General features: G+C 39.7%; 4 protein-coding genes across 22 annotated transcripts in view; 1 reads left to right on the top strand and 3 right to left on the bottom strand.

The window, feature by feature from the left end:
- Positions 1-9,337: 9,337 nt before the first annotated feature.
- On the bottom strand, positions 9,338-22,103 carry LOC135102840 (uncharacterized). Of its 3 annotated transcripts, none has more exons than XR_010269799.1 (3): positions 21,928-22,103; positions 12,271-12,367; positions 9,338-10,030 (listed from the first exon to the last, which is right to left on the bottom strand). XR_010269799.1 is itself a non-coding variant. In XM_064008418.1 (3 exons), the coding sequence occupies exon 1, from the start codon at positions 20,469-20,471 to the stop codon at positions 19,416-19,418; it is 1,056 nt and encodes a 351-aa protein (XP_063864488.1). In that variant the 5' UTR covers positions 20,472-21,091; the 3' UTR covers positions 9,338-10,030; positions 12,271-12,367; positions 14,231-19,415. The 3 variants fall into 3 exon arrangements, 2 of the variants coding, with proteins under 2 accessions (XP_063864488.1, XP_063864480.1); XM_064008418.1 differs by lacking the exon at positions 21,928-22,103 and adding an exon at positions 14,231-21,091; XM_064008410.1 differs by lacking the exon at positions 21,928-22,103 and adding an exon at positions 13,033-21,091.
- Positions 22,104-23,802: 1,699 nt separating this feature from the next.
- LOC135102850 (cyclin-C-like) lies at positions 23,803-30,484 on the bottom strand. Its single transcript, XM_064008436.1, has 6 exons — positions 30,333-30,484; positions 29,154-29,260; positions 28,513-28,719; positions 28,235-28,358; positions 27,069-27,196; positions 23,803-26,233 (listed from the first exon to the last, which is right to left on the bottom strand). The coding sequence occupies exons 1-6, from the start codon at positions 30,362-30,364 to the stop codon at positions 26,028-26,030; spliced, it is 804 nt and encodes a 267-aa protein (XP_063864506.1). The 5' UTR covers positions 30,365-30,484; the 3' UTR covers positions 23,803-26,027.
- A 10,943-nt stretch (positions 30,485-41,427) lies between these two features.
- Positions 41,428-69,589, top strand: LOC135102855 (carboxypeptidase D-like). Its single transcript, XM_064008450.1, has 28 exons — positions 41,428-41,920; positions 44,441-44,670; positions 45,483-45,652; positions 46,342-46,503; positions 47,539-47,689; positions 47,827-47,909; positions 51,810-52,044; positions 52,706-52,857; positions 53,919-54,110; positions 54,337-54,422; positions 55,016-55,216; positions 55,658-55,897; positions 56,555-56,721; positions 57,282-57,546; positions 58,217-58,430; positions 59,106-59,265; positions 59,611-59,842; positions 60,247-60,355; positions 60,878-61,014; positions 61,658-61,842; positions 62,276-62,425; positions 62,852-63,051; positions 63,287-63,450; positions 64,866-65,000; positions 65,726-65,876; positions 66,227-66,490; positions 66,969-67,160; positions 68,399-69,589. Exons 1-28 carry the CDS (start codon positions 41,453-41,455, stop codon positions 68,503-68,505), a joined length of 5,202 nt encoding a protein of 1,733 aa, XP_063864520.1. The 5' UTR covers positions 41,428-41,452; the 3' UTR covers positions 68,506-69,589.
- The window catches only part of LOC135102870 (uncharacterized), a 53,589-nt gene continuing 47,696 nt past the window's right edge, over positions 66,197-72,089 (bottom strand). For 9 of the 17 annotated variants that reach the window (XM_064008488.1, XM_064008516.1, XM_064008551.1 and 6 more), the window contains 3 exons: positions 71,462-71,606; positions 70,839-70,907; positions 66,197-66,358 (listed from right to left, as the gene is read on the bottom strand). In XM_064008488.1, the coding sequence (XP_063864558.1) occupies positions 66,312-66,358; positions 70,839-70,907; positions 71,462-71,606 (261 nt within the window). In that variant the 3' untranslated portion in view covers positions 66,197-66,311. Of the gene's footprint in view, positions 66,359-67,353; positions 68,250-69,310; positions 69,687-70,838; positions 70,908-71,461; positions 71,627-72,089 lie in introns of those variants that run through there. The other 8 variants (XR_010269852.1, XR_010269863.1, XR_010269838.1 and 5 more) reach the window with 5 other exon arrangements.

A 72,089-nucleotide genomic window follows, 5' to 3' on the forward strand; every position in this document is an offset into this window, starting at 1 on the left:
GGCGACTCCTACACCAGCCTCGGAGTCCCCATCTGGGGAGGGGACCATAAATGTCCCCAGGTCGGACTGCCTTTCCGTCGACGACCCTAAGTGTCTTGACACCCCCCTCAACTTTTTCTTCATTAACTTCTGCAACATTCGCGGTCTAAGATCTAATTTTCAATCTGTAGAACACCACCTCTCCTCTTCTAAACCTCATCTTCTTTTCCTCACTGAAACTCAGGTGTCTGAGGCAACTGACAGTAGCCCCTTTTCTGTTCCCTCCTACTTTCTCTATCCTCATTTTCGATCCAAAGCTGGATGCTGCGTTTATGTGCGCAATGACTTAACCTGCTCTCGTGCCCACGCTCTTGAATCTTCCGAGTTTTCCACCATCTGGCTACGACTACAGAGTCATTCTCATACTAAATTTATCTGTGCTGTATACCTCTCTCCTAACTCCTCTGACTATAAGAAATTCTTTGACTACTTAACTTCCAAAGTGGAGCACATTCTGACCCTCTTCCCTTTTGCAGAGATCTCCATTCTTGGAGACTTCAATGTTCACCACCAGCTTTGGCTTTCCTCTCCCTTCACTGACCATCCTGGTGAACTAGCCTACAACTTTGCTATCCTCCATGACCTAGAGCAATTGGTGCAACACCCTACTCGTATTCCTGACCGTCTTGGAGATACGCCCAACATTCTTGACCTTTTCCTGACCTCTAATCCTTCTGCTTATGCTGTCACCCTTTCTTCTCCGTTGGGCTCCTCCGATCACAATCTCATATCTTTATCTTGTCCTATCACTCCAATCCCTCCTCAGGATCCCCCTAAGCGAAGGTGCCTCTGGCGTTTTGCCTCTGCTAGTTGGGGGGACCTGAGGCGGTATTTTGCTGATTTTCCTTGGAATGACTACTGCTTCCGTGTCAGAGACCCGTCTTTGTGTGCTGAGCGCATAACAGAGGTGATAGTGTCTGGCATGGAGGCGTACATTCCTCACTCTTTTTCTCGTCCTAAACCTTCTAAACCTTGGTTTAACACAGCTTGTTCTCGTGCTATACATGATAGAGAGGTGGCCCACAAAAGGTACTTAAGCCTTCCTTCACCAGAATCTCATGCACTTTATATTTCTGCCCGGAACCATGCCAAGTCTGTTCTCCAACTAGCCAAAAACTCCTTCATTAACAGAAAATGTCAAAACCTTTCAAGATCTAACTCCCCTCGTGATTTCTGGCATCTAGCCAAAAATATCTCCAATAACTTTGCTTCTTCTTCTTTCCCTCCTCTACTTCAACCAGATGGCACCACTGCTATCACATCTATTTCTAAAGCTGAACTCTTTGCTCAAACCTTTGCTAAAAACTCTACCTTGGACGATTCTGGGCTTGTTCCTCCCTCTCCTCCACCCTCTGACTACTTCATGCCTCGTATTAAAATTCTTCGTAATGATGTTTTCCATGCCCTCGCTGGCCTAAACCCTCAGAAGGCTTATGGACCTGATGGGGTCCCTCCTATTGTTCTCCGAAACTGTGCCTCCGTGCTTGCACCTTGCCTAGTCAAACTCTTTCAGCTCTGTCTGTCAACATCTACCTTTCCTTCTTGCTGGAAGTTTGCCTACATTCAACCTGTTCCTAAAAAGGGTGACCGCTCTAATCCCTCAAACTACCGTCCTATTGCTTTAATTTCCTGCTTATCTAAAGTTTTTGAATCTATCCTCAACAGGAAGATTCTTAAACATCTATCACTTCACAACCTTCTATCTGATCGCCAGTATGGGTTCCGTCAAGGCCGCTCTACTGGTGATCTTCTGGCTTTCCTTACTGAGTCTTGGTCATCCTCTTTTAGAGACTTTGGTGAAACTTTTGCTGTTGCCTTGGACATATCAAAAGCCTTTGATAGAGTCTGGCACAAAGCTTTGATTTCCAAACTACCCTCCTGCGGTTTCTATCCTTCTCTCTGTAACTTCATCTCAAGTTTCCTTTCTGACCGTTCTATTGCTGCTGTGGTAGACGGTCACTGTTCTTCTCCTAAATCTATTAACAGTGGTGTTCCTCAGGGTTCTGTCCTGTCACCCACTCTCTTCTTATTATTCATTAATGATCTTCTAAAACAAACTTCTTGTCCTATCCACTCCTATGCTGATGATACCACCCTGCACTTTTCCACGTCTTTTCATAGACGTCCAACCCTTCAGGAGGTAAACATATCACGCAGGGAAGCCACAGAACGCCTGACTTCTGATCTTTCTAAAATTTCTGATTGGGGCAGAGCAAACTTGGTATTGTTCAATGCCTCAAAAACTCAATTCCTCCATCTATCAACTCGACACAATCTTCCAGACAACTATCCCCTCTTCTTCAATGACACTCAACTATCCCCCTCTTCTACACTGAACATCCTCGGTCTGTCCTTTACTTATAATCTGAACTGGAAACTTCACATCTCATCTCTAGCTAAAACAGCTTCCATGAAGTTAGGTGTTCTGAGACGTCTCCGCCAGTTTTTCTCACCCCCGCAGCTGCTAACTCTGTACAAGGGCCTTATCCGTCCATGTATGGAGTATGCTTCACATGTCTGGGGGGGTTCCACTCATACTGCTGTTCTAGACAGGGTGGAATCAAAAGCTTTTCGTCTCATCAACTCCTCTCCTCTAACTGACTGTCTTCAGCCTCTCTCTCACCGCCGCAATGTTGCATCTCTAGCTGTCTTCTACCGCTATTTTCATGCTAACTGCTCTTCTGATCTTGCTAACTGCATGCCTCCCCTCCTTCCGCGGCCTCGCTGCACAAGACTTTCTTCTTTCTCTCACTCCTATTCTGTCCACCTCTCTAACGCAAGAGTTAACCAGTATTCTCAATCATTCATCCCTTTCTCTGGTAAACTCTGGAACTCCTTGCCTGCTTCTGTATTTCCACCTTCCTATGACTTGAATTCCTTCAAGAGGGAGGTTTCAAGACACTTATCCACCAATTTTTGACCACTGCTTTGACCCTTTTAGGGACTGGCATTTCAGTGGGCATTTTTTTTATTAGATTTTTGTTGCCCTTGGCCAGTATCCTTCCTACATAAAAAAAAAAAAAAAAAAAAACACTCTCACAAGCAAGAGCTCATTAACAGCATTCTTGTGGATGAATCCACAACTATATCGGTCTCTCAGAATTTATGCATCATGGTAAGAGTGGTTGAAGGAAATGCTGTTGTCACCAAATTTTGGGGTTTAGTGCCATTATTTAGTAGTGATCCTAATAAAGCTAATGAAGGTGCCACAGCTGCCAGGTTGTTTTCAGAGATAATGAAAACATTTACTGAAAATGGTATACCTACTTCTAATATCATTGGCTTTGGTTCTGATGGATGCAGCACTATGATGGGGCCTAATAACTCTGTGAGTAGCAGGTTAAAGGAACTTTGCCCAGGAATCTTTATTATGAAATGTGTGTGCCATTCTGCCCATATGTGCCTCTGAAGCATGCAAATAATTACCTGATGCTATTGAACAACTAGCTCATGATGTCCACAACACATTCAAGAACTCTTCAAAACGATTAGCACAATCTGTAGAATTTCAAGAGTTTGCTGGGGCTCAAAAGCTTAGGATTTTATTGCCATCTAGAACGCGCTGGCTTTCCTACACGGCTGTTGTGGAAAGCATGCTTGAGCAGTGGGGCCCTCTTCAGATGTTCTTTACTGAATTAGATTTTCAACAGACGAAAACTTGTGGTAGCACAGAAGTGTTTATGAACAACTGCACAATCCATTTACCAGGCTTTACTACTGCTTCCTTTCTTCAGTATTACCAAAGTTTACTCAGCTGAACCTTGTATTTCAAAGTGAAAGAGTGGTCATAACTGAATTGCACTGGCAAGTTTGTAATTTATATAAAGAATTGCTACTGATGTACATGAACCATGAATACATTGTGAAAACCATGCTTTCAAAAGTTGATCCAAGATATCAACGTGAGTTCCTGATGCTAGAGCAGGTGTATTTGGGTGCATCTGTCTTAAAAACAATAACAGACAATCCAGAATTAAGCAAGCAAAAAAAGGAAATGTATGAGTTTCGCATCCACTGCAGATTATTTTTGATAGTAGCAGCAGAACAGATCAGGAAGAGATTTAATTTCGGAGATGAAGTCCTTTCAAGAATGGTTATGCTGGAGCCAGCCAGTGTTCTAGGCATCCAGGGCAAAGTGCAAGAGCAAAGTTTGGTGTCCCTCGCGACACACCTTCCCCGAATCATTGCCCAGGATGATTCTACCCTCCAGCAACTGGACGATGAGCGGAGGAGGCTTGCCGTAGAAGATCTGCCTGAATCCATTACCAACATGGCGAAAAAAGTGGACAAAAGCAATTACAACCAGCCTGATAAATTTTGGTGTGCCATAAAAACTCTGGAGGATAGTGATGGAAACCCCAAGTTTAAGCTTGTTTCAGACTTTTCACTAGGATGTCTTTCTTTGCCTCATGCTAATGCTGACTGTGAGCGCTGCTTCTCTAGTGTAAACCGTGTGACAACAAAAGACAGAAATAAGCTAAAAACAGAAACCGTAAGAGACATCATCCTAGCGAAGCAGTGTGTTACTTCCACATCCAACAGTGACTGTACGACCTTCAAGCCATCAGAATCAATGATAAAAAACATGACATCAAGAGTGCTATATTCCTCCAATGAAGAGAGTGCCGGGGCTGCTGACGACGTGCCGGATGTATATATAGAACAAGACCAGTAATCTCTTACATAGTAAGTAAACAACTTAACGAAGTGTCCTGTAGTTTTTCTCCAATTATTAATGATATGTATTTAGGAAAGTGTTTTGTTTGTTAAGGGCATTGTTGTTTTTTTCATTACTCTCTCTCTCTCTCTCTCTCTCTCTCTCTCTCTCTCTCTCTCTCTCTCTCTCTCTCTCTCTCTCTCTCTCTCTCTCTCTCTCTCTGTCTGTCTGTCTGTCTGTCTGTCTGTCTGTCTGTCTGTCTGTCTGTCTGTCTGTCTCTCTCTCTCTCTCTCTCTCTCTCTCTCTCTCTCTCTCTCTCTCTCTCTCTCTCTCTCTCTCTCTCTCTCTCTCTCTCTCTCTCTCTCTCTCTCTCTCTCTCTCTCTCTCTCTCTCTCTCTCTCTATATATATATATATATATATATATATATATATATATATATATATATATATATATATATATATTCATACTGTATTTGAAAAGTGGCAGTTTTGCATAATATTTGGAATAATTACATATGTACGATAATTTTACCAGAAATACAATAATTTCAACCTCTGTAGTACGATAATATGGCCAAAACAATCTGGCAACGCAAAGTACAGTTCCAGCTAAGACGACGAGCGGGAGAGGTAGAGAGGCATAGGCTAGCATCTTGTGATCACCTGATGAACTGAGGTAATTCTGCCTCAAATAACAGATACACAAGCTTTACATTTTCTTGGGAGATAAAAGAGAGGCACTGGTCAACATAAAGTAAGTAGCCTTTAGTATTTGTCGGGTGAGGGAGAGGCATTTTCTAGTTTACTCCGTTACTTACAGTAGTCTTCTGGGAAGAAGGTCCATTTACTAGCCTTGTGACTCAATCTTATAATATGCTCGTTTCTTTCTCTTGCTTATTTTCGCAGTTCATCGTTTTGTTCTCTTCCTGGACATGTCATGTGCCACTCTTACGCTCCTAAACACAGCATACTATCCTTTAACTCATTGTTGACTGCCACCATGAGAGGTCTGGGTTTCATGCTGTTTCCAGAGCTTCCATCCACTGGATCCTCATTGACACTTGAACCAGTATTCACTTTACCCAGTCTCCTAATTTCAGCAGTCTGTATCATAGCAGTTCATATTAATTTAATTGCAGAACTTTAATTACCAACTTATCATGCCCTCCCTTTTCTTCCTTGTCCTGTACAGTAAAATCTCATTTAATTTTCTCTGGCACATCATGAATGATCAAATTGTTTTCTCTTCTCATCCTGTCTCTAACTGTCTGAGCAGCCTCATCTACTAAATTCTGTCTTTTGTCACCATCATCATTCATCGCAGTTAAGAGATTCTGGGCCTTCTGTAACACTTTACAATAGGACAGTGCCATGCCCTTAACATCACTTGTTTTGGATAATGTTGAAATAAAGCTAACATTCTTCTCTGAGGCTAGTACTTACTATATCTGTAGTACAGTAGTATGGTTGCTGAATGTAAAGCAGTATGCAATATCTTTCACAAGCTTACAGATGGTTAAATAAAATTAGGAAATTGGGTGCCATGACAGTGCTGGGAAGTGGCACATCCTTGTGTGTGATGGATAGGCAGGCACTGATTTACCCCCAGTGAAGGTGTGTTTGTCCGTGCGTACATATGTCACATCTGTTGGGCAAGCATGAAATTAGTCATGGTGATTGATTCTTTTGTTTGAGAATGCTGCCACTAGGCAATTAAAAATACAAAATTAATTTAGCCAGTCGTAGCATTTTATTTTATTCTGTGGAGGGAGAAGCAGCTCTATTTGAAATATTGGTCTGAGGAAAATGTCTGTCGGTGGTGGGTATTGCCGCGATTATTTCCAGTGCATCATCAGATTTTTTGATGATAAATAAGGTAATGACTTCAAACTCACTTTTTAGCCTTGCCAGTTATGTTAGGCAAGTTTGGTTAGGTTAGATTAGTTTAGTTAGGTTATGTTAGTTTGGTTAGGTTTGATTAGTTTAGTTAGGTTAAGTTAGTTTGGTTAGATTGTGTTAGCTGGTGGTGGTGGTGACAGCCAGCTGGTGGCCATGGGCAAGTGGCAGCCAGTCCTCTTGGAGGGAACATGAGTGAGTGTTACAGTTGTGTTACTTACTTATGAGGATGAAACTAGTTTTTTTTTTAGATTTCAGTCAGTTTTGTATTAATCTGTTTTTTTGTTTTTATTGCAAAACATCAGTTTCTGATGAGGGGTCAGGAGGGGTAAAAAATAAAAACTAATGATTTGCAGGAAAAACAACATATAGATTAGTTCAAAACAGGCTGAAAACTACCAAAAAAACAGCAGGATAGCCTTTATTTCTTACACACACACACACACACACACACACACACACACACACACACACACACACACACACACACACACACACACACACACACACACACACACACACACACACAACGACCAATGTTTGAAATAGTAGCCATTTGAAAAAAAAAAAAACGAAGAACTGTATTTCAAGGAAAACAAGATGTGTTAGGAGGGTAACATGTGTGTGTGTGTGTGTGTGTGTGTGTGTGTACAATAGCAAAAGTAATATAAATAAACCTCTCTTCACCAGGAACATCTCCTTGCTGCATGGAGCCTTCCAGTAGCACAGCATGTCGCCATGTCCAGAAACCTTTTCTTTGTTTCCTGACCATAGCTTTTACCTTTGCTCACATACAGAAAATACAAGGTTTATTTTCTTTAATTCTTTTACTAAAATATCGTGAAGGAATAAGTAGACATATAATATCTTCTCAAATTGAAAACTCTACTTTATCTTGTATGTGAAGACCTTCAAGTTACAATACACCTCACTGTTTAAGAGTTTAATGTGCATATAAATGTTTTCTGTCATGCTTTCTGTGCTGTGTGATGTTGCAGTGAAATGGTTGCATTCCGGACTAAGTTGTGAGTCACACACGTCTATCAAGCAGCAGGAGTATAGATTGTGTGTTTTCCCTGCAGGTGGTAACATGGAGAGCAAGTGGAAGGACCTTGGGAGACTTCTATAACTCAGGAGCAAGAAGTACACCTTACTGGAGCCTTGTGACTGACTGGTGGTGGTGACTGCCGGAAGCTTGATCTACTGCCATGGGAGGTATAAAAAGTTGGCAACTTGTCATTCCAAAAACTGGAGAAATAAAAAATCTGCAGCACTTTCAGTTACAAGAATTTTGGATAAGAGATTCTCAGTTGTATATAATCAGAGTATTGTTGAGAGCATGATAAATATTAAAATGGTCATGGTGTGTGTGTGTGTGTGTGTGTGTGTGTGTGTGTGTGTGTGTGTGTGTGTGTGTGTGTGTGTGTGTGTGTGCGTGCGCGCGCGCGCGCGCACATGCATATGTGGGTGTGGGTGTATATGAATATGTATGTATGTGTAGGATAAGAGAAAGGTGGTTAATAATGCATGTTTCATAAAGCAGGAGAGGCATGCTCTTACCAAGATTAGAAGAGAAGTAAGTGTGAAAATAGTGGTACAAGATAGCAAGAAATGCATCATATGGGCTGGATAAGTGCATGTGTGGTACTTTTGTTAATAATGACCGGAATGAATAAGTGTTATCGGTGAGGCGTGTTGTGAAGTGTTAATGAAGGGTTATAAGGAATGATTTGTAGTGATCATTGTGAAATAAGAGGAGAGGATGCGTGACTGAGGTTTTTTATTGCAAGATATGCATGTGAAAGGTATTTGGTGAAAAATAAGGATGTTTTTTTGGGTATTCATGGATATTGAAAGAAATAGATATGGAAGAGTTGTGGGGTGTTTCAGGATTGTTTGGGCAGGGGATGGGCTATTAAAGGGAGTGAAAAGTTTGTAAAACGTTTGTGAAAAGTAAAAAGCCATCATTCGATTGGTAGAATTAGTGTGTATGTGTGATATAAGATATATAATGTCTTCATAATCATTTTCCCTAAGTTGCATTACTCTTGCAGATGTCTGTCTACTGCTAGTGAATATCCTGTCTGCAATCAGGCTGGTAGTGCCATGTCGCAGGGTCTGACGTCAGGAAGAGCCAAATTGAGGGTGTCTACAGCCAGTACTGGGTGTCCTGCTGTACAAGTGTCACAAGTCAGGTGCCACAGCACAGTGTCAGCTGACTCCACTAGTGTATTATCTAGTCCAGGATGCATTGCTGTATGACTTGTATGTCTTTAGCAACAAATAAATTTGTGACTATTTGTATATGTGTGAAATATATAGTTTGGTAACATGTGATAGTGTAAAATAAATATTTAGTGGTAACAATTCATGCCCTGAAGGTAAAAAAAAAAAAATTCCCAAAAATTCCATGCCCTGAAGGGAAAAAAAAAGCCAGGATTGGCCCAAAATTCCCAAAAATAAACTAAGTTTAAGGTACAATTTGTACATAGAAGCCACGTCTGAGCAACACCAGAGTCACTCGGACGGGGCCTCTATGTGCAAATTGTACCCTAAACTTTGGCCAAAAAGGCCAATCCTAGCTTTTTTTTTCTTCAGGGTATGAATTGTTAATCCCAGGAAACTTGTTCATTTGTTAAAGATATTGGCATAGCATACATAACCATTATGTTCAAGATAGTATATTGAATTTTTGTTTTACTGCAGTTTTTACAGTATGGTAAGTTAATAAATACATGGTATATTGAATTTTTATGGTTTTACTGCATTTTTTACAGTGTATGGTAAGTTAATACACAACAGGATAAACTTGGCACTTATTTTCCTTATTACTGAAGTGCTGGAATGTACAAAACTTATCCCAAGCCTGAATGAAGGTGGTGATGCTTGTTGAGTATAGAAGAGAGACTTCTTACATTCTTCCTTCCCAGACTGGAGTGGAGAACTCTGGCAGAAGGGCCTGGAAGTAGTGATGCTTGCTGATTCTTGTATCAACTTGAGTGAGGAGCAAACTCTTCCTGGTGAAGCTGCCAATAACTAGTGCCTCTGCAAGTCCTCAATGTTGCTTGTCAGTCTCACCACAACTTGAAGGAAATTTCATGCACTCTTCTTGCTGTTAACTGCTTGACAATCTTGCTCCTGCTCAAAATTTTTGACTTCCACTCTTCTTGCTGCAACTTGACTTCCTTGATTACAATGAAAACTCTTGAACTAGGCCCCTTTCTTTGTCCTGATGATACTTTTTAACACCTCTTGTCAGGCTTGAAGGTAGAGACACGGCCTCTCTTCCTGGTGGAACTTGATTCCCTGATTGCAATGGAGAATGTCAGGCCTCATATGGCAGCACTACTTGATAACCAGATGCCAGTAGTGCAGTAGTAAGTGTTGGTAGAGATTCTTGTAGCTGTTCATGAAGTGGAAACCGCACACTTCACACCTGTAAGGAAAACAAACCATTATTTCCTAGACATGTGAAACTTATGTGCTGAGATTCTTAGTAATGTGTTTGACAATTGATTCTCTAGAAAACTGAAGACAAAAATAATAGGAGAATGTTAGGTATAGAAAATATGCCGAAATTCTTACTATGAAATATCTGGGGATTAATTCCTTAGAAAACTATGACTAGACAAGAAACATGACGGGGAAACAAACAAATTTAAAAAGTACAACATAGTATGAGAACTGCTGAGATTTATTATGTGAGTGCGTGAGCGCTTGCGTGGGCGTATGCATGAGTATGTGTGTGCATACAGCGTTATTAAAGGTGTGTGTGTGTGTGTGCTGAGTGCATGTACTTACAACAAAAATAAACATATCGTATATATATATATATATATATATATATATATATATATATATATATATATATATATATATATATATATATATATATATATATATATATATTATATATATAAAGGAAAGTAATGACCAATCCTACTTAAACCAATTGTTAGTGAATAAGCAGAAGGAACAAAATAGCGGCCAGACATACTAATCCAACGTGGTTTTACGTACTCGTATATTAATAATCTCAACTTCACTTCCATGATTCTCACCTCAGTAAGGTAAATCACACCTCAGTAAGGTAAATCACATGTTAATCACCTGGACAAATAAGCAACTTCCCATCTGGTCAGCGTACTTCTCTCACCTGACAAGCTTAATTACGTTACCTGCAATCTAATCACCCTTGCCGCTTAATAATTCGCAAATTGCTAAGCTTATTATTCCCCTGAACATACAACTTCCCACCTGGTCAGCATATTCATCTCTCACCTGACTATGCTTAACTACAATCACCATCTGCCAACCTAATCACATCTATCAATCTCACCTGGTCAACTTTAGGCCTGGTGAGTCATATCAGCTCATCTGACAATCACATTGCCTAACGTGGCTAACCTAATCCCCATCCCCGGGCGAACCTACCCCAATCACACCTACCCAGCCTAATGCTCACGTATCCAACCTAATCACTCACAATCTCACGAGTTACACATTAATTTCGGTTTTATTATAGTTTAAGCCATTACACACTACGTGGTAATAACCTACCTCATTTTGTTCTCACTATTCACATAATTTCTAATGATTACACTACTTGTCGGAAATTAATAATAACGCCACAATAGGCATGGGAATGCACAGCGCTCTCAACTTTTTCTAAGTCCACAGGTAAACATAAATGGTGTGTTGTTGCCTGAACTTCAGTTGTTAGGTTAGGTTAGGTTAGGGTTTTATTATAGTTTAAGCCATTACACACTACGTGGTGATAACCTACCTCATTTTGTTCTTCTCACTATTCACATAATTTCTAATGATTACACTACTTGTCGGAAATTAATAATAACGCCGTGGGCCGTGGGTAGAGACTGGGGACATTAGCTTAAACTATAAATTTACCTTAATTCCACCTAGTGAGTAAAGATTTAATATTCGGTGTTACTTTGGCTTGTTATCTACAAGGAAAAAATATCTACACCGTAGTTTGGCTTGTTATCTACAAGGAAAAAGTATCCACACTACAAATGTTTATTTTGGAATGATATATAACAGAAAATGTAATTAAAATAAAAAAAATCTTTTATTCATATTCTAGCGATGAACAGCAAGTACAATACATCGGCTAAAAATACTAAATAGAGGTCAGGAGCTTCTTTTCTCATCATCCGCCAACAGTAGTAGTCTTGGTGAGATTGAAATGCTCTTTGATTGATGCCTCACATTATTTTCAATATACGAATCTTCGCATCAAGCTAGGATCTTTCAGTTCTTGAGTATGAGCTCCGATGTTAGAATCAACGTAATATTGCTGATGATTTACGGAAAAATTAAGAAGTATGAGTTGGTTTAAATTAGAGTAAGCTGGCCAGTCGTCGGAATTTATTATTGAGCCTTCAGCGACTTCTCTCCGAATAATTGGGTGAAGTGTCTCGCGGTCTCTTCTTTGAACTTCGACACTAGAACAGACATTCCACTCATGCTTCAGACTCTCTAGCCAGATATTTTCTCTCGAAACTAGGACAAATGTTTTCCTTATTCTTGATAAGTACAACTTTTCTTGTTGTAGATCATAATATAAAGAGTAGATCGCATACCAAAGAAGGTTCATGGCAGATAGTTAAGAAGCCAAAGTAGCACCTAACATTCTTTCTATTACCAAACTCTTACCTTCACTGCCTCCTTCAGCGTCCCACCACGAGTCCTCCGCCCCTCAACCTCCCTCTCTCGCTGCTGGTGGTAAAAGGGGCCGAGCGGAGACGATAGGCTGGAAGAAGACGAGACAATGATTCATATTCTGAAGCACTTCTGCGCCGCACCTCCACTAAACAGATAAAACTCTAGATGAAGTTGCACAGGTTTTCAAAGATATCTTTATGGTTCTAGGGACAGATTAACACGATTTCTATATCATTAACAGGAGAAACAAACGCATTTAAAAACCCGGCTAATCATCTGTGACATTTGAAAAAAAAAAAAAAAAGTCGTGGTGAGACAGCAATTAAAGCGTTTCGGAATACTTAGTGACACTCGTAATGTTTTTTTTTTAATCACTGGTATTAATATGTGTGTGTTGGTATATTTGTTGGCTTGTGTAAGTAAAGTTACATACTGTGTTTTGAGTTTTATTAAAAATGTTCATGTTTTATTAGTTTGTAGTTAACGAGTGTTTGAATGATTGTTAAGCCTCTCTCTCTCTCTCTCTCTCTCTCTCTCTCTCTCTCTCTCTCTCTCCATTTATTCATTCATTTCGTTTCTTCCTTCCGTCTCTCTTTCTCTTCTTCCCCTCCCCTCACTCTATTTTCCCCCACTTCTCTCTTTTTCATCCATTCATTCACTCGTTAACCTTTCCTTCTCCCATCCCCCACATTCTTTCCTCCCCACCTTCTCTATCTCTCCGGTGCCCTCCTTTCCTTTCCCTCCCTCCCTTACCCTACTTATCTCTCCTTTCCCACGTTCTTTATCTCTCCTTCCATCACCCCTCCCTCTTGGCCCCATCACCCGTCATAGGCAGGGGCAGGGGTGACAGATGGAAGGGTTTTGAGGAATACACCCTGAGCATGAACTGTCCGAGCGTGTCTGGCGTAAAGGTGGCAGGTAGGAACCTGGGGCCAGCTCAAGGCGCGCCAGTACCTCCCTGTAATTGATGTACACGCCTAAACTGGTAGAAGTAATCGGCTGGGAGAGGCCTCCTGGTGGGGTCCCTGGTCTGGTTAGGAGGCAAACAAATTGGTGATTAAGTTTAGTTTGGTTAGTAGTGTGTTGTTTTGCTTGGGTCTGATAGTGGTGGTGGTGTGTGGTTGTGTGGTGGTAGTTGGGTGGGAGAAGTCTGGTGGGGTGCCTGGTCTGGTGGGTGGGTGGTAGAGAAAAGGTTAGGTTTGGTTAGGTTATGCTTGATGTGGGTGAGAGTGGTGATTTGGGTAGGTTTGGTTTGGTGTGGGAGATCTGTTTCTTTGACTGAAAAGTGCATTAAAATTTTTCCTTTTCTTGTGTTTATGGATATATTTGTTCTTGTCATTAAGAAAAAAAAAAAATTCCTCTTCCTTGCTCGTGAATGAATTTTTTTCCTTTTTTTTGGCAGGAAAAGCTACATTTTCCTATTCCTGACTTGAGTGATTGAAAACTTTTCCTCTGGGTGTGAAAAGACTAAAATTTTTCTTTCTCGTGTGGTTATGAAAAGTTTTCCTCCTCTCCTCGCTGTGAAAAGACCACTAGCGTGATTATGAAAACCTTAGCTTAATTGGCTGTGAAAAGAGAGAAAAAAAAAAAAAATCCTCTCTAGCTTGAATGAGGGAAAACTTTTGCTTCTCTGACTGTGAAGAAATTGTCAAATAGACAAAATAACATGCTGCCAAAATAACAGGACTTAAAATAAACGCTCAACTTACTTAGAAATACAAGTAATACATCCTGGAAACATTATGTACAAAAAAAAAAAAAAAATAAATAAATAAATAAAAATAAATAAATAAATAGAAATAAAAAAAAATAAAAAAATAGATAAGGCAAACGAGTCAATTATGCAAAAACGTAAAAAAATATATTAAAAAAACTTAAATGGTCACAATACTTGTTCCAGGGTGGTTTTGAATTATCAATTAGCGCTGGACACTGTTCATTAGTTTCTTACCTTTGTATAATAGGTAAAGTCACTTGGTGAGTTTTTGTGGTTTTCAGTTGAATGTCAAAAGGTGAACGTATAAAAATAGGTATATTTAGATATATGTACAGAGTTCTGGAGAAGGGTGTGGCGCGTACGGGACAACGGATGTCCTCTGCGTGGTACAGCGTTACACCCTGGCAAGAGACTGCCGGAGCCGGCACAAGGGACGCTTAGCGCCTTCAAAAAGTGCTGACAGTAGAAATAGGGGCGGGTTCACCGCACTCACAGTACATGAATATATTCATAATTATAACTTTCTAATTACATAAATAAGGCAAGGAAAAAGCTACTTATAGCTAAGAGTAATACATGCCAAAATACATTAGGGAGAGATTAACTATGGAGAATACTTAGATACTATAATGTAGGTGATACCGATTACTTATCGATGGCAATAAAAGGAGTACGGAAAGTTCCATGGTGTGTGTGTGTTTGTGTGTGTGTGTGTGTGACGTAGGGTGGCGTGATCATATCCGCCCCAGCCTTATGCGCCAACACCCACTATCTACACTTATGCATATATGTATACATACACTTATATTGCTAATCAGGCAAGGCATTATAAATACAATACATATTATTAATCATGTGACACCGTTACATCGCTCGGTCACCTACTTGACGCGTCCTCACGAATACAGTGTACCTAACCATGTTATGTGTATGAAACTCCTTCATTAAGACGTTTACGTCTACTATCAAGATATATAAACAAATATAAGGCTTTCCTAACACACACATATAAGAATTTTAACAAAAACATTAAAATAAGGCAAGGTGTCAGGACACTTGGATAGAGAATCCCAGGTTTCAGATATACTGGTAAAGATGTCTCTAGAGCCTCTGAAAACTCTTCTGTGTTTGAGAAGGAAAGAGTGGATAAGGAGTTTGTTATAAAAGAAATCCTTGACTTTGTCAAATTCTCCAGGGAGGTGACAGGGAAAGCCCTATATGAAAGGTCTGTCGTAAAAGCTAAGTGAATCCTAGAAGGGTAAGTGGTTAGTTTACTAGAACGTACGTGACAAGCATCTTGTACCGCATAATGTTCTAGAACCTCCTCATAGGTGGTCCCTTCTGGGGAAGTCACTGAGACATAAAAGTTTTCTGTGAAATAAAAGTAATGATATCCATGAAAATTACAATGGAAAATGGGTTTTGAAAACACATGCTTGTATGGACAGTGTTAGAGCTGCAGACGCCTCTGAACGTGTCAAGACGACTTCACAAATACCTTTTACTACAGGTAAGAAGGCAAATTGGATACTTGAACAATGGTACAAATGTAAGTATGAAGATTTACAACGTTTTAATTCAGTTAAATCTCCAATTGTATACTGTATAATGAAAAGTCCTTGGCTATTAGCACTAAGGAAGGATTCATGTCCAATGTCATCACTGAATTATTAACGGAAAATGGAAAAGGTTTAATCTCATAGGCCTCAAAATGATCCTGAGATTTAAAAGGTATGTTTACAATTATTGCATCTGTGGTCAAGGTAGCTTCTAGCAATGGATAGTAATATTAGATCATGTCCGCTGCATACACTGGTGTCAATTTGTAGGTTGACTGACCAATTTCTATTTTGTGAAGCAAATCCTCAACAGGAAATAGTGAAGTTGTTACCCTGCCATTGACAGCATCCATGTTGCGAATTATCGCTTCATTAATGGAGAGAACTGAACCCAAGGAAGTTTCAAATACATGCAAAGCTTGATCTATAACCACAACGTGATTTATCACATCTAAACTATGTAAGGCATTATCAAGCACAGTTGTTAAATCGTTCGAGTACTGTAATAACTCATTGAGGTTAGATTCTAATTTAACTATTTTATTGTGATGTAGGTTCAGGACCTTCTTATTAGTAGCTGCAACCGTTATTAGTTGATCATAATGTTTCCTTAAATCCTGTACATCGTCGTCCAAGGTGGTGCCAAAAAGATATTGAGACAATTGTCCCAACCCCTTTATGAGTCCTCCTTTGGTACGAGCGTGCACTGGATGAAGGTTGTAGCCATGCTGAGATTGGTTCAATTTCCCATACAAGAATTCTACCCTTGCTTTTAAAGCTTTGATTATGGTTTGAGAGAAAACTTGCGTCTGTCTATGCGTTTCATCAGCAAGTAAGGATTCCAATTCCTGTAAGGAGTTATCCAAAGTTTTTGAGACTGTGTTGAGGTCCGAAGGTACGGAAAATAAGGTAGAAAAAGGATATCAAACCAGAAGAACATCTTCTATTAAGGTTACTTCCCCAAGATGAGTGGTGAGAGCCCCCGGTTTGACATGCAACGCAGTGGACGCTTGTAGCACTTGCAGCATGCTCAAGTAGGTAACCAGGAGGCCCAGTGCCATCTGTAAGTAATGCAGGCAATTAGCTGCGTGAGCGAAGGTTATACCTATGTGTCTTTGTAGTGTTAGTAGAACTATCGTTTGTAACCTCATCAGAAGTACTCTCTGTTGATGAATCGATCTGAGCATTAGTCTTCAAAAAGCTGATCATTATGTACTATCTCAACAGTGTTAAGAAGATGGTCATACACCTCAGATTTGTTACCATGTAACTGGCGAACAACCGAGCGTGGACCACTAAATTTTTGGGAGATTTTGGAGGTCCTGTCTGGATGACGAACTTTAACTGTCTCCAACCTGTATCGTGACAGGGGGTCACACGTTTGTGTTGTCGAGTCATCATTTCTGCCCTAGAAGCTTGTAGCCTACTTCGGACTTTAGCATGAATATCTTTGAAAACATGCATATGTTGTTTAACATAGTCATCTACGTTGTAAACCGGAATTTGTGGACTTGTCGATAAATCATAAGCAAGATTTTTATCTTCACCATACGATGGTACAGTACTATCGTGCCACTCGTCCAGTTAAATCTTTCCCTTTGAACAGTTCAGTTACGGGTGCATGATCCGTGTAGACTGTCATTGGGTATCCAAGGATAATGTCCTTAGAATGTTTTAAAGCCCAAACTACAGCAAGTGTTTCTTGATGAGTGACAGAGTAATTGGACTTCGCTGAATTAAGCACACAACTTGCATATGCTATTCCATAGTTTTTGCCTCTGGCATCTGTCTGCATCAGTACTGCTCCTAATCCTAGAGAAGAAGAATCTGTGCAAATAATGAACGGTTCTGAATGCTCTCGGAAAGCAAGTACAGGTTAGTAGTGATTTTAATTCATTGAAACTTTGCTCATGAGCAGCCTCCCAATGGGAAGCAACATCCTTTTTAAGGAGTTTAGTAAGTGGGGATGCAATTGCAACAAAATTCTTGATGAAAGGACGGAAATATCCCGCAAGGCCTAGGAAAGATCTGACGTTCTCCACCGATTTAGGTTGAGGAAACTTCTGTACAGCCATGACCTTTTCATCCACCGTGTGGATTCCTTCACCATCGACTACATGGCCAAGAAATTTTATTTTGGCTTTTGGAAATTCCCATTTAGAAAGCTTTGCTTTAAGTCCAGCTTCTTCAAGCTTCTGGAGGACTAATTTTAAACTCTCCAGATGGGACTCTTGATCCTTACTAGCGATGATTATATCATCCAGGTATGCAAGCACGGTTTTGCCAGGTAAACCCGTGAAAATACTGCTAAACGGAATGTTAACGGAGCGGATTTTAATCCAAAAGGCATGTGTAACCATTCGTAATGGCCGCTAGGCGTACTGAACGCCGTTATTTCCCGTGAAGTGGGGGGTAAGGGAAACTGCCAGTATCCTGACAACAGGTCTAAACTAGAGAAAATTTTGTTTCCACGACCTAAGGACATTAGAAGGTCGCTCAGGACAGGTAAAGGATAATGATCATCCACTGTGACATCATTAACCCGCCGGAAGTCGATTACCGGCCTGAAAGATTTATCTTTCTTGGGAACCAAAAAGATTGGTGAATTTCAAGGAGAGCACTATTCTTGAATCACTCCCTTGTCAATCATGTCATGAATCATGTCATCTACAGTCGCTCTCTGACTATGAGGAAGACGATAAGCTGGTATATATATATATACTGGCTTAGTGTTTGGTTTTAACCTAATGTGGTGTTTCGCTCGATCAGTCACACCTTAGGATTCTCCAGGTAGTGCCAGGACGTTGCAATACTTCCCCAATAAGTCCAAGAGCACGGGTCTCATTTCGGGGTAGTCCACAACATTGACAAACGAACATAGGGTTGGCGCCTGCCCCAGCTCGGTGTCAACAGCAGACTGACTCACCGAGGAGACGCAGGCTCCAGGCAGAATACTGGGTTCTGGTACCACTTTCTTGTCATAAACCAGGCACTTTCCAAGGAAAAGACCTTGTTTGATCCTTACAGAACTTCCAGTAGTGTTCACCACCAAGGCATCAGTGACATGACCCTTTCTAATTGTGGAAAGAGTCGATTCAACAGCCAATCGCCTGACATTACCTATACCTTCAAGACAGATGTCACTGCCTACAGGAGCTTCTGGAACACGCATTGTAATCCGTTTTGCCACACGAGCAGGAATGTCATAATCGGAATTGACAATTGCTTTTGCTTCCCTCCATGCTTCTGTTATATCCTTATCTCTCATAGGAGACCGGACAGATGGAATCGTTTGAGGCTCCCCATTGGATCTTTGTCCCTTCCGTGATAAAGAACCGTTTCTGGGTTGCCTGGAAACCAAAGGTGCAGGATGTTTCATCCCTTCCAGATGTCGTCCGCAGTACATGACTGTATTTTGCTTTGGATAGATTACTATCTGGTGAGACTTCATGGCTCTTAGCCCTAACAAGCCGACAGAAGGAAGTTTAAAGTTACTGACTACATAGAAATCAGTTTGAATAGGATGAGTATTCTTAGATAGCCTTATTGGTAAGGAAATTATTCCTAGGATTTTTAGGGCTGATCCAGTGACACCAGAAAGATTCAAGTCACTTGGACGGGACATCCATTTACCACCGCGTGAATTCCGTTTCAGAATCTTGTAAGATTCTTCAGAGATCACGTTTACCGTTGCTCCAGTGTCTACAGCCAAAGATAAGCGATGCTTACCTACCCTATTTGGTAATGGCATTATGTCTGTTTGGTTGTCGACAGCATTTATAGTTGAATACACTGACATGTCAGAAGAATGTGCTGCCTCAGCATCTTGCGCATTTAGATGTTTTAGTCGGGTTTGTTTACTACAGTGCGCTGGTCTTCCCCCGACTGCTTTGTACTATTCTGACCTGTTTTTCAATTCTCATATTGATTATATCCTTACATTGTTCTGACGAGTGTTTACACTGGCCATGTATGATGCAGTATTGGGTAGTGACATCCTTGTAGCATCTTGTCCTGCCTGTGTTCACATGGGGCGATACACCTGTTCTTGGTCTAACAGAGAGATTATTCCCTTTTGCTTTGTTCTTTGAATCAGATTTATTTGATGCCAGTTTCTGGTCCTTTTGTTTTTTAAAGCATATTTTTTCAACATGACCTATTTTATGGCAGTACGAACAGACATTTCCGGGCTTTGCCATGGCTGCCGCACAAGGTTCGGATTGGTCGTCACTCACTAGTGGAGCAACCAGTGAGATTTGAGTTTCCAGGGAAGAACCAGGTAGCCCCTTTTTTTCTCTAATCAAGACTGCAAGGTCAGCTACTGTGTCTCCCGGCTTAAAACTGAAATAACTTGCGTTTTTCCTCACTTCCTCATTCACCAATGCCATGTAAAAGATAAATTCCAGAAGTCTTCTGAAATTTGTTTCTGTCATACTGTCTCCTTGGAACCAATTGTTAAGCTGTAAGACGTCCATGTAGTCTGTCACGAACTGGTGTGTCGGAATTAGTGCCTTCATTTCATGAAGAGAGTTAGCTTCAGCTGCTAACCTAACACTCACCTTGGATGCTAGTGCCATAAGATCAGTTTGGCTCTTATTCCCAAAAATTTTCAAGAAATTTTTCTTGAAATTAGCATAACTAGTCCCTATTTCACGCGGACTAAAAGCGCTGGTATTCATCATGCGTGATGCTTCTCCAGCCAATTTGGACTTGACGAAAAAGATCTTGTCTTCATCTGTGATAGGATTTGATCTCATAACATCCTCACACGAACGGATGAAGTCATGAGCCCGTTCTTGCGGGCTTTCTCCACGAAATTCTGATATTGGTTCAGGAATAGGAAGTCCCTTAATTGTAGCAGATACATGCAAGGTATTAGGAGAGCCACTAGAGGCAGAAGCAGAAGCGTTAGACATGGTCGCTACTGATAATGATGGGTATTTATTTCCTTATCTTGTAATCAACACGTTCTCATCCTCATGAGACACGGTATTTACCACTGTAGTGGGTTTTTGTTCCGTTGATAATTCTTCTGATGATCTAGTATCACTATTCTCCACTTGGGAATGACACTCCGTTTCATAAACTTCAGCTAACTTAGCTTTAGCCATAAATGTGGTATTATTAACCTTCCTTAAATAGGTATTAATTACACACTTACATTACGTTTTCATCGTCCAAAGGCGCCTCCACCTTTAAAGAAAGAATGGTTAATACTGTTAGAAGCATGAAAATTTTAAGTTAGTTGAGGGACAGAAATGAAATTATTCTAGTTATCCCTAAACACTTGAGAGAAAACGAGAGCGGGCGCTTCGTCCATCTGAAAAAGAAAACGATATTTAAGAGGCGAACTAAATTATTTTAATTTCCACATAAGTAACATCACTGTGAAATAGGTAAGTTATACATGAACCCTAACAGTGTTTGCGTTACCACAAGTGTTTTATTTAATATTGGTGTGGTGTACCACTAAGTGTCTGTACTCACGACTGTAGCCGGAGAAATTCACACAAAAAAAAAAATATATATATATGTATATAAATATATATATATATATATATATATATATATATATATATATATATATATATATATATATATATATATATATATATATATATATATATATATATATATATATATATATATATATATATATATATATCCTCTTCTTAGGAAGACTCCTTCCGTTTTGGGAAGCTCCTCTTAGGATAGTAGTGTCCTTGTAGAATCCTGCAGGATTCCTGCAGGTGGGAGATGCGTTGGTTAGCGACGGGAATGTCTGCGCCGATGATGTCTTCGCCGAGAATCTACGACGAGTAATTAGACCGAGGGGAGACCAAAGAATTGTTAGGTTTCTCCCTGAGTCTTTTAAGTCTCCTTTTTTTTTTTTCTTTATAACAAGGAGAAGTGAATCTTGGGAGTGGCAGGCTGGGTGAGTAATATAAACAATAGCAACGTGGACTGCCCACACACTGTTAATTCTTACTATACTTCAATATTTCTCACTATATCCTTCTTCTATCTTACTTCGCTTCACCCCACTTTTCTAAAAAGAAAGAAAGAAAGAATGGGTGAGTAAGGCGAGACAGTTAGGTGCGTCGCTCTTGGCCGGGTGCGAGTGTTTTGGTGTGTCAGCATAAGTTCTGTAAACAACACCGGCTCGCTCCTCTGCTCTCCTCACTACCCTGCCACTGTTCGCCGCTTTCTCCGTTCACTGTGTCTGTTCACCACTTGTTTTTCAACCACTGTTTATTGTTATTGCACTTGGCACTAGAGTTAGTTATTCGTATCTCATTAAGCTGCCACCAAATGTTCCAGGGTGGTTTTGAATTATCAATTAGCGCTGAACACTGTTCATTAGTTTCTTACCTTTGTATAATAGGTAAAGTCACTCTTGGTGAGTTTTTGTGGTTTTCAGGTGAATGTCAAAAGGTGAACGTATAAAAATAGGTATATTTAGATATATGTACACAGAGTTCTGGAGAAGGGTGTGGCGCGTACGGGACAACGGATGTCCTCTGCGTGGTACAGCGTTACACCCTGGCAAGAGACTGCCGGAGCCGGCAAAAGGGACGCTTAGCGCCTTCAAAAAGTGCTGACAGTAGAAATAGGGGCGGGTTGACCGCACTCACAGTACATGAATATATTCATAATTATTACTCTAATTACATAAATAAGGCAAGGAAAAAGCTACTTATAGCTGAGAGTAATACATGCCAAAATACATTAGGAAGAGATTAACTATGGAGAATACTTAGATACTATAATGTAGGTGATACCGATTACTTATCGATGGCAATAAAAGGAGTATGGAAAGTTCCATGGTGTGTGTGTGTGTGTGTGTGTATGTGTGACGTAGGGTGGCGTGATCATACCCGCCCCACCCTTTTATGCGCCAACACCCACTATCTACACTTATGCATATATGTATACATACACTTGTATTGCTAATCAGGCAAGGCATTATAAATACAATACATATTATTATTAATTATATGACGCCGTTACATATTTAGTAATATAGCAAATATATAAATAATAATAAAAAAAAATCAGAATAGCCTAAAACAGTCAAATGAGCAAAATAATATATAAGAAAAAAAAAAAAGAAAGAGAAAAAAAAGTTTTGAACAACTAACGCGGAAACTGAGTCCTTGTTACAATTATTACGCAAGATGCCCTCTTGCCTTAATTCCTCACCATGAGCTGTTGGAATGTGATGGGGTGTGGTGGTGGATGGGTACTGGTGGTGGCTGTGTTTGTCAAGATAGTGATGTTTGTGGGGAAACTGATGGGTGTGGTGATGCCTGGGTAATGGTGGTGATGACGCTGTGTTGCTGTTGTGTCATTCTTGGACATCATCACATTATTTTAGACATAACAGCATCACAGCCTCATTATCTTATATCTAACAGCATCACAGGATACCTTAGACATCACAGCATTATCTTACACCTAAAGGTCTGTCCACACCAGGAAACATTGGAAACAGTTTGCAAACTGTTTCGTGGAAACTGTTTGCATACAGTAATAATAATAATAACTGAAGAAGAAGGTAGATAGGTAGAGACATTGAGAGATAAGGAGAGATAGATGGCTAGATTACGTTATGTTTGGTAGATAGATAAGTGGGCAGACTGATGTGTTGACAACTACATTAATAGACAGACAGATAAATTAACATATTTATAAGCACAGCCTGCAAAACTATCACTAATGTGAAAAAAAAAATGAAAACCCTAGCAAGTGAAAAATAAATAAAAATGCCAGAAATGAGGCAATTAGGTATTCGAGAAGCTAATTCTTCTATTTATTCATGTCTACACTTAGTAAAAATTAAAAAAAAGATTACTTTAAATATTCATGTGGCCAGCTGTGGTGTGCCTAAGCTCCTGGAGTGTAGCACAAAACTGTCCCTTTCTCTCAGGGGCTGATGGGGCTAAGAGTGTGGATAACTGTGTGTGTGTGCTGGCTTGTCTGGGCCATCCCATGTGGGGTTGCCAGACTGACATTGAGACAGACACACCAACTATCACCTAGTTACTTGATGATTCACTGAGTCATTGCAGTCCCCATGGTTAGGTTAGGGGAAACCAAAGACCCCATGGGGAGATTTTTCTCTAGAGTGAGAAAGGAGGGCAGGATGACTTGGAGGGCAGCAAATGGATGGCTCTGAGACTACCACATGATTTTGATTCTTGGAATTTTTCCATTCTCAGAGCTCATGATGTCAGACTAGGGATGTGGAATTTTATATTTTTTAAAGCTTTTATTTTCACTTTTACATGCACTTTCTACAACTCTATAGGGTGTGTAATACATAAGTACTTCTTTACATTACAAATATCTATAAATAAACAAGAATTGTACATTTAACCCTAGAGAACTAATCTCGGGTGTGAGACACCTGGGGCTAGTGAAGTCATGCTGATCAAGTAATGTTCCCATGTGACAACTGCCATGTACTTTTCAGTACCTTCAGTGTTTCACAAACTCAGACAAAGGTGAGTCACGTTTCTCCGCTGCGTGCACCAGTTTTTTTCCATAAATTACCATTCAGGTGCCTTACACCCGAGTTTACTGCTCCCGTTTTATTTACAGATTGGGTTTCTAACACCCTAGTTTAGTTGGATTAGTCTCAGAGTAGAGCTAATCCATCTGGGAGAAAACTACAAAAGAAGGAAATCAGCAGTTTAGTTTTTTTTTTTTTATGAATATTTTTCTAAATTGTCATTTAAAAAAAAAATTTCATACTTAATTTTTTTTAATTAATTGAAAAAATGTAATTAAGGGAAAAAGTAATAAATAATAGGTCTAGGTATTAGTTATATACTGAAAATTAAGTGTGTTAATGTTTACTTTAATAAATCTGTGTATTTGGTATGGTTTTTCAATTTTCCAAAATGGGTGTGAGAAACCCAAGTTTAGTGATAGTGTAACTGGGAAACAAGTTTAATGATCTAGGGTTAAGAAAATGGATGTGCATCTGGCACTATTCCACATCTCAAGGCTATGGCTACTACACCTGCAGTTCTCAAAGAATAGAACTTACTATGAATTTTACAACTTTCAGTTATCCTTTCCGATTACTCTGAAGTCTTGTTTCCTATTTTTTATGCCTTACTGATTATAGATTTGATAAGTAATTTCACAGGAGAAAGTAACATTTTTTTATGATGATTTTTTGGGAAACACAGCAGCCCGCCCTGTGTAGCCAATTCTGCAACATTTATAACCAAAATCTTTATCCCTCCAATACTGTAGCTTTCAATTTCACTTTATTGCTTTGACATTATATGTATGTTGACATGGACATCGAAATACCAAATCCCCTAAGTATGTCTCGGTTTCTACAAAAGTATTCAGTCTATAATAACTCCAAGCCCAAAACAGGTATGTGTATGAAAACATTCACTCCTGACCTGCCAAAATATTCTTTGTTACTGTTAGTAACAAGTCATATATATATATATATATATATATATATATATATATATATATATATATATATATATATATATATATATATATATATATATATATATATACAAACAAAATTGAAGGCCATAATGTGGCTCAAAAACTTAATTGTATATATGTACTAAATACTTTACAGGTTAAAAAAAAAACTTACACCACTACAAAATCTGCAAAAATTCCTTCACTGCTGGTGTGCACCTTTCACCAGGAAAGTTAGTGAATAGAATGACGGGAAGTGGAGACACATAAAGGAATGCAGGTGGCTTGTTCTGCTTTCAGGTTCATAGGAAACCAGCCACTAACACTAATTGGCTGGCTGGCCTGTGCTGTACCCACAAGCAGCAGCAGCAGCAGCCCTGAGGTCCCTTGAGGCACCCTAAGACACCAGTGTGGTGCAGAGGTATTGTCTTTTCCTGACTCGCCACATGAATGAGGCACCAAATTTTCCTTGTATTCAGCCCTACTGGCTCAATGCTTCATGAAGCAAGATCTTTTCTGTTATTTATTCCTACCCTGTCTTGGCATAATTCTGGCAGGTTACCTAGCAAGCACATGTACCTTCCTCCATCACAACTGAGGACCTGCCTTCCAGCCCTGACTTATGTACATCTTCCAGCCATCAGACTCTGTACCTCCCTGACCTGCAGTGTGCCACTCTGTCCATCACATCACTACACTGCCCTGCTCTGTCTCTACAATCTGAACACAATAACTGGCACATAACATTTCCTTTGTTCTCTCTTCACTGACCCATGTCACAACAATTCCTTGCACTCTTCCCTTCCCTCCCTCCCTCTTTAATTCCCTTCTTGCTCTGACATAGCTGCAGCAGCAGCGGCAGCAGCAGCAGCAGCAGCCAGGAAGCACTGCTGCTGTGTCTGGGGCTGAGTGTCACACATGGCTGCTTGCAGCCCCCCCACCACCCCCCCAGCAGCCATCCCTGCAGCCCCTGCTGGCCCCTCACACATCCTGTAGAGGCTGGGCTCCGATCACCGGGGCACCGGCTGTGTGGTAGGCTTGGGCATCTTCTGCAGCAGCGCCTGGACTTCCTTGCGCTCATCATAGGTCTTCCACAGCTCGTACAGGTTGAGGATATAGCGTGTTATCTCCATGATGCGGTCCAGATCGGTGTTGAGCTCAGCAAACCATTGCTTGCAGTCCTTCTGGTGCACCACGCATGCCATGTGGATGCAGGCTGTGCATGGCAGGTGGGTAGGTTAGGTAAGTTAGATTAGATTAGGTTGGGTTAGGTAGTCAGGTAGGTTAGTAGGTAGATTGGGAGAATGAGAAGGGGGCCAGAGAGGTAGGTAGGCAAGTAAGCAGGTAGGAAGGTAGGAATGTAGGCAGGGGAATGGTGAGAGAAGAACAAGTCATGCAGGAAGGGAGCCACAAATGGGAGAATAATAATAATAATAATAATAAAAATAATAATAATAATAATAATAATAATAATAATAATAATAATGATAATTATATAATAATAGTTATAATAATAATAATAAATAATAATAATAATAATAATAACAGCTATAATAATAACAACAATAAGATAATAATTTCATAACACATAACATAACATATAGAAATATTATATCAAATGTGACTAAGAGTACCTGACCTAGACCAAGGCATTACTAACAGATAAACCCATCTCACAAAGGCCAACAGTACTTAACTTATCTTAACCTAACCTAACACACTCTTCACCTGAGGCAGTACCTAACCTAAACCAAGGTGAATCCATAAACACTCACTTAAGACAGTAATACCTAACCTAACCTAAGGCATTACAAACAGATGAACCCATCAATACTCCCCTACCCTAGGAAGCACCTACCATAACCTAACCTTATCTAATCTGAGGCATTACTAACAGATAAAGCCGTCAACACTTACCTAAGACAACAATACCTAACCTTCCCTAATCTAAGACATTACTAATAGATGAAGCTGTCAACACTCAACCAAAATAGCTATGCCTACCCTAACCTAACACAAGCCATTACTACAGGTGACTCCTCAGAACTCACCGAGGGCAATCTCATAAGGCGGGAAGAGTAGACACACATCCGTCCTGAGGCTGTCATTGACAATGCGCCAGGCCAGCTGCAGCACCTCCCCCTCCCCCCCCAGATCTTGCATGTACTGCACCAGTGGCCTGCAACATAGGCAATGCAGTCAGTATGCTACTGAGGTAAATAAGTAAGTGCTCACAACCAACACTTCTGACCAACTCATAATCAAACTCCTGAGAAATATTAGTGCAGGTTATTTACTTATATACTTTGTCATCTTTAATATTCTAATATATACACTTAAAACCTTTCTCTCAACACACAAACTCTCAACACTTGTTTCCACATTCATGATTCTCTTCTAATTAAACTTCTGAGAAATGTTAGAACAGGATATGTAATGCATTATTTAACATTCAAATATACACTTCAACCTTTTCTGTCAATGGTCCTTCTCCATTTAAACTCCTGAGAACATTAGACCAAGGCATATACTCATACTTTGTCATTCTCAACACTCACATACACACTTGAACTATCAAGACAGACCCTCAACACTGTTTTCCTCACATCACACTCTGGGCCTTCTCTAATGAAACTATTGAGTTCTCCCTCCCTCACTGGCTCCATGGTGCAGTGGCTAGCATGCAGGACTACAAAACTGAATCCAGGCTGGGAAAGTCAATGCACAGCTCATCCACCTCCTCATCCTTCCTTTGGGTTGGTCAATAGAGAGTTAAAAAGTATTAGTACTCTTAATCTCTCATCCCTTTTACTGATGGACTCTGGAACTCGTTACCTGCTTCTATATTTTCTACTACCTATGAATGTAACTGATTCAAGAGGAAGGTTTGAAGACACTTCTCTAATTTTGGATAATCCTTCCTTAGGGCTGGTCAATAAAGACTTAACCAGTATTAGTATTCTCAGTCTTTCATTCCTTTTACTAGTAAACTCTGGAATTCCCTACCTGCTTCTATTTCTCCTTTCCCTATAATTCAAACTTCTTCAAGAGGGGATTTCAAGACACATCTCTAAATGCAGTGCTCTCTCTCTCTCCCTCTCTCTCGAATGCTACGAATACTCTCCTCCACTGCTACACATCATCTCTACTATCATAAGCTCTTCTATACTACTATTACTGCTGCTTCTACTAACTACTGCAGGTGTCACCGCCTCACCTATAGGGCTGATAGACGATGAGGCAGCAGTCCAGACTCTCCAGCAGGTAGAACTCGCACTCAAGGATGTGGTTGGTGCGATATGGGAACTCAGTGGTGTAGGCATAAGAGAACTTGTTTTTCACTGCAACATAAGTTTAAGCATTACTCCCTGAGATGCTGAGGTTAACTGGGGCATGGTCTCTCTCTCTCTCTCTCTCTCTCTCTCTCTCTCTCTCTCTCTCTCTCCATGTTAGAGAACACTAACAAACAAGCCAATGAACAGACCAGCCACTCACCCACAGACTGGCAGGTGGAGATGAGCCTGCTGTTGGAGATGACGCCGAACTCCTCCACTTTGGATGAGAGGAAGACGCTGGTGGGGGCAAGCAGCAGTGGGTCAATGCAGCGCAGGGAATTCCGGGCATAGAACCTCTTGAGGAACGTGGTGGCTGTGGCTATCACCTGTTGCCGGAGCTTCAGTGTCTCACCCAGCTGCTGGATGACTGCACACACACACACACACACAGATTAAATTGTAACGAGTCTCCATTGTAATGTAGCACTTTATAAATCTGCCATTTGTTATGATCAATACTGTTTTTATACACATGCACAAAATAAATGGATAAATAGAATAAACAGAAATATCTGAATAAATAAATACCTAAATCAAATCAAATAAGAAAAAAAAAGAGAAGTATGTATTGTCAATTCAATGCACATTTCCAAAACACACACACACACACACACACACACACACACACACACACAGATACACACACAAATAAGAATACAAATAAATAAATAAATAAATAAATAAATAAATAAATAGATAAAAAAAATAAATAAATATAAAATAAACTCATAAAAAAATAAAATAAATAAATAAAATACTACTACTAATAATGATAATGATAGTAACAATAAAAACACTTACAATTAGTGAAGAAAATCATAATCTTTTGGTATTCCTCCTCAGTGAGCACCTCCAGGTCTGGCCGGCGCTCCTGGATCAGGTCTTGACTGTCCAGGATCCATTGCTGGCTGTGGGACACACACCACACCATTACAGTACACTGCATCACTACACACTCCAGCTTGTTGTGACACACACCACACTATTACACTCCATCACTACGCTCCAGCTTGTTTTGACATATTTTTGTCCCAAATTGTTTGTTTTTCTTCCTAATTGTGCAGCTGTACATGCAACTATCAGGTAGAACTTGACAGCAATAGACTCATCTATCCTTCCTCTTCAATATGCAATATACTTGAAGTTCACAAAGAGAATGGTTACTTGTTCCATGGGAACTTTGTGGACATTTGTTACAAGGACTGTGAAGGCCTGCTGGTACTTAATCCTGGGGTGAAACATTGCTTACTGTCTGAGAAAAAAAGTGCAAAAAGTGTGGAAAAGAATGCCATTTAGATATGCACAAAAAGGCATTTAGGCACAACTTGGGTGTCCTTTTCTTGAGATCACTTGGCGTTTTGCCAAAATCAATATTATGTTGAACAATCAATGGCACCGGTACCTTCTGACAATGAGAAAGAAGAGTTTGAACAACCCCCCATAGTTAGGTTAGATTAGTGTCCATAAGGGGGGATTGCAAAGACCCTGGAGGTTAGGTTAGGTCTGGTTAAGTTTGTCTTTAAGAGGGGTCCAGGAGGGGCTGGACCCCAAAGTCCAAATTTGGGTTAATTTAGTTTCCCAAGCCTAACACTCTGCTTTCCCGTCAGGTCCCCAAGCTTATTCGAGGGAAGTGAGACCTATTATAAAGATTATAACAGAATATCTATAGCAAAGTCTCATGTTCGACACTCTAATACAGTCAAATAAAGTTAACTAAATTCGTCCAACTAATTCACAGTATGGGCTGGAGTGTTCCTTGTCGACTAGGCCACTAATAAGAGCCAGAGTGCAACTAATTTGTGGCCCTACCGGGTGAATAATCGCCAAAAAGTAACAAGAGTGACATGATAACCACTCACACTTTCCAAGCGTCACTTCTCCCTCCAAGCAACACCTACCACATGCAGGACAAAAAATTACTCCCAAGCACCCCTTCTCTGTGCGTCATTTGAAACACAGAGCTAATTTCCAGCCACTTACTAGTGAGCGCTCTGCCAGAAGTTCCCCGCCATTTCTTGGTCGTCGTGTTAACTGTTGACGTCGCTTAGCTGCCGAGTCGGCCGAAAAGCATCTTCATCTTGATCTTGATGGTACAGGTGGCACAGGATCACTCCTGAGCCAGGCCTTTGGATTGTCAACTCCTGTAGAAAGGGGAAAAAAAAAAGAGAAACGAACAGCATCCTCTATCCTAATTGTTCATACACCTGGCACGCCACATTCTCTCCAGAAACTCTTTTACCGCCTCAATCATCCTTTCATTCGCCTCTCTACACAGTCCCAGCAACAACACCATCCATTCCTTTCCTGTCTTCTCCACTCTTTCATTCCTGTCATGCCCTAACTCAGTCAGTATCACTTGCATCATCTCATTCCTGTCTCTGGCATACTTCACACACTCCAGCACCACATGTTCCACCGTCTCATCCTCTCCCATGTCACACATCTGGCACACTTTGCTGCGGGACTCAGACCACCTGTAACTCCTTGCATTCACATCCATACACTGTGCCCTCGCTCGGAAGAGAAGATCACCGCCCAGGCTTCCATCATACCACCTTTCATACCTCGGGGCCTCTTTCTCCTTGTACCATTCCAGGGTCTTCTTTCTTTCCATTTCATTCTTCCATTCATTCAGTCCCACACATTTCACTTCTTTGTCTATCTCATTCTTCCATTTTCTCACATCCCATTCGGCTCCCACTCTGCCTCCTCTTGTTACCACCCATTCACGCTCATTTTGATTCCTACCAGCCATTCTTATCGCCCACACAACTTGCAATCCATTCCTGTCTGTCATTCTCATGCATCTCTTCCTCCATTTGCTTCCACTTTCATTCCACAGGTACACCTTCCTTGCTATTCTTGCATCATCCATTCTCTCAAGCCTAATCTTGTACCTAAGTGTGGCTTTTGTGAGTCTTTCTCTAAAGGTGCTCCATCCCATGTCACCCCTCAAGGCTTCAACTGCTGTGCACCTCGGTGCACTCAGTGCCATCCTTGCTACTCTATTCTGGCCCACTTCTAACTTATCAATTTCACTTTCATTCCATGCAATCACATCCATACCATACATTATACATGGCACAGCCACACTCTTCCACACTTCTCTCAACACATCATACTTACTTGCTCTCATCCTTGCCGCGCTTCCCAGTCGACCTGCCCACTGGTTTACCAAACTTATCTTTTCATTCTTTGCCTTTGCACACCCACTAGGACTCATCCTCATCCCCAAGTACTTGTATTCTTGCACCTGTTTCAACTCATTCTCTCCAAGTCTCCATACCACATTACTTTCATCCTCTGACCTATTCACAATCATTAATTTGCTTTTCTCACTGCTAAACCTTACTCCAAAGTCTTTACCATAGCCATCCACTACATCCAACAAACTTTGAAGCTCATCTGCCGATTCACTCATAACAACTATGTCATCTGCATAAAGGAGCACACATACTTTATCATTCCTCACACTTACCCCTACATTCATTCTTCTCATCCTGGCTGCTAGCTCCTCTGTATACAGGCTAAAAAGGGTTGGTGACAATATACAGCCCTGCCTAACTCCTCTCTCACTCTTCACCCAGTCTGTTTCTATGTCTCCTAGCCTGTATCTAGCTCTTGTGTCCACATACATATTTTGCACTATGTTAACTATCTTTGCACTCAATCCAATCTTTTCTAAGACTCTACCTAACATTTCTCTGTTCACTCTATCATAAGTTTTCTCTATATCCAAAAAACCTAGGTACAATTTACCCCCATCCTTCTTTTTTTTCTCAATCATTTCATTCACCACAAACATATTGTCCTCAGCTCTCCTGTCCCTACGAAAACCATTCTGTTCTTCACCCAGCACTCCAGCTCTCTCAATCCATTTACACAGTCTCTTATTCAACACTGCACTGAAAACTTTACCTATTGTATTCACTAATGCAATTGGCCTGTAGTTCTTCAGCTTATTCTTACTCTTAAATCCTCCCTTATGCAACAGACACACTCGGCTCTCATTCCACTTTCTTGGCACTCTCTCTTCATCCCACACTCGGTTGAATAACTCAGTCATTCTGTCTATCACTACCTCCCCACCATTCTTGTAGAACTCATAGGGTATATCATCTGGACCTGCTGCCTTGCCATTCTTCTGCCTTCTCACACACCTCTCCACTTCATCCCTACTGATTCTTTCATCCAGTTCATCTGCATTCTTCCTTTCCAGTGTTACACATTCTTCTCTCACACTAAACATCTCACCTACCCCACCTACTTCTTCCCAGAACCCTTTGATTGCCTCCCTGATTCCATCCTTCTCTGTTATAACTACACCCTCCACTTTTAGACTCTCCACACCAACACTACCTGACATATTCTCACCTCTCATGAACTTGTACCATTCACGGCCACCTTCCATACCTTTCTCCCTTAAAGATTGAATCACGCTCCTTCCACTCTTCACTTTAGCATTCATTATCATTCGTCTTGTCAACCGCTGCTGCTTCACATACGCTGCCCATGCATTCTGATACTCATTCTCTGCCTCATCGCTTTCATGCCTCTTTTTCCTCAGCCATCTACACTGTCTACTCATTCTCTTTCGCTCCTTCCTAGCCGCTCTGATTTCATCGTTCCACCATGGTTTACATACATTCTTTCTTCTACCTACTCTCACAAACCCTATCTGGTTCTCAGCAGCACCCCTCACGTCCTCAACCAGTTTCTCATTCAGATGCTCCACGTCATGCACACTTTCGTCGTCCCAGCTTCTCTCACTCAGATCAACCTGAAAGTTCTCCCACCCTACATCTCTCAGTCTCCACTTCTTTCTCTTACTTGCCACTTTCACTTCATTCCCACCCTGCATCAAGCACTCCACAACCAGCATGTTGTGATCGGACACGATATCAACCAAACCATCCTCATCTATCCACATGTGTGACACAATTTCACGCATTCTTCCATTCACCAACATGTAGTCAATTGCCGATTCCTGTTCTCTTGCACTCCAAGTCACACGCCCCTCAGCCAAAGTAACGTTCAGATTTTCCAGCTCCAGTTCATCAACAAACTCTCCAAGCATTTCACCATTCCTGTTCACCTGTTCCCCCAGTATTCCCACATGTGCATTCATGTCACCCATAATTAGCACTCTCTCCTCTCCATGCTCTCTCACAACTTTCTTAAGTATGTCATACTTCCTCCTATTTTCCCTCTCTGCTCTTTCACCCATGACAGTCATGTACGCTACCACCAGTACCACCTTCTCTGGTCTGCCACGACCATCCATGCATTCCACTCTTACTGCAAGCACATCCTCACTACTTGTACACTCCCCCACATCAATCTCCTCTACTTTCAGTCCTCTTTCTTTCTTGTAGAGTAGGGCTACGCCTCCTCCCAGTGTTTCCTGTGCCTTACGCCCCTTTCCAATCATAACATACTCGCATCCCTCCATTCGTACATCATCTCTCAGGTGAGTCTCAGTGAGCCCGACTAAGTCGAACCTCCACTCCCTGAGCTCCTTGCATACATCCTCAAACTTGCCCACACCCCATCCTCTCACATTCATACAGCCAATCTTCACACATTTACTTGCCTGGTTAGTCTCTTTTCTTTCATGTTTGCTGACATCAGTGGGTCCTCCTCGTCATGCGTCGTCCACACAACACACCTGCCTCGCCCTCATCCACTCAGCCAGTCGACGTCCTAGCCTCTCATTCCCGTTGTGGTTGAGGTGGACCCCGTCTCTCCCGAAAAATTTGTCCTGGTCAAGGATCCCATCCATGTCCAGGAAGCTCACGTTGCCCTTCTTCTCTGCCATCCATTCCATCTTGACCTTCATGAGTTCCATGCATATCTTGCGGTTCGTTTCTCTTCTAACCTTCTCTTCTAAACTTCTCATATTTTTTTTTTTTTTTTATGTAGGAAGGATACTGGCCAAGGGCAACAAAAATCTAATAAAAAAAAGGCCCACTGAAATGCCAGTCCCATAAAAGGGTCAAAGCAGTGGTCAAAAATTGGTGGATAAGAGTCTTGAAACCTCCCTCTTGAAGGAATTCAAGTCATAGGAAGGTGGAAATACAGAAGCAGGCAGGGAGTTCCAGAGTTTACCAGAGAAAGGGATGAATGATTGAGAATACTGGTTAACTCTTGCGTTAGAGAGGTGGACAGAATAGGGGTGAGAGAAAGAAGAAAGTCTTGTGCAGCGAGGCCGCGGAAGGAGGGGAGGCATGCAGTTAGCAAGATCAGAAGAGCAGTTGGCATGAAAATAGCGGTAGAAGACAGCTAGATATGCAACATTGCGGCGGTGAGAGAGGGGCTGAAGACAGTCAGTTAGAGGAGAGGAGTTGATGAGACGAAAAGCTTTTGATTCCACCCTGTCTAGAAGAGCAGTATGAGTGGAACCCCCCCAGACATGTGAAGCATACTCCATACATGGACGGATAAGGCCCTTGTACAGAGTTAGCAGCTGGGGGGGGTGAGAAAAACTGGCGGAGACGTCTCAGAACACCTAACTTCATAGAAGCTGTTTTAGCTAGAGATGAGATGTGAAGTTTCCAGTTCAGATTATAAGTAAAGGACAGACCGAGGATGTTCAGTGTAGAAGAGGGGGACAGTTGAGTGTCATTGAAGAAGAGGGGATAGTTGTCTGGAAGGTTGTGTCGAGTTGATAGATGGAGGAATTGAGTTTTTGAGGCATTGAACAATACCAAGTTTGCTCTGCCCCAATCAGAAATTTTAGAAAGATCAGAAGTCAGGCGTTCTGTGGCCTCCCTGCGTGATATGTTTACCTCCTGAAGGGTTGGACGTCTATGAAAAGACGTGGAAATGTGCAGGGTGGTATCATCAGCATAGGATTGGATAGGACAAGAAGTTTGGTTTAGAAGATCATTAATGAATAATAAGAAGAGAGTGGGTGACAGGACAGAACCCTGAGGAGCACCACTGTTAATAGATTTAGGAGAAGAACAGTGACCGTCTACCACAGCAGCAATAGAACGGTCAGAAAGGAAACTTGAGATGAAGTTACAGAGAGAAGGATAGAAACCGCAGGAGGGTAGTTTGGAAATCAAAGCTTTGTGCCAGACTCTATCAAAGGCTTTTGATATGTCCAAGGCAACAGCAAAAGTTTCACCAAAATCTCTAAAAGAGGATGACCAAGACTCAGTAAGGAAAGCCAGAAGATCACCAGTAGAGCGGCCTTGACGGAACCCATACTGGCGATCAGATAGAAGGTTGTGAAGTGATAGATGTTCAAGAATCTTCCTGTTGAGGATAGATTCAAAAACTTTAGATAGGCAGGAAATTAAAGCAATAGGACGGTAGTTTGAGGGATTAGAACGGTCACCCTTTTTAGGAACAGATTGAGTGTAGGCAAACTTCCAGCAAGAAGGAAAGGTAGATGTTGACAGACAGAGCTGAAAGAGTTTGACTATGCAAGGTGCAAACACGGAGGCACAGTTTTGGAGAACAATAGGAGGGAGCCCATCAGGACCATAAGCCTTCCGAGGGTTTAGGCCAGCGAGGGCATGGAAAACATCATTACGAAGAATTTTAATACGTGGCATGAAGTAGTCAGAGGGTGGAGGAGAGGGAGGAACAAGCCCAGAATCGTCCAAGGTAGAGTTTTTAGCAAAGGTTTGAGCAAAGAGTTCAGCTTTAGAAATAGATGTGATAGCAGTGGTGCCACCTGGTTGAAGTAGAGGAGGGAAAGAAGAAGAAGCAAAGTTATTGGAGATATTTTTGGCTAGATGCCAGAAATCACGAGGGGAGTTAGATCTTGAAAGGTTTTGACATTTTCTGTTAATGAAGGAGTTTTTGGCTAGTTGGAGAACAGACTTGGCATGGTTCCGGGCAGAAATATAAAGTGCATGAGATTCTGGTGATGGAAGGCTTAAGTACCTTTTGTGGGCCACCTCTCTATCATGTATAGCACGAGAACAAGCTGTGTTAAACCAAGGTTTAGAAGGTTTAGGACGAGAAAAAGAGTGAGGAATGTACGCCTCCATGCCAGACACTATCACCTCTGTTATGCGCTCAGCACACAAAGGCGGGTCTCTGACACGGAAGCAGTAGTCATTCCAAGGAAAATCAGCAAAATACCTCCTCAGGTACCCCCAACTAGCAGAGGCAAAACGCCAGAGGCACCTTCGCTTAGGAGGATCCTGAGGAGGGATTGGAGTGATAGGACAAGATAAAGATATGAGATTGTGATCGGAGGAGCCCAACGGAGAAGAAAGGGTGACAGCATAAGCAGAAGGATTAGAGGTCAGGAAAAGGTCAAGAATGTTGGGCGTATCTCCAAGACGGTCAGGAATACGAGTAGGGTGTTGCACCAATTGCTCTAGGTCATGGAGGATAGCAAAGTTGTAGGCTAGTTCACCAGGATGGTCAGTGAAGGGAGAGGAAAGCCAAAGCTGGTGGTGAACATTGAAGTCTCCAAGAATGGAGATCTCTGCAAAAGGGAAGAGGGTCAGAATGTGCTCCACTTTGGAAGTTAAGTAGTCAAAGAATTTCTTATAGTCAGAGGATTTAGGAGAGAGGTATACAGCACAGATAAATTTAGTATGAGAATGACTCTGTAGTCGTAGCCAGATGGTGGAAAACTCGGAAGATTCAAGAGCGTGGGCACGAGAGCAGGTTAAGTCACTGCGCACATAAACGCAGCATCCAGCTTTGGATCGAAAATGAGGATAGAGAAAGTAGGAGGGAACAGAAAAGGGGCTACTGTCAGTTGCCTCAGACACCTGAGTTTCAGTGAGGAAAAGAAGATGAGGTTTAGAAGAGGAGAGGTGGTGTTCTACAGATTGAAAATTAGATCATAGACCGCGAATGTTGCAGAAGTTAATGAAGAAAAAGTTGAGGGGGGTGTCAAGACACTTAGGGTCGTCGACGGAAAGGCAGTCCGACCTAGGGACATTTATGGTCCCCTCCCCAGATGGGGACTCCGAGGCTGGTGTAGGAGTCGCCATGATTTTAAAATTTTTGAATGAAGGGTGTGTGTGTTATTAGGTGCTTGTAGTTTTGTGTGGAGGAAGAGAGTTGTCTTTAGAGGGCAGGCTGTGACTACCCCCTTGTGTTGTGAGACACAAAGGGAAACGTTCAGTGAGGTCACAGCTGGGTTTAATGATAAGTTCACAGCACCCCCTGAACAGTGCTTTAGACCTCACTGGGAGTAATTATCGTTTCGGCAGGTGTCTACTGCCTCCTCCTTTATAAGGAGGAGGCAGTATATATATATATATATATATATATATATATATATATATATATATATATATATATATATATATATATATATATATATATATATATATATATATATATATATATATATATCTTGATCTTGATCTTACAAAAGGTTCATTATTCCTCCCGAGCCAGGCCTTTGCATCAGCACTCTTGTGGGGGGAAAAAAGAACAACACAAAAAATGGCATAAAGAGTCATACAGCATCTATCACACCACTAGTTCCTACATCTAGCACGCCACATTTTCTCCAGGAACTGTTTCACAGCCTCAATCATCCTCTCATTCTTCTCCCCACACAGTCCCAGCAGCAATACCATCCATTCCCTTCCTGTCTTCTCCACTCTAGCATGCCCCAATTCCCTCAGCACCACTTGCATCATCTCATTCCTGTCTCTAGCATATTTCACACACTCCAGCACCACATGCTCCACCGTCTCATCCTCTCCCATGTCACACATCTGGTACAATTTGCTGCGGGACTCAGACCATCTGCAACTCTGCGTTCACATCCATAGACTGTGCCCTCGCTCGGAAGAGATCATCGCCCAGGCTTCCCTCATACCACTTTGGGACCTTTCTCTCTCTATAGAACTCCAAAGTACTCTTATGTTCCATCTTATTCTTCCATTCACTCAATCCCACATGCTTCACCACACCACCCTTTCTATTTCATTTTTCCACTTTCTAGCATCCCATCTAAACCCTCCCCATTTCTGACAATCATACTCCAGTCACTCTCAACATGCCTCCCCTCAAATCGCTGAAAAGCCCAACTACTTTCCAAACCACTCTTTACTACCATCTTAACACACTTCTTCCCCCACCTGCTGCTCCTGACATTACACAGAAACACCTTTCTCACTAGTCTCGCATCATCTATTCGCTCTAATCTAGGTTTGTACCTCGAGGTTGCTTTTGCATGTCTCTCTCTAAAAGTACTCCAACTCATGTCCCCTCTCAAGGCCTCTATCGCTGCATATCTTGGTGCATTAAGTGCCATCCTTACTACTCTATTCTGTCCTACTTCTAACTTTTCTAATTCATTCTCATTCCACACAATCACATCCATACCATACATAATGCTCGGAACAGCCACGCTCTTCCAGACTTCTCGCAGCACGTCATATTTACTCGCTCTCATCCTTGTTGCACTTCCTAGACGACCCACCCACAGGTTCACCATGCTTATCTTTTCATTCTTTGCCTTCACACAGCCATTCGTACTCATCCACATTCCCAGGCACTTGAGAAGAGAGAGAGAAATATATATATATATATATATATATATATATATATATATATATATATATATATATATATATATATATATATATATATATATATATATATATATATATATGTGTGTGTGTGTGTGTGTGTGTGTGTGTGTGTGTGTGGTTATGTCTACTTAATTCTTCATACACTAACATATTACTTAAGTTCTGTCATTCAGCAGTTCTTAGTTAAAGAAAACACACAACTGCCAAATGCAACAGATAAGAAATGGCCAACAAAATTTGCACTTTAAACGTGCCATCAATGTGCCATGACTTCGCCTTGGTTAAATATTTGCAGATATTTGCTTTGTTGCGAAGATCAAGTAGTAGCGTTCACGAACCGATACGTCACCTCTAAGAAAGTCGTCAGGAATATGAATTACATCGAGTTCAAAATTCATGTCTTTGGGCTCTGTCAGCCTTAAATTTTGTCTGTCTGTTTGCTGTTCTTGTCAAGTGCTCTGGCTTAGGCAGAGTAGGTCATGGTGCATTTCCCATCTCTTGTAGAAGAACATCATCCACTATAGCAGACGCTGGTTTAAATGGGTCTTGTGCTGCCAGTTTCTTTACCTGTAATGTTACTTTAGTGGTGATAGCAGAGCCTGTCGATGGTGGATGCTTGTGACTTAAGTTGTTCTTTACAAATTTTCCATTTCCCTGAGTTACTAGTGCCTTGCACAGGTTACTTTTGGTCGGACAGTACACTGCCAGTAAGTTACATTTGATCGCTGCATTTTTTTTTTTTTTTTGTAAGTGTACCCATGACTCAACGAGCTTGTCTTTACCACGCTGTGTGCCCTTCTTAAAGAGCTGGAATGTAACTTCACTTTCTGGCTGCAGTTCAGTATCTTGTATGGCTGGGTCGTTAAGTGAATCCTCTAGTTCCATTGGGGAGTAAACTGCAGGGACGTGTGGATCTTGTTCCATTGTAGGGGTGGCTGGGTCGTCCATTGGATGGGAGGTTGGTTCGTCAGTGAAGGTGCAAGTATTACAAATCCAATCAATGGAAATACCGGATTTCACATCTGTCCATTAATAAGCACGAGGTACGCCAGTATTGCATTTCCTGTGCTGCCACCTCCCGCAGTGCGACAAGAAGGTCGCACTGCAGACCTTGTCTTGCCTGTACAGGTACAAGGCACTGAATACACTCGTCTGGGCAGTCCGCCATCTTGCCACGGACTGTTTTAATTCTGTGATCATGACCTATTACAAAACATTGGTAAATGAACCACGAACCCAAAACTAAACGCGCGGTAAACAAGTGCGCGCACACACAAACATACACGCACACACACACACAAGGCCAGTCAGTCAGGAACTAGTACCTGACACTGATAAGCTAGTTCCCTTTCATAACCAATAAGGGAGGGGAAATAGTTTACCAGCGTCAGATACTATAGTTTCCGATTGACTGAAAAAAGGGATGACAGTGATGACAGTAGTGACAAGCACAATTAGCTACAAACTACTACCGGTCCCATTATTATTATTACTATTATTAATAATAATAATAATAATAATAATAATAATAATAATAATAATAATAATAATATTATTATTATTATTATTATTATTATTATTATTATTATTATTATTATTATTTCGGTGCTATTATTATATACTGATTGTTTTGGTTGTATGGACAATTACAAATAAAACGGAATATGAAACGGAATATGAAGCCACTTGTAACCAATATGTGTGGACGAAATTACCCATGGGGGAAATGATTCCATAGTGTGGCGAAATGGCATGTGGGCGAAATAACCGGATACCTTTCAGAACATGAGTAGTCTCTCTCTCTCTCTCTCTCTCTCTCTCTCTCTCTCTCTCTCTCTCATATGAACACATTCAGGACAACTGGATGGTAGGAGGAAGAAGACGCTTACATACTCTGGTTTATCTCATCGTGGTTACAAACACTGGCATGGTGTGGGAAACTGCCTGAGAGAGAGAGAGAGAGAGAGAGAGAGAGAGAGAGATCGCTACTTCCTCAGTTCCGTTGAGGTCTGTTTAACAATAACCTACGTACTATGTTTTCACTGCCTTTTCCTGTAGTTCATAAATTATCAACATAATTTCCAGATAAGCAATTTCACGGCCTATCTGATGATAATAAGAAACTCTCTTAAGGAAATTTACGTGGCAGATACGGAACAGCAGGGTACCCACGGGATGGCGCATCAGCTGAGTGCCATTGAACATTGGTGCGATAGAAAAGGGTGATCCGTAATAGAGAGGTATTTTCACTAAGGATGAGTGTATACAGAAGCGTGAGTTTCCTAAGTGATTCGTCAGCGAATTAAGAGAATAAGATGTTAGACATTACCGAGAAAGAGAGGTTGGTAGTCCTGTTGGGATTGCTCATGTTGACTTATGACTCATCTTGAATATTATTCTTTTCATATTTAACGATGTTGATTTTGAATAAAACTACATTTTAACCTTACATTTGGTAACAGAAAATACAGAATGGGGTTGATATTAGGTAAGGCAATGTAATGAAGTATAACAGATGTGAGGTAAGAACGTGTCCCTAGAGCGAGACGAGCCACAGTGACTGTCAACACCATGGCTGCTAAGGTGGCCTTCTGGCTGGCCTTAATAAGCCTCTTAAATTTAAGTACTACTCTATCCACGAGTCGCAAGAGGCCTTTGATTGGTGCTGTGGATATAGGTAGAGTAGACCTAAGTCACCATTACCACTATGAGGATGTGGAGGAGCTAAGCAAGGCTCTGGCCAGCCAGTACCCCAAGCTGGTGCAGCACTACAGTGTGGGCAAGTCTGTACTGGGACGAGACCTGCTAGTGCTCAAGATCAGCGAAAATGTAGCCCAACGTGATGAGTGTGAGCCCATGGTGAAGTATGTGGCCAACATGCATGGTGACGAGGCCGTGGGACGAGCTCTGGTGGTGGCCTTGGCCCAGTACCTGGTGCTGGCCTACCAGCAGGGCAACCCCAGGGTGGTGAAGCTGCTCAACACCACTGAGGTTCACCTCATGCCCTCCATGAACCCTGATGGCTTTGAGATAGCACGGGTGAGTCTTCTTAAGGGGTCATGTTAAAATTTGTTTTGGTTAGATTGTAAGATCTCGCACATTCCAGTTAATAAGTACCAAGAAATACCTATTATATACAAATGCATAAATCATTGGGGAAAATGATTGTAGGTAAAAAAAAAAAAAAAACTGGACTATGGCTGTAGCCACCAATGATGGCTGCTTGGGTTAATTAAGCCTTTACTCACTTTGGAAGAGGTAGTGAACCTGTCAGTAGTAGAGCAATACAGATCAATTATGCATTAACATATTGGTTTCTTGTTTTCTTAAAGATACTGCTTTAGTCACTTGCATATAATGTTCATCTTTAGAGTATGTAATTATATATATATATATAATATATATATATATATATATATATATATATATATATATATATATATATATATATATATATATATATATATATATATATATATTTTTTTTTTTTTTCTTTTAATGTAGGAAGGACACTGGCCAAAGGCAACAAAAATCCAATAAAAAAAATGCCCACTGAAATGCCAGTCCCATAAGTGTCAAAGCAGTAGTCAAAAATTGATGAATAAGTGTCTTGAAACCCCCCTCTTGAAGGAATTCAAGTCATAGGAAGGTGGAAATACAGAAGTAGGCAGGGAGTTCTAGAGTTTACCAGAGAAAGGGATGAATGATATACTCGTATATATATATATATATATATATATATATATATATATATATATATATATATATATATATATATATATATATATATATATATATATATATATATATATATATATATATATATATAATTAATAATATGGGCATGTGATAACATGTGGTGCCACTTACCTCAAATCACTCCCCTTAGATGTTACATACACATGCAGCTTTATAGGTGTATTGTTCTGAGTGTGTTGCACTGTGTGACTCTGCATCCACTGTTATCACAGAACTGGTCTTTGATGTTTATGAGGGTGAGAACTGTAGGGGGACTGTCTTGTGTTTTGAGGCATCACAGGACATAATTGTTTTTGTCTCCTACTGGGTGTATTTATTTCATAGGCCCTGGGTGACCCAGCTGATCCCATCTGCAACCCTGAGCAGCTTATCACTAGCTCTAATGGGCTCATATGGGAGAGGATGAGTCACCATAACTTATTTGTCCTGATGCAAATACACCCCCCTGCCTTGGGCAGATGAGCCCAACAAAGAAGCTCACCCATGGTACTTTGGCAACAAATACATCTGTCAAGAGGCACACCTTGGTCATCAGTTGCAGTCCGGACTTGGAGTTTATGGATGAGGCCTTCAGAACCAGGCAAGAGCGCGGCAATCCTGCCCAGATGCTGCTGATTGCGAGGAAGGTGATCCTTGATGAGAAGAACAAGGTGTCCAATTGAAGAACTGGGGGAGTGGTCCACATGTTTCTGCTTCATTCAGAGTGGGTGCAGGTACTCACAGCTGCACTGTTCCCAGAAGTGGTTGGCCAGCACCTATGCATGCTTCCAGTGGCACTGATAAGTAGTGTCAGGAAGGAATTCCACAAGGGGAGTCTGCTCAGTGGCTCAGGCCCAAAGGATATGATTGGAAGTCATGTGCTCCAGGTCATTACTGTCAGGCAACATAGTGGTGAGGGCCCTGCTGTTCAAGGTGGTTTCAGCCTCACAGAACAGTGTCATAATTCACTTGTTGCCAACACAATGCTCACCATAATGGAAAAAAGCACCTTCTGTACTGACTGAATCTCACCCTCCCCACACCCACTACACGTGGGACACCAGTGGGAGCAAGATCATTCTCTCAATCCCATTGTGGTGCATATTCTGGTCCACACAGGAGGATTCCCCCAGCTATGGATGGCAGTGTGCAGCTCCTTGTTGGTGGATACCATATTGGTGCCATTGTTGGAGATAAAATTTCTCTGGCACCCTTTCCAAGCCATGAAACAAGTGATGGTGTTGAGAACGGCATCAGCATCAAGTGAGTGGAGCATCTCCAGGTGGATGCTTATATTACTGAAGCATGTGGATGTGCAGCTGTAGCATTTCAAGGTTTTCCAACCTTGAGATATGGTGAAGGGTCCAAAACAGTCTGCACTGGTAGCACTGAAGGGCGGTTTCCATGGCACAATAAATTCCTGGAGAAGGTTGCCTTGATTCTATTGGGCCGATATCCATTAACCCTGCAACTGGTGATGCAAGATCAAAACAGTTTGTGGATGAGTGTCCTTCCAGCTACCCAGTAACATTGCTGGAGGCATGCCAATGTGTGCTCCCTCCTGGAGGGCCTGGCCACAAGTACATGGATCTCATGCACAATATGTTGTGTGACCAGATGGGAATGAGGGAAGAGAACTGGACCTACTGTACCAGAGGTGGTGATGGTATGTCTTCTGATTCATAGGAGACCAGGTCAAGCGTTGGCTGCAGGCAATACAGTTTGCTTGTCTGTGGGATGGTGCTTCTAATCCACAATATTGTCCTTTCTTATTGGAACTCTATGCTCCAATTAATTTAATTTGTATGATTTTATCCTCAGGAAGGAGCCTGTGATGTGTACGGACACTCCGGCAGAGAGAATGCCCATAACGTTGACCTCAACCGAAACTTTCCATCACAGTGGAAAACTTTGACAGAAGAGTACTTGTATTCCAACCGTGAACCTGAAACACTGGCAGTCATGGACTGGATCCTCCACAACCCCTTTGTTCTCTCTGGAAACCTGCACGGAGGCTCAGTAGTTGCCAGCTACCCTTTTGATGACACTTCGTAAGTAAGAGGTCAAAAGTCCTTGTTTAGTATAGTGGAGTCTGTGGTGTGGGTGCAGCAAATATCAGTTCTTCATTTTAGCTTTTTAATATGACAGATTGGTGTATGTTTCCATGATATCTCAGCCAGTCAGTAGTGCCTTGGGATGGGAGTAAGGACCTTATTGTAATGGAGGAGTGAGTTTAGCTGAGTAATATGAAATATACTTTTAAAATTATGTGTTGAGATATAAATGGAAGTACCATTGTAAGGACCTTATTGTAATGGAGGAGTGAGTTTAGGTGAGTAATATGAAATATACTTTTAAAATTATGTGTTGAGATATAAATGGAAGTACCATTGTACTGCCTCTGGTGACCAATTCTTATTAATATGTGGATCTGTGAAACTAGTTTCATTAGTGTTGTTCTTGCCTGTATTATTTGTAATGCTCTTACATGAACTTTTTGTAATTTACAAACTTTTGAAGTAATTTTCTGTATTACTGAAGAAGCATAGATGGTATTTTAGAAAATTTTGCATTCAGATGTAATGTGGGAGGATAAAATGACAAAATGGATCTAATTGATTAAGTGAAAACAGTGAATGAAATGAAAAGACTATGGTAGAGAACTTGAGAGAGAAAACAAAAGGTCAGGGAAGGAAATGTGCAAGGAATGGATTGAATGGAGAGGAATAAGTGAAGACTTTGTATTGGATATGATGTTGTCGAATTTATCATGGAAAAGGCTCAAGAATATAATTCCTGTCCATTTACATTTACACCGACTGATTATAATGATACTGAAACTCTTTATTTTATTTCTTCCAAGTGTTCATCATGACTGCTGTGTGGAAAGCAAAACCCCAGATGAGAAGCTCTTCCATCACTTGGCATCAATTTATGCCGCAAACCATCTCACCATGTTTAGGGGAAACCTTTGTCCAGGTGATAACTTCCAAGGAGGAGTTACTAATGGTGCTTTTTGGTATGATGTTGAAGGTAAGGTGCAGGTATGCTTTTACTTTCCTAGTAAAAATTGTATTTCTCTATTTCTCTTGAAGTAAATGCACTTTGTATTGTCTTGGAAAAAAAAAAAAAAAAAAAAAAAAAAAAAAATATATATATATATATATATATATATATATATATATATATATATATATATATATATATATATATATATATATATATATATATATATATATATATATATATAAAAGTTACTCATGTATTAGGTAAGAAAAGATTAAGGATTGCAGATAATTGCAAATTCATAGATAAGAAAAAAAAAAGTGTGTTCACAACCAGATATAGGTCTTGAGGACATGATTTAATTGCTGAGAGTTTCTTCTGTTGCCAAAGGTGTGCATGGTTGTAAAGGTTAGCTTAATGAGAGAGCTGGCAAATATTTTGGAGAGGTTTTACAAACCTGATATTAATGATAGGATAGAAAGTAGGAGAATTTGTAACTGGAGAAGCCTAGTGAAGAGTTTAATAACACATCATAATAGTGAAGAAAATGTTCTAAATAGTCTATTTTCTTCCACTGCAACCAGAGGCACATGAAAACATTGTGGCAATTGCTCCAAGAGGATTGATATAGATCAATATCCAAAGTAGTTGAAAGCACCTAGACAAAGAGAATGGATGGACCTCATTGAATCTATATATTTTTTTTTATCTTGCAGGAGGGATGCAGGATTTCAACTATGTGTTTGGGTCATGCTCTGAAGTGACCTTTGAGTTATCATGCTGCAAGTATCCCATGGCCTCTGAACTCCCTCAAGAATGGGCCAACAACAAGGAATCTCTCCTTGCCTTTATGGAACAGGTGCATATGGGAGCTAAAGGTATGTGGTGCATTGTGGTCACTTGCTTCATGTGGGGATTGTGAACAATTAGTTTTTTATGGTAACATTCAGGAACAGGATGGTGATGTTTCTGTAATGAGTGTAGCTTATTTAAAAGTTTACTATTGTCTTGTTTGCTCAGTGTTGCACATTATTTTGCTGATTCTTCCTTCAGTTGATTCACTCCATCACTGTGATGGTTGTTGAAGGACAGTTTGCTAATGTTGCTACCTGACTTAATTGGTAAAAGTGATGGATCTGAATAATCTTAGTTATATGTTTTTTTTCTAAATTAAATTTAATTTAATGTAATTTAATGTAATTTTTTACATGGAACATGTACTGGCCAAGGGCAAGAAAATTAAAAGAAGAAAGGAAAAAAAAAATGTCCAGTGAAGTGCCAGTCTCCAGATAGTCAGAAAAATTTGTCAAAAATTTGAGGATAAGAGTCTTGAAACTCCTCTTGAAATAGTTCAAATCAGGAAGGAAAAGTACAAAAGTGGGCAGGGAGTTCCAGAGTTTACCAGAAAAGTGAATGGATGATTGAGAATACTGGTTAACTCTTGCATTAGAGAGCTGGACAGAATAGGAGTGTAAGTAGAAAATCATGTGCAGCAGTTAGGCCACAGGAGGAGGAAGAGAGGCATGCAGTTATTAAGATCAGAAGAGCAGATAGTGTGAAAATGGTGGCAGAAGATAGCAAGAGATGCAATATTGCAGCAATGAGAGACTGAAGACTGTCAGTTAGAGGACATAAGATGTCAGTTAGAGTTGATAAGATGAAAAGCTTTTGATTCCACATTGTCTGAAAGAGCAGTGTGAGTGAAACCCTCCCCCATACATGTGAAGTGTATTCCAAATGTAGATGGCTGATGCCTGTTTTTGAGAACTCTTCCGTTGAAGATGGCCATGACAGAAGAATCACTGCTGAATCATTGTTGTCTCTTGCATAACACTACTCATCTTAATTGTAGAAGGGAAAATTTTATAATGAAAACTAGTTGCATATATCAGTAGCCAACATTTTTCTTGCAGGTATTGTGGAAGACGCTGACACTGGTGAACGACTAAAAGGCATGTATGTGAGTGTTGAGGAGCTCCATTATAATGTCACCACCTCAGACCAGGGGGAGTACTGGAGGCTGCTTATGCCTGGGGAGTATACTCTCCTTGCTAGAGGCTATGGGTGAGTGTGGCAGCCCTTCATAACTTATTGATGGTTTATGATTGGATTTGTGGGATGCAGGATATATGAAGTGCTAATAAATACATTGATCTAGACATTATATGCACTTTTGATGTATTCCTCATTTATTTTTGCAGGTACGAGACAGTAAGACAGAAGATTGTAGTTGTGAACGGTACTGTGTCTCGTGTGGACTTGAAGATGAAGCGGGAGGCCTCAGGTGAGCTGGAGCTTTTTGTACAGTCTGATGGTTAATTTTTACTTCCAGTTTAAACAGGCAATACACTCTTATATAAGGCTATATTAAAAGTAGGTGAAGAGCTCAGTAAGGAAAAAGGATCGTATAGCAAGTAAAAAAAATGACACTAAAATCCAGTTTCTTGTTTGTTGTTCATTGTGAACTTGATTTTTGTACAGTAAGTCACCAAGATTATATGTACATTCTTACTATACTTTTTTTTTATGTGATTATGGTAGTTTTTATGAAATTCTTACTTTAGTTTTTTTTATATGATCACGATAATGATAGTTTTTGTGAAATTCGAACACTGGAGATACTCATGTTTCATATCATCTGAGGTTCATGAAAAATTCAATTCCAGTTCCAAATTCTCCTTATGCTGAGTTTCATATGATCCTTCATGTTTTGTGAGGGTAATTTTTACTGTGAAGTTAAAGTTATCCAGGTTTTGACAGGCATCATCATGGATAGGATGTGGAGTGGTGAGACAGTGTGAAATAGTATCATCTGGGCAGATGCTGTGGCCACATCAGTAGTTGAAAGGCTGAAAGAATTTAATGCTAGAACAGAAACCCATCCATCAAAGCTAGTGTATCATAGAAAGAATATTTTTGTTGTCATGATGCAAGTAGCAGTGAGGAGAGAGATTAAAAAAAAGAGACCAGAACAAGAGTGTAGTTCATGTGTTTTATTGATAGATGTAGCTCAGACTTTGGCATTAGTGACATGTAGGACAGTTGTGTTAATTGGTTGGACTCACTTTCCAGTACAAAGCCTAGCACAGCAGCATTCAGTCAAAGATGCCCATCTACTCCAACAACAACTTAGAGCCTTTTAGCCATTACTATGACCACACTACTCTCCAGCCAAAGCATGTACCTACCATGTGATTCTAATACTACATAGGTCAGCTCAGTTTAGCCTTTTTATCATTGCATCAGCAAATAGACTTACCATGTGGTCAGTTCCTGTGTCACATAGATGAACAACAAAACATTGAAGTTCTGTTACTTTGTATTGAGTCTTGAAAGTATTAAGGTTTATGAGTTCATCTGAGTTCATCATGTCATAAACAAAGCAAGCATGATACTTGTACATTAGGACATGTATGAAAATGTTTGCAGTTCAAGTGAACTTATGCCTAGAAGGAAGGCAGTGTGTTTGATACTAAATATGGATATGAAAAAAAGGAAGAATGTTTTCAGGAATTATAAAACATAAGGTAGGGAGTTAGTTCTTTAAATAAAAATTCTCTTATTTGAATGCCAAAGGTAATCATATTGAAAGACTGCTGACCCCAAAAAAACAAGTTTGGGATGATGCAAACAATGAACTACTAGAGCATGGAGAGAAATCATTATATCATCAAGTTAAGAAAAGAAGTAATTCAGCACCAGGAAAGTATGTGGAGGATACATTGTTTGTGGCATCAAGTGCTGGTGATAAGCATGAACACGTAAAGGCAATAGATCTTGGAACTAAGACTCAGCAGATGGATGAAAAATCTTATGTTCCTCCAAATGGCACACATGATCCAGCTACTGTGGTTAATCATGGAATCATAAACAGGAAGAGTGACTGGTCTCCTCCAGCAAGGAGAGACTTGCCTTCAAGCACAGTAGTGTTGCCGTCATTAAGTAGTGCTGGGCAGCTGACTGATGCACCTCCAAGGCAGCTTCCGTCTGTGAGTAGTGGCATGCTGTCACTCCAGGCTGGCAGTGTGCATCCTTCATCATGGACCACTTCTCAGCATACATCAGGGTTTAATGACTCATCAGCAGGTGTAAGCCTCTTATGGTTTAATCATTCATGTGAGTGTTTATATGTTAGTGTGTGGTCTTGTCTGACTTGTGTGATGGTGAGTGAAGCTTGGAGCTTTTATCTTAAGCACTGCAATGCCATTTTGCACTAGCTTTATTGAAATTTTAATTTATTTTTTGTGTTTTGAAGTAATTATTTCCTATATAAGTTGAGGGCTCCATATTGATACAAGAGAATTGGTAAAAAAAAAGAAAACATCCAGTAGGGATTGGTGGGTGCACATTCTCCAGCTGAGTTGGAAGGATGCTGTTGCTACATTCTGTGTGTTTTGTGAAAGGTTATTATTATTATTATTATTATTATTATTATTATTGTTATTATTATTATTATTATTATTATTATTATTATTATTATTATTATTATTATTATTATTATTATTATTATTATTATTATTATTCCTACACTGGGACAAGGCATGACATGTTGTCATAGTTACCAATTTTGAAGATAATCTTCAGTCAGGTATATTGATAGACATGTAACAGTATTGCACCTGATTTACAAGATGAGTAAAACAAAATTAGAAGATGAAAACTACAATTACAATATGCAGTAAAATCCTGTTAAACAGACAATGGTATGATAATATAAAAAGAAAATGCAGATAACTGGGATTTACCCTTAGACTTATTCCATATATGTAATTAGATTGAGGATTAATGATATTTGCTTGTTAGGTGTATTCCTCCTCACGGATAACACTAACATATGTGTAAGTTAGGAGGAAATGAATTTTTGTTGAATTTGGTCAGTAGCTGGTGGATGAGAGCTAGATAATGAAGCGTTGTCAGTGACAAACCATCTACCTAGTGACGTGCGTGTAATTTATTGATGGTTTGTTTTACTAATGTGCCAAGTTGATAATCCTTGTTAAGGGAGGTAGACAGTTCCCATTTTTTTTTTTTTTTTTTAGTGTGCAGAAGCTCACTGTAACAGTAACAGTGATACCTTAAATCTCACTGTTACTGAGTTGTGTACATTTTTCAATGAAAATTTAATAATAACTTCCACAGCAGAAAAAAAGAAAATAGATAAATAGAAAATTATAAGTACATGAAAATGATAACAAATAAATTGGATAAATAAAAGCATTATATGCACAAGTTTGAAATGATAATGATAGGAATGACGTGGAAAGTAGCCATGACAGTTTTAATCTTGATAGGCATATCCATTTTCTTCACACTCTAATGAGTGCATTGGAGGGACACCTGTGGAAGGCATCAAAAGGAACATAAAATGAGCATAAATTACAGCCATAAGATTCAGTGACAATAATACTTTAAGAAAGCATTCAAACATAACAATATTTTTATTTATTTATTTTTTTTTTATTTTTTTATGTAGGAGGGTTACTGGCTAAGAACAGCATAACTGCAATAAAAAAAAGAGACCACTGATGTGCTGATCCCCAAACAAGAATCAAAAGCATTGGTCAAAAATTACAGGATAAGTGTCTTGAAGCCTCCCTCTTGAAAGAGTTCAAGTCATAGGAAGGTGGAAATAGAGAAGCAGGCAGGGCATTCCAGAGTTTACTAGAGAAAGGGATGAATGATTGAGAATACTGGTTAACTCTTGCATTAGAGAGATGGACAGAAAAGGGGTGAGAAAAAGAAGAAAGTCTTGTGTAGCAAGGCCATGGAAGGAGGGGAGGCATGCAGTTAGCAAAATCAGAAGAGCAATTAGCATGAACATAAAAGTAGAAGATAGCAAGAGATGTAACATTGCAGCATTAAGAAAGAGGCTGAAGACAGTCAGTTAGAGGAGGGGATTTGGTAAGAGAGGTTCAGTTTATTGTATCTGTCTTGTGTGATGGTGTTGCGCTGGGTATGTTGGGCATCTTTAGATGTGGCCTAATACTCTGGTGATATGTATTGTTTGGACATGTCATATATGTTGTATTGCCTATGTATATTGTATGAGTATTGTATTTGTGCTCCAGTCTTATAAATTGTCATGTGCTACAGTGAAATCTACAGCCAAGAATTGTTAAGTAATCACCTTATATTTATTTTTTACTATGCCAGTGTTATAAACCTTCATTTGATTTCCACACAGCCACAGAGTCACTCCCAGCACAAACACTTCCAATGGACTCAGAGACCACCACAGCAGCAGCAGCAGTAGAGTCTGAGCCAGAAACAAGCACCAACACTGAAGAGGAAACCACCTCCACCACCACCACCAGCTCCACCACCACTACTACCAGCTCCACCACTACTACCACTACCACTACCACACCACGCCCTCGTCGTCCAGAAGATGAAGGCTTCCTCACACCACCAGCATTTAAGTAAGAGTATAGATTAGAATTTTTTTTTTATGTAGGAGGGGTACCAGCCAAGGGTTACAAAATAAAAAAAAAAAAAAAAAAGGCCCACTGAGATGCCCATCCCCAAACAGAGTCAAAAGCTGTCATCAAAAATTAAAGGGTAACTGTCTTGAAACATGCCTCTTGAAAGAGTTCAAATCACTGGTAGTAGGAAATACAGAAGCAGGCAGGGAGTTCCAGAGTTTACCAGAGTTTACCCATACTAAGATATTTGTAATTTAGAACAAGCTTGCACCTTTAGCTGTCTGAGAGTGGTAGTGATATTGCACCCTTCACCTATTTAGATTGTTTCTTTTTATGCTGGCTGCTGACTTAAATTGAGTGTTGACTTTAGTGTCCATTAAGAGTGGAAGCCTGCTTTTGACCCATCTGCTAGTATAGGATAAAGCATGTAATTGCACTGTCCTGTGAGAGAGAGAGAGAGAGAGAGAGAGAGAGAGAGAGAGAGAGAGAGAGAGAGAGAGAGAGAGAGAGAGAGAGAATATTGTTACAAAAAAGTAGTAGATATTGTCTGTTATACCTCAAGAGCAATACACGGGCAAGGTCTTAAAAAAAAAAAAATCATGTGTCCTCTGATATTTTTTTGTAGTAAACTGGGAAATTCATAGTTTACTCCTTGCAGGTACCATCACTACCCTGACCTTGAAGCTTTCATGAAGAAGCTGTCCCAGAACTATCCCAACCTCACTCGCCTCTACTCTGTTGGAACAAGTGTGCAAGGCCGAGAGCTGTTTGTCTTAGAGATCTCTGACAACCCTGGCGTCCATGAACCTGGTGAGTTTTTTGCCTTGGAATTACTTATTGAAACTTTATTTATCAGTCTTTATTGTGTGTAAAAGTGGATTACTTTAATGAGTTCCTTATTGGGCACCTTTGACTCACACACACACACACACACACACACACACACACACACACACACACACACACACACACACACACACACACACACACACACACACACACACACACACACACACCGTGTAGTGTAGTGGTTAGCACGCTCGGCTCAGAACCAAGAAGGCCTGGGTTCGAATTCTGGGCGTGGTGAGGCAAATGGGTGAGCTTCTTAATGTGTAGCCCCTGTTCACCCTAGCAGCAAAGAAGGTATGGGATGTAACCAGAGGGGTTGTGACTTCACTGTCCCAGTTTGGAGTGTGTCAGTGGTCTCAGTCCTACCCAAAGATCTGTCACTATAAGCTCTGAGCTCTTTCCCTATGGGAATGGCTGGCTGGATGACCAACAGATGACTGTAGGTGAATCACACACACACACACACACACACACACACACACACACACACACACACACACACACACACACACACACACACACACACACACACACACACACACACACATTTCAAAGGTAAGATTACATGACAGTTCAGTGGTATCAGCTTTATTCATTGGAACTGAAACATTGAACATGAGGCATGAGAAAAGAAAAGATTGAAAATAAGGGAGATCAGAGGCATGAGAAAAAAAAAAAAATGAAAGCAATTGAAGCAGTGTCTAAGGAACACGTGGGCATGGAGTGAGATACAAGGATGTTCCAAGGAAAACTTATGTCAAGAGTTGGTTGGCCAAGCAAAGCATAGAGCATTTAAATGGTTTGAGGTTGAAGAGAGTATGGAAGAAGATAACTGGATTGGATGTGAGAGGTTTTAGACTAATGATAAGATGATGAACAGGGTGAATGAGTGGTGTTGAGATAATGTTAGTTGCAAGGAGGTATTTTTGGAGCAGTATACTGTACTAAAGTGGATGGTAAGTCTACACCTAAAACTTTTAATTGAGCTGTAGACACTAATGTAAGATAATTTCTCATTGCAGGTGAGCCTGAGTTCAAGTACATAGGAAACATGCATGGGAATGAAGTAGTTGGGCGTGAGGTGCTGGTGCTTCTGATGCAGTACTTACTGGACGGGTATGGCAGGAATCCACGCATCACCACCCTCGTCAACAACACCAGGATTCACATTATGCCCACTATGAACCCAGATGGTTTTGAAGCTTCTGAAGAAGGTATAATATGTTGATATTTTTCAGACTGATTATTTTCTTAAGTATAATTAATGATCAAAATGTGAAGTACTTGTGGATATCACCTGAGAAAGGTATAAGGAAAGAAAGTGCATGAAATGTAACTGATGTGATCATACTTGATATACAGACTTTTACCGTATTTCTTTTTATGTTAATGAAAAATTAATGTAAGGAAATATAAATTATGGTTTCACTTATCTTACAGGAGATTGTGACGGGATTCTGGGTAGAAGTAATGCCAATAATGCTGACCTGAACCGAGATTTTCCTGCCCAGTTTGTAATGGATAAGGTAACCACTTTTTTGAGGCATGCTAGCAGGGTCAAGAAATTCATAGATTGGTGTTGCATATGTGATGCCATTTTGCCTGTGTTAATACTCCTACCAAAGTGTAAGGACAGCTTTTGCCTTCAGAAATTGGTTATTGTTGAACATACATAGAAATTACAAACACACGCACACACACACACACACACACACACACACACACACACACACACACACACACACACACACACACACACACACACACACACACACACACACACACGTGCACACACATGCACACACACATAGGAAAAGAAAATTCTTATTGCAGACACATTTTTGTAGATATTCAGATATGCCTTAGATGGTTGAATTTTTCAGATTATGGTTTCAAATCATTTCCCTGCTTGATGTTAAAGGAATTGGTCAGTATCATGTGGTTCAGAGGATAAAAAATGGGATAAAGTAACTTGAAGACTTCAATTATTTATTTATTTTTTTTACATTACCTGACCCTTTTCTGTATTTATCATACTCACTATTTTTGGTATATCATCCTATGTTATTTCAGTGCCAAATGAATCATAGAATTTTGTTATTATCATGTTTTGTTCCAGGAGGGTTTCAAGAGACAGCCGGAGACTTTGGCTGTCATGGAGTGGATCAAACAGTACCCATTTGTGCTGTCTGCTAACCTTCACGGGGGCTCCCTTGTGGCCAACTACCCCTGGGATGACAACCCTCAACAGAAAAGTGGAGAGTACAGCAGGAATCCAGATGATGATGTTTTCCAGAAGCTGGCTAAAGCATATTCCTTTGTGAGTAAAAAATGTAAAAATAAAATAAAATAAAATAAAATAAATAAATAAATAAAAAATAAAATAAAATAAAATAAAAAAGAAGATTGTTGGGATTTTTTGCAAGGGTATATTCTAATAACTCATAAAATAACTTAGGCTCCTTATAGGAACTAGCTATAATTAACATTCAAATGCTTATACAACAAAATGCAGTCCATTATGTGCTCTATACTGTATTGTGTAATAAAATATATGAATCACCTGGCTTAGGCATTCTTCATAATAAAACATGCCTGCATTAACTAGGTCATAACTTTGTACCTATATAACTCAAAATATTTTATGAGGATCTTGATTCCAATTTGTCTTTTTTTTTTTTTCCATTCCTGCAGACATGACAATGGTTTATGATTAATTTTATGAATGTAAGCAAACTTAAGCCTTATTTCTTTTTTTCAGGCTCATCCTTTCATGGTAAAGGGAACACCCTGTGGCTCCAGGATCATAAGGTTCAAAGACGGAATCACCAATGGTGCCATGTGGTACAGTGTATCTGGAGGTATGCAGGACTGGAACTACTTGAACTCAAATTGTTTCGAAATCACTGTGGAAGTAGCTTGTTGCAAATACCCTCTAGTGGAGGAGCTGCCAAGGTACTGGATGGAAAACAAGAACTCTCTGTTGGCATACATGGAGCAGGTGAGTCAAACTTGCATTGCCTTGCAAAAGTACTGTTGGATTTCATTTTTTTTTTTTTTATTTGCTATGATTGAAGTAATCTTTATTATTTTAGATTCATTATATTAAGTAAATGACTTTGTTTATCACTTCCAAGAGTCTTGTCAGTTTGTTGAACTGGTATAACAAACATTTTCACTTGTTTCCATTCATATGTTTATTCTTGCATTTTCTGGTTCTTCCTCTTACTCTCCCCTTCCTCTCTTTAAAATATTTTAGCATTATGTTTTTCCTACTTTACATTTTCCATATTTCATGTATATCCCTACATTGTGGTCTGTAAGATGCAGTCACCATGGGAGGTTAACTATACAAAGAGAATGTATCTCTTTCTCTTCCATGATGTAAAAGGTGACTGAGAGAAATTCAGCAAAGTGATTAGGAATGCTCCCATCTATTTTTTTCATTTATGATTGATGTATGTAACTTGTCCCTTTAAGGGTGATGTCATTATGCTCTGTGTGCGTGTGTGTATATAAATAGATAGATACATAGGGGGGATATACCAAGGGAGTCCAGACAGAGAGAGAGAGAGAGAGAGAGAGAGAGAGAGAGAGAGAGAGAGAGAGAGAGAGAGAGAGAGAGAGAGAGAGATAATGATACCATTGCATCTTGCAGGTACACACTGGGATGAATGGCTTTGTCTTGGATGTAAATGGTAAGGCAATCAGCAATGCAACCATCTCTGTTGCTGGCATAGCCCATGATGTCACCTCTGCTGCTGATGGGGATTACTGGAGACTGCTTGTGCCAGGGAAACACCTCATTACAGTCTATGCTGATGGGTAAGATGTTTGTATTGCTGGAACTTCTCTAGAATGCTTTTTAGTGTTCTTTTTATCTGACTTTTGATGTCGCTGATAGCTTCTCAGGATTATCTTCATCTTTGGAAGTAGTTGAGTCTTCTAGGACCAAATCTGGTCATTATAATTGATAGTCCTTTGTAGATATCTAAATGTTTAACCCTTTCACTGCAATTTGACACATCTTTCTTTAATCACTAACCACTATGAGATATGTCTTCTACAGCCATCTGCAAACATTGTACTGACTAGATTTTGCAAAATCTATTCTTTTTTATGCATTTTCTTGTAAATGTTTTTAGTGTTGTGAATTGAAAGAGTGTTGTATGTATATATGTATGTAGTGTTGTATGCATTCAAAGAGTTAATATCTGTCAACCAACCACCCAAATGTACCAGTTCTTTATGGTCATCAGATGAAATTATGATATAATCAAGTTTGTATAAATTGCATATTTCTAAGTAATGCTGTTTCATGAATAAAGCCACTTGTTAAAAAGATGAATTATAATAATTGTCTATCGTAATGAAATATATTTCAGGTATGAAGCTGAAGATAGAGTTGTGGAGGTGCCACACCTTTGGGCTGTTCAAGAAAATTTCACACTGAAGGCTGACAACTCTGCTGTGTGGTCAGAGCAAGAAGACTTTGGTCTAAATGAAAATCTTGGTCAAAAATATCTTACCAACTCAGAAATAAATATTGCCATGGCAGAGATTGAAAATCAGCACCCAGATATTGCTGAATTTTTGGCCAATGATAATGAATGGAGCATGAAGTTACATGCTCTACAGATGGGTGTTCAGGTAAGCACTTCATGTTGTTCCCTGCTTCATGTTATTAATATTCTCTGAAAGACTTGCTGTTGATAGGTATAGAATTATGTTTTCATTATTAGTTTCTGTACTTGCTTTTGATCTAGGAGGAGGAAGTGTAGGAGGCATTGACAAAGTTGCATTTGAGTGTTTGAAGATTGGCAGAGTAATTGTTTATGAATGTTGGAAGATTCCTAGATATATGTGTTATGAGATAAATCAGACAGTGTAATGCACTGAGGTGTGTGAGGAACATACAAAGTAACACATTTAGATCATGTGAAAAATGAGGAAGTGTGAAGGAAAAGTGAATTAATTAAATGAATGAATGAATGAAAAGTGAATGTTGAATGAGAGTTAGGTGATTGAGTTATGACAGTTTGGGCATGTAGAGAGAATGACAGATGAGCAGTGGCTGAAAAATAAAACTAGAACTGGTGTGAGAGGTTGTGAGCCAGAAGTATTAGAGATTACACCACTAAGCCATTTCTTGTGTGTATATATATATATATATATATATTATTTTTTAAAATTTACCTGTATTAATATTTATGTTCGGTTTCTCATATAAGCCATTTATTTGAGAGTTGAAATACATAGATCCCCTTGAGAAGACTTCCTACTGCAAATAACTTGTAACCCATTCACTCTCTTCCAAAAGATTGAGAATGGCTTGGACAATCGTGTGCGTGTCATGGTGATTGGTGGCCTCTATGGGTCACAGCCAGTGGGGCGAGAGCTGGTGATGCGACTGGCCCGGCACCTGGCTGCTGGTTGGGCCAACAAGCACAGGGAAATGCAGAGGTTGCTCCAGAACACCAGGATATTCCTAGTACCAATTGTTGATGTTGATGGCTTTGACAATGCTAAACCAGGTAATGCTTGTAATTCATTTTATCCATCAATTTATTATTAAGATCAATGAGATAAGGTATGAAATGCAAATTACTTAATATGAGGGAAATAATTATCTCATGAAGGATACAAGGGAAAGAATTATCTAAAGAACTGTTTGGCAGCTGCTGTGAATTGCTTTTGGTGTATAGAATAATTTTGCTAAACTATCTTTATACCTATCTTATCTATGTCTTACACATGTTCCTAAGAACTGTCCTTAGGGAATGGTTACAATGGAAGTCTTTATTCCTGCCCTTCCATTCTCTCCTTATATGCTTTAATACATACATTCACCTTCGGATCCTCTCATTTTCCTTTTCTCCTTTCTCTCATGTATCATAGCATAATTGTCCCATTCGGTTGGGGATTTTCATCATGTCATTGAGGAGCTATTTTCATCAGAAGTGCAGAGAGACAAGGAAAGCTACAGCATGATAAACAAGGAAAATATGATCACATTTTAGTAATATATATATTGTTTTGTTATTTCATCACCTAGATTAAAACATTAACCCCAGGAGCACTGGTGGTCTTCATAGTATGTAAGGGATACTGTGGGTTGATTCTGAGGGAGAGGAATATATATTTGTAGCTCTTCTTTGGCTTTCAAAACATTATGTTACAGTGTTGGCAGTTTTCCATTTTTTTTTCAGGAATGTGTGGCTATAGCCAGAAAGATGAGCTTCAAACTGAAGTTGGAGGCTCATTTTCACCAGAAGTTAGCAATGCTTATGCTTATGCTGTTGTTAAAATGATGAGTCAAATACAACCACATGCAGTTTTATCCCTTGAGTCTGGAGGGATCTTCATGAGGTGGGTCATGGATATTTACTGCATATGTTATAACTGCAGTCATAGGCATCTCTATCCCAGGACTGTTATGTCTTTGCTGGCTGGTTTACAGTTAGGCTAATGGCAGGATATTTGATATTCTATTAAAACTGCTTGTATTTCCTTTTTGCTTGTATTTCCTTTTGCAAGAGAGATTCTAACTTGTGCTTGTTGCATATTATTGTATCCATGCACCAATGCATATTCACAAGTGTTCCAACACTTTATTATCTCATTGTTTGAGTGTTCTATCACTTAGCTAAATCCCTCTTGTCTTATTTGAGCAGAGAAAATTAATATTTTTTTCATGTTTTCTTTGTGGTACAGGTTTCCTCGTGATAATCCCACAGCAAACCCACCCACCACGCCACATGAGAACATCTTCCAGTTTTTGACAGAGTCCTATGCCCGGACACACCCAACAATGCTGCTGAGTGAAAACCCGTGCCATATCCTCGATTCACAGGCTCCATCAGGGGTCATTCATGGTCAAGCTCTAGGGGTGTACAAGAACTCCCTCTTAGACTATACCTATGAAAATATTCCAGACGTTCTCACGGTATGTTATGCTACCAATTTACTTGCTACTTAAAGCTGTGATGTAGAAGTAATGTGTCTAGTTTTTGTTGTGTGCAGTTAGATAGAAAGATTATTGATGCTGTATAGATGTTATGAACCAAATAACTGCCTTGGCAGTGGGCTGTAGAAAGTTGTTGTAGTTTATGAGTCATTTTGGATGAATGCTATTACCTTATTTTTTCATTGTTATTAAAGGCAACTGATAGGGATGGAGCAAGGAGTCTGTGGACTCTCCTTTATGATTATATTAATATTCTTGTGTCAGCTATTCCTCCTTGAAGGAGGATCTCAGCCTGGTATATGATTATATTAATATTCTTGTGTCAGCTATTCCTCCTTGAAGGAGGATCTCAGCCTGGTATACAGATTGGAGTGCTTTTTCAGATTGCTGCACATGTGAGCTGTTGTAATTATCCTCCTGGGAGGACTTTGAAGACCATCTGGCAACAAAATAAAGATTCCTTGTTATCTTTCATCCATGCTGCTCACCAAGGTAACCAAATATTGAGATAATAGTTGAGTTACAAAAATAGTGCTGTGTAGATAAGTTTAACTATTTTATGTGATGCTTACATCAGCATCGTTTTTTGATATTATGGTATGCAATGATGCCAATTGGTGACGAGTGAGATGGAATGAATGAATGAATGAATGAAGGATGAGAAAGAGAGAGAGAGAGAGAGAGAGAGAGAGAGAGAGAGAGAGAGAGAGAGAGAGAGAGAGAGAGAGAGAGAGAGAGAGAGAGAGAGAGAGAGAGAGAGAGAGAGAGAGAGAGAGAGCTGGTTTAGTTGTGTGACCAGAATTTGCAAAATGGAGTGATGCTCCCTGTGGTATTTTTTAAACATGCTATATAGCTAGGTTGATTTGGAGAAATGGTTGTGGTGATACATTTCAAATTGATATAAGTGGACTGGTATCCTGCACAGACTTTGGGGTGGAAGTTGAGTAATCCAGGGTGAAGGTGTTCATGTGAGATTTTTCTTTCATAATTAAATAATATCTTTGATCTTTCTAGGTGTTGCAGGCCAGATTGTAGATGAGCAAGGTGTTCCACTTACCTCAGCCAAAATATTTTTGGATGGAAAGGAGCTGGTGATAGGAAGGCAAGCCACCTTCAGGAAACTTCTGCCCACAGGATCTCACTCCCTTCAGGTTTGTGTACTTTTCTTGGAGTGGCAACACTCATTTACATCCACTGATCATTGACAACATATTTTGTAACATAAGAAAATCCATAGCATCAATTTTTTTATGGGCAGTGGTTTAACATTTATTCAAAATTTTATGTAAGCAGTCACTTGGTTCAGTCAACAAGCAACACCACACAACCCACACTATAATCTTATATTGATGCAGGACAAGTGTGTGGTTAGTTAAAGTTTACTTACAGTTACAGTGCCCTTTGATCAAGACTTTTAATGCAAAATAGTGAAGATAATGAAAACCCAAACTGTAATTTGTGCTTACATAATTGTTTGATTTAATGTCCTGTCATTAAAACTTAAATTCCATATTTTTCCCCTTACTGGTCAAAGATGAACCATACTTACATTATTTAAAGTAACTTGTGGATATTTATGTATGTAGTAAATGCATTTTTTTCCTGTCTTTTTGAATTTGAAAGTAATACATAACACAAGAACATAAAGGAGGCTGCAAAAAGTCAGAAGGCTTATGTGTGGCAATCCCTGTATGAAACATCTACTTGTATCCACCTCTCATCCCTATCCATAAATAAATTTAGTCCTGGAAAGGAATATGATTATTACTTGTGCTGATGCTTAATATGTTTCAGATATCATCTCCTGATTTGGAGAACAAAACAGTGACATTTGTTGTGGAGGCACATAAGGAAACACCGCAGAGTTTGACTCTGGACTCGTTGAAAGATCCAGATGTTACATATCGCTCATATTATGCCACAGAAGACTACCTACTGAAGCTGCAGTCAAACTTCTCTCAGATATCAAAGACTTACAGGTATGTTTCTTGTCTTGTACTTCAGACAAAACTGCAGATTATTGTCTTAGAGTCAAATTTTTGTTAATACTATTACACTGTGGGCATGACCAGATATTTGGATTACTACAGTTTTAATGAATACCATAAAGTGTGCCATATAGAAGGATGTATCATATTGCAACATCTCATAATTTGTGGTATGAGTTTACTTTTTGTGCTGTGGAGACAAATACTTGCATAATTGTTATCATCTTTGACATAAGTTGTAATTCAGTAAAACTCGGTACAGCTAAGTGTTGTTAAGCTTCCAGTGGATTAATTTTATTGTGTGAATAGATGTAGTACATGTTTGGAGTGATATTTTGTTGCCAAGTGAAGGACGTGATTTTATTCCTGTGTTTATTATTTGTACCTTCAGTATTTTCATGTTTATTTTTCTTGCCTGTTTCAGTATTGGTCGCAGTGTGCAGAACAAACAGATCATGGCTCTGGAAATTGATGTTGGTCAGGAGAAAGAAATGGCCAGACCATCAGTTGCTATTATTGGTGGCCTTGGGAAGAGTGACAGAGCTGCCAAAGAAATTGTTGTTAAATTCTCCAAGTATGTACCTTTTGTTTAAAATTTGAGAAATACATAAGCTTAGTGAATTTATATTTATTATACACTTCCATTTTTGCCATTTTTGCTTATACTGTTGTTAGAAACTAGGTACACAGCCTTGCTATTCTTGAGGGTTTGGGGAAAGAGATGCTTAGCAAATATCAGTCATATTTTCATACTTGTAATTCTTCTCTGACATCATTGTGTGTTCCTTAGTTATGAGGGTTGTAGAAGACTGGATTGTGCAGTAAAGATGGTACTTGGTAATGCATTGTAAAAATATAATGGATGGATAAATCTTATGTTCCTAAATTCACCAAGAGCATGGAAGAGTATGAATGATTGAAGAAAGTATCGGGGAAGAAGACTGGTAGTGCTACTTGATGCTGTGATATCTTCCCCTGACATAATGCTTCTCTTCTCCAGGTACTTGTTGTCTCACTATGGTCATGATGCCACGGTGGACAAAATTCTCCAAAATGTGCATGTTCACCTTGTGCCCACACTCAATCCTGACAGCATAGCAGAGGTTCCTTCAGCCAAAAAGAAAGCTGATACGTGTGACTCGCAAATAAATACTAAAAATGCCCACAATGTGGAACTGGACTCTTGCTTTGCAGAAAATGGTGAGTATCTTAAAAAAAAAAGACATAATTATAAGAAGTTTTATTTTCATGTGCATGAAGTTATGACAAGAAGTTTTATTTTCATGTGCATGAAGTTATGACAATAAGTATTAGTATCTATGAAATATAATGCATCATGTAAAGGTTGTCCTAATTTCAGATATAAAATATTGAAACCTTAGAAAAAAAAAAAAGAGAGAGAAAAAAAGAAAAATCAAAACTGATGATTTTGCAGATTCTGAGAAACCTGAGCCACAAGTCCCTGAGATGGCTGCTGTCCGCACATGGGTGAAGGAGCGCAGGTTCACTCTGGCTTTAGTCTTGAGGGGAGGTGGCCAGGGAGTAGCTTTGCCATATTCTTCATCACTGCATCCATCACTCCCTCCAGTTGATCATGAGGTAAACTAGTTTATTTTTGTTGTATTTACTATTTTTTTTTTTGTTATATTTTAGTTGTTTATTTATGGATTTTTGTAATTCTGATAATTTATTGGACCTTTCTAGGAAGATATTTCTGCTTGAAGGGACACTGCAGTAATTTAAACACTAATTAAAATTAACTAGTATTAGTTGAATACAATGAGTCTTTGTGTTCAGTCACATTATGGAAGTTTTCTGGACAAAATATTTTGGAAGAATTTTTTAAGACTGAGATTAAAAAAAATCCAAAAATAATAATAATAGTAATAATCTATCTTTCATACTTGTAATAATAATGATAATAATAATAGTAATAGTTATTATTAATTTATTGTATTGCCTTGACTGTGAGAGGAATGACTGTGCAGCAAGCAAGAATGATTGTTCATAGTAGAGTTGAATGGAGAACAACAGTGGCGAGTGTATGAAAAGGACGTGGTCTTGTCAACTCTTGGGAGGGTGTGTAGACATGTCTAGCATGGCTCATTTGATGTAATGACACAGTTAGGGAGTGGGCATCTGCTGTGGTCTAAGGATTGGAGTAGGTGTAGTGTAGGGAATAATTTCATTATGAAGGGGCAGGTACTAGTGCAGAGGTTCTCAAACTTTATTACTTAGTGGTGCACTAATGACATATCTTGGACTATGATGGCATACCAACTCCACAGTCAGTGTAGTGTATACCTATCCATGAAATTATGCAGCACACTCGGAGGATAGTCACGGCGCACTTCTGCGCCTTAGTGCACAGCTTGAGAATCACTGTACTAGTGTGTGCTGTCAGGCCTTGCTGTGGAAGTATATAGTCTGCTGTGCTATGCCTAAGTTCAGTTTTTCCTTGTTGAGAGTTGCTGACCCTGCAGTCGCACAAGTTGCAATGTTGCCATTCATTAGGAGGGACACGATATCTCCTCTTTATTTTGTTCAGTCATCCATCTCATCTCCTGTAGGGTTTGTTAAAAAAAGTCAAGTGCTGTCATTTCAGTCACATCACTGAATTTTTAAAAAATCCTTATTTGGTTATTGACCACACAATTGGTATGGAATGCTCATAACTTCATTGACTGTTGTGAAGCATTCACAGTGGTTCATAAGTTTGAAAAATGACTCCAGTGAAACCCCAAAGAATCACAAATTTTGATTAGAAAATGAATGCTCTGAAGAATATTGTGATGCTTTAAGGAACCATGTAAAGCAAAATAATGATGGTGAAGAGACCAGAAGGTGCAGGTTGTAATACAGCAAAATAATACAGTAGTTTATTTTGAAAAAAAAAAAAAAAAAAACCTACAGAATAATCAAAGAAGTGAAAGCAGCAGCAGATAAGTGTTATTGATTTTGTCCTGTGTACTTACCTTCTTATTTTTTATTTATTTATTTATTTTTTGCAACAGATCTTCCAGCAACTTGGAGCCACATATGCTGAAGCTGTGAGGTTCCCAAAGGAAGTGTCAGAATGTAGAAACCTCACCCTTATCAATGGCACAGTTCGTGACTCTTCGATAAAACCACACAATGGAAGCATGATTGTAAGTGTTGGATTAAAGTGTGTCTTGTACTTAGGAGGAATCCAGAGTTTGTACCTTCAATTTCTTTCTCATTCATCTTGTGGTTCACACATGCCACACGATTGTATTTATTGTCTCTATTTCACACCAGATGGCTGTGTGCACATGTCAAATTCCACAACATAACCACCTGAATTCTTTGTTGTGCTCTGTTCTATGTCTATGTTTGTTAGGCTACTGTTAGTACCTAACAAACTGTTTGTCACTTTACTTGAGTATAGCATGGTGTATGCTTGAGTGAACTCATTTCCTCATCTTAAATGTAATTATCAGGATTACAGTTTGATCATCTCATTGGTGAGGGTAATGAAAGTGCATTTGGAAGATTAGTCATGTTTAGTTGGGATGAAAGAATTAGTTTTTGGAGAGGTGATGAGGGAATGTTTCATTGATGGTTTGGCTTTGAAGAGAGTGGATGAGAGTGAAATGATAAAGATATACTAGAGTGGGATGGATGTTTTTAGTGTGAAAGGATAAATCTCAGTAAAATGGGAGGATAAAGTGTTGGAGCATGAGAAAAAATGAGAGAGCACAATGATGAGGTGATTGGACAGCAGGAGTCTGAGACTTACCATTATCCTTGCAGTGGGACTTTCAGGAATGTATATTTGATAGATTAAATTAGATTCCAGTAAACATGGCACACATTGAACTGTGAACATAACTAGTGTTGTTTTTTATTTTAGGATTATTTCTACAAGAACTCTGATACTTTGGCCTTCAATGTCTATTATGGCTGCTGTGGGTCCCCTGATGCATCTACTATTAGTCGTCTGTGGAGGAAACATAAGCCAGGACTTCTTGAATTCCTCAGCATGTTTTCAGTGGGCATCAAAGGTGAGTGATATAATAATCTTCATCAACTACAAAGGCAGTAATAAGAAGTCAGCAGGCAGCCTTTGTATTTTGTGAGGTATGTCTTTTAAGAAATTGTTGGAATCTAAGAAATGACTTTTGATGTAGAGCTAGCTGTATAACACATGTGAATCAGTCCTATAGCTGTTCTTTGTTGACATCTTCAGGAACAGAACACCCAGATAAATCAAGGTTTCCATATATACACACACACATTTTTGCTTTGGAATATAATCCTATATAAGGCAAGACTGCATATAGTTTGAAATCTTGTCTTGAAGGTTCATGCAAAGATAGATGTACTCATTAATATACTTCACTTTTTATTCCAGGTCATGTAACAGATCTGGAAGGTTCCCCTCTAACTGGAGCCAAGATCTATGTCAAGGGCTCTCAACATGTGGTGACCTCAGGCGATCATGGGGCATGGTGGCGACCTCTGGCTGCTGGGCCACATGTGATCACTGTAGAAAGAGAGAACTACTATGCTGAGACCAAACTTGTGCAGGTTTTGAGTGCACAGACAGTTATGTTTGGATTGAGGAAAGATGACCGAGTATTGTCAATGCCAAGGACGGTGTTTGTGCTCTTTGCAGGTGGGTGTGGAGGCTGGCAGGGATGTGATATAGGAGGTGAATGTCAAAGAACAATTTCTACTGTCTAGGTTGTATCTACATACTAAGCAGTGGATATGTAACATGTTCATACCACTGACACCTGAAGTTATCTTTCCTTAATTTCTTCTTAATTTCTCTCAACACTTTTATTCATGTGTAAATTTCTTAATTCATTCCCTTTAAAGTTTTGTTATGGTGCTGCTTCAATACTCTGTTTCCTTGGGTTCCAGTGCACTTATGTTTGCCATGCTCATGTATATGTATCCCTATAATCCCCAAAATATTGATTTGAAAAAGATTCCAAATGTGTTGGTTGTGGTGATGAGAGAACAGAATGAGATATCTTTATTCCTCTCATTTTGATGGACACCACCACCACAGTCCAAACATTGGTCTAACCAGTACAAAGTTCAACATTTAGTACTTATGTTAAAGGAATCTTTTTTTTTATTTTCAGGTTCTGTAACACTGTTATTGATGGTGTGCTGCCTGTTCACTGCATCACTTCGCTCTCAGGCAAACCGAAAAAAAAAATATGGATTTCAGCAATTGGGTCACTCTGTGGACATATTCAATGATTCTCCATCTGCATCAGACGAAGAATCAGAAGTAAAGTTTCTGAGAGAGAGCACAAGACCAAAGATGAAAAGTAAGTGAAATATTATTACTTTGATAATATTATCAGTGCTGGCACATAATTATCTCATTCATTTTGAAAACATCTTTATAAAAATTGGGTGCCACAGTTGTAAAGGTGTTTTCCATTGAACACACACACATTTTTTGAGATTACGTGTGAGTTAGTAGTGTAGGGGCCAGTGGTTTAAGTCAGAAGTAGTGCAGCAAGCTACATATGTACTTTTTTTTTTCAATTTCCAGTAGAACACAATAAAAAAACAATAGAAGCATTCCCATCTGATTTGTTTCCAAAAATTTGTCATCATTGACTGCCATTGAAGATTGTATGTATGTAGACTGTAGGGGATGAGGCCAAGAGGATGAGGCCAAAAGGGGGGGGATGGGGGAGCAGGGACAAGAGGACAAAAAATAAAAGGATGAGGAAGAATTGTTTATGTACAGAAGTAATAGAATATTAATTTCTTTGCATAGCACATCTACATCCTTTTATTTTTTTTCCTCTCCATGTCCTCTCATTCTCTTGTCCCTCTCCTCCTTGTTCCCCTTCTCTTGGCCTCGCCCTCTTGTTCCCCTCCTCTTGGCCTCACCTTGCCCTCTTGTTCCCCCCTCTCTTGGCCTTGTCTTCTTGTCCCCCTCCTCCTTGCCTTGTCGTCTTGTCCCCCTCCTCTTGGCCTCGTTGTCCTCCTCCTTTTGGCCTTTTCCTCTTGTCCCTTTCCTCCTGGCCTTGTCCTCTTGTCCCTCTCCTCCTGGCCTTGTCTGTCCTCTTGTCCCTCTCCTCCTGGCCTTGTCCTCTTGTGCCTCTCCTGGCCTTGTCCTCTTGTGCCTCTCCTCATGGCCTTGTCCTCTTGTCCCCCTCCTCTTGGCCTTGTCCTCTTGTCCCTCTCCTCCTCCTGGTCTTGTCTTCTTGCCCTGCTCCTCTTGTCCCTGTCCTCATGGCCTTGTCCTCTTGTTCCCCTCTTCCTCCTCTTGGCCTTGTCCTCTTCTTGGCCTCTTCCTTTTGTCCCCATTCCTTTCTTATCCTTGACCTCTTGTCCCCCATTCCACATTTCTTGTCCTCTTGTCCCCTGTTCTTAGCCTCTTCCTCTTGTTATTCTCAGTGCTGTGGAGAGAGAGAGAGAGAGAGAGAGAGAGAGAGAGAGAGAGAGAGAGAGAGAGAGAGAGAGAGAGAGAGAGAGAGAGAGAGAGAGAGAGAGAGAGAGACTGTTTGTGTGTGTGTGTTGCTCTAATGAATCTCTCTCTCTTCCACAGAAAAGCGTGTCAACAGGCGTTCATATCATGACTTGGTGTCCAGCTCCTCAGATGAAGACGAGTTGTTCATTGATACTTTGACACAAAGCAAGAAGGCACTACGGTGATTCTTTACATTTTCAAACCACATACTCAAAAATCAAGATAGTATTTCTTTCGAGTTTTCACCTCGCATGGTAAAAACTTAATGATGCATGTTTGTAATTAACAAGAAAATCATATATTTTTGCAGCTAATTAAATGAATGCCATTGCATTTGATTTCTGGGGTTGGTGATTCATTAGTTGTGTTCCACTATTCATTTCCTCATTTACAGCTTGTTGCATTTGCCAGAAGCATTTAGACAGTAACATCTATTCCGGCTAAGTGATATAAGTAATATTGCTTGATGGTCTCTTATATGTGATGGTTAAACTACTTGGTGGAAAGGTGTTGGTGTCTGCTTCTTTTGGTGCTAGTACAAAAAGCACATAGATGAATGGAAATGTTCTTCAGACTGATGTAAATGAGGAAAATGGAAGTCATGTTGTGAAATGGCAGATTGATGTAAATAAGGGAAACAGGAAGGTCATGTTGTGAGATAGAAGTATTACTGATGAAAGATTTAATAACCAGAGTAATTGCTTGCCTCCATCCTTAAATAATAAAGTGAAATTAAAAAGGATGAGTCTCTCTCTCTCTCTCTCTCTCTCTCTCTCTCTCTCTCTCTCTCTCTCTCTCTCTCTCTCTCCTGACTGCTATTTTTTTCTTTTTCTTCCTTTTGTCCCTTTCCTTTTTTTTTATCCTCTTTCCCTATTCCCTCTGTCTCGCATTTCTTACACTGTTTACCAGGCTGATATCCCATACAAAAATTTTCTTAACTGCCTGTTTACAATAGATGCACAATGTTGCACAATGTTATTATTATGGACATTATTATTAATTGTTTTTTTTTTTTTTTTTTTTTTTTTTTGCTTTATATAGTCTGGCATCATGTCAGGCAGAGGGATGTGTGGGGAGGAGCCTTATTAATTTCCTATCTTGCTCACAGTAGTAGCTGATCTGTAGGATGGTCTGTCTACTGAAGCAAGTAATCTCCTCCTCTTCCACCCTGCTGTAACTCATTGTACATACACACACACACACACACACACACACACACACACACACACACACACACACACACACACACACACACACACACACACACACTTTCTTCCAAAAGGTGATATGTAATCTAATCTTCATAACCTGTGACAATTGTTACCTGTGGCAGGGAAATGGTTATGAACATGCTTCCGTAGTTAATCTGTAATGCACAAAAGTTGAGAATGTTATATTTAAAAAAAGATGAAAGTTGAGAATTTATATAAAAATTTTTAATCTACTTTGTTTTAAGAGAATGGCTTCAGATAAATGTAATTGTGATATTTTTATACTGTGCCTTAATTAAAATTTATAAATACCTGTACATGTTCCAAATAAATTATGCAAATTATCAAGAGCATGATTTTCCTGCAACTATTCACACATTTTCAGAAGACAGATTTTTATCAATTTTGTGCCACAGAAGGTGTTTTTCTTATAGTACAGAAAGAAGCCAAAGACATGCCTGTCAACACAAGCCAGAACTGAGCACAAAGATGTATGGAAACTATTGTGGGGTCCATGACAGCATATGGTTTGATAATGTACAAATTAAATACTTGTTATGAAGGAGGCTTCAAACTGTCCAAGCTGTGTAGGTGATCCTCCTAAAGTGACTTAGTTAGGGGAGGAGCACTTTTCTTCTTCATTGGGGGCCAAGGGGCTTGCAGAGTGGAGTGAATGAGTGTGAATGTGAAAGTTGTGTGTCTTGTCTTAGCTACCTTCCTTTTTTTGGGGAGACACCCTTGGTATATGCATGTAAGCACAGTACATATTGAATAACTATCCTGATTACTAAGAAATTTGTGGATTAAATAACATACAAAATTTCTAATAATGAACCCCACCCTCCTGGTGCTACCCAGTCATGTTGATGCTCACCCGCCCACACACGCCATCACTAATCATGAACTATATCACAACATACACAGCTGGCATGCCATTAATTGACTCTGTTCCACATTACTCATAAGTTTCAGTGTTTTTGTATTTTTTTGTATACTTCACATTGTATTGTCAAAAGACTGAGAAGAACTGGCAGTAAATTACAATCTCCAAGAAAGAGATGATTAAGGAGTTTGACAGCAATGCTACCATCACGCTGGCAAGTTATATATATTTTGGGTATTTTATTATTCAACTTTACAATACTCATACTGAATAAGACTTTCCATATTTTCCTGTTTCAAATACTGGACAAATCGCATTACGGACTGCTAATTAGAAGGAATTAAAGTTGTTGTGGATCACACTGCAGAGAAAGATGAAGAGGGGTGGGAGGCAGAAAGGCACACGAAGCAGGGAAGAAACTGACCTGATGTAAGGCAATGCTGGGTGCTAACGGGCAGTATCTTCTCAGAGATGGTCAGCTGGTGAGCAGGGCCTGTAAAACAAGGTGGTGAAATGTAATATGGACGGTGGTCCCTGAACTGTGAAGTCACTGGTAACATGGGATAGCACACTGAAGGAAAATAAGAGAGAGAGAGAGAGAGAGAGAGAGAGAGAGAGAATCTGGTGGTAACAATTGATATAACTTGATAGATCAGTAAGTAAGATAGAGGACTAGGAGAGAGTGGAATACGAGGGAAGACCAAAAAAAGTATATATACGAGTATATATATATATATATATATATATATATATATATATATATATATATATATATATATATATATATATATATATATATATATATATATATATATTATATATATAATAAGTAAAAAAATAAATGAGATACAATGAAATATAAAACTAAATGATAAAATGATGAATAAATACTAGATAAGTAACTAATAATAATAATAATAATAATAATAATAATAATAATAATAATAAATAGAAGGAAAAAAAGAAAGAGGCAAAATGAACATGGAGAAGATAATGTGCCTATGTGTGTGTAATGACTGCTGTCTGAGGATTACTGACGATATGTACCTTCAGGAAGAATTATTCCCTTCTGGCAGGAAGTGGCACCCTCGGAGCTCCTTCCAGTACAGTCTGGCACGGCACGGTCTGTTCCACGCCTGGTATGCCCGGAGGAAGACATGCTGTGACATCCTGGTAACACTTCAGATTTTACCTGTAAATAGATGTATGGAACTACGAATTGTCATTACAACATAATTTGATTCTTAAATTTACGTATACGTCACTGTAATGCTTCCACCACTAATTGCTAAACAACTCTTACCTGAGTTACATATGAAACAACGCCTCTGATACATCCCCATACATGATTAAAATACAATCACAAACGCTCAGAGCCCTTGTGTTATCAATTAATATAAAAAGCAAGTCCTCCACCATTGGATTTTTGACACCAAAGAAAATGAAAAGTTTTATGGATAACTATAAAAAAATAACGTAAATCTTATATAAATTCGTTGGGCGTTTCGCAGGCCGTTTCGCTAGGACATACACACACACACACACACACACACACACACACATACACACACACAGACACACACACACACACACACACGCACACACACACTAAAAGTAAATTTTATTTGGAAAACTGTCCACAGAAGATAAACCTTAACTGGGTGAAAAAAAAAAA

This window comes from Scylla paramamosain, chromosome 1, assembly GCF_035594125.1.
Source record: "Scylla paramamosain isolate STU-SP2022 chromosome 1, ASM3559412v1, whole genome shotgun sequence".
Lineage (NCBI taxonomy): Eukaryota > Metazoa > Arthropoda > Malacostraca > Decapoda > Portunidae > Scylla > Scylla paramamosain.

Bases quoted from the DNA above. Each gene is read 5' to 3' on its own strand.
- LOC135102840 (XM_064008418.1), bottom strand. From the start codon at position 20,471: ATGTCTAACGCTTCTGCTTCTGCCTCTAGTGGCTCTCCTAATACCTTG.
- LOC135102850 (XM_064008436.1), bottom strand. From the start codon at position 30,364: ATGGCGGGGAACTTCTGGCAGAGCGCTCACTA. The intron at 29,261-30,332 runs GTAAGTGGCTGG...TGTGTCCCACAG, and splicing joins TTCTGGCAGAGCGCTCACTA to CCAGCAATGGATCCTGGACA. The intron at 26,234-27,068 runs GTGAGTTCTGAG...TGCCATGCACAG, and splicing joins GCCTTATGAGATTGCCCTCG to CCTGCATCCACATGGCATGC.
- LOC135102855 (XM_064008450.1), top strand. From the start codon at position 41,453: ATGGCTGCTAAGGTGGCCTTCTGGCTGGCCTTAATAAGCCTCTTAAAT. The intron at 55,898-56,554 runs GTGAGTCAAACT...TGCATCTTGCAG, and splicing joins TGTTGGCATACATGGAGCAG to GTACACACTGGGATGAATGG. The intron at 63,451-64,865 runs GTAAACTAGTTT...TTTTTGCAACAG, and splicing joins TCCCTCCAGTTGATCATGAG to ATCTTCCAGCAACTTGGAGC.